Source organism: Dendrobium catenatum, unplaced genomic scaffold (assembly GCF_001605985.2).
Source record: "Dendrobium catenatum unplaced genomic scaffold, ASM160598v2 fragScaff_scaffold_1220, whole genome shotgun sequence".
Taxonomy (NCBI): Eukaryota; Viridiplantae; Streptophyta; class Magnoliopsida; order Asparagales; family Orchidaceae; genus Dendrobium; species Dendrobium catenatum.
In genome coordinates, this window is record NW_021319682.1 from 8,964,139 (window position 1) to 9,036,227 (window position 72,089).

The 72,089-nt window shown below is 33.7% G+C and overlaps 2 protein-coding genes across 4 annotated transcripts in view; one reads left to right on the top strand and one right to left on the bottom strand.

The window, feature by feature from the left end:
• LOC110103921 (protein N-terminal glutamine amidohydrolase) overlaps positions 1–13,207 on the bottom strand; it is a 30,702-nt gene extending 17,495 nt beyond the window's left edge. The window contains exon 1 of one of the 2 annotated variants that reach the window (XM_020832810.2): positions 13,018–13,207. In XM_020832810.2, coding sequence (XP_020688469.1) covers positions 13,018–13,157 — 140 coding nt within the window. In that variant the 5' untranslated portion in view covers positions 13,158–13,207. The remainder of the gene's footprint in view (positions 1–13,017) is intronic. The other variant, XM_020832809.2, reaches the window with a different exon arrangement.
• A 25,135-nt stretch (positions 13,208–38,342) lies between these two features.
• LOC110103922 (50S ribosomal protein L1, chloroplastic) lies at positions 38,343–53,530 on the top strand. Of its 2 annotated transcripts, XM_020832811.2 has the most exons (7): positions 38,347–38,760; positions 38,854–39,033; positions 39,147–39,201; positions 43,292–43,417; positions 50,344–50,429; positions 52,360–52,485; positions 53,123–53,530. In XM_020832811.2, exons 1-7 carry the CDS (start codon positions 38,434–38,436, stop codon positions 53,258–53,260), a joined length of 1,038 nt encoding a protein of 345 aa, XP_020688470.1. In that variant the 5' UTR covers positions 38,347–38,433; the 3' UTR covers positions 53,261–53,530. The 2 variants fall into 2 exon arrangements, with proteins under 2 accessions (XP_020688471.1, XP_020688470.1); XM_020832812.2 differs by lacking the exon at positions 52,360–52,485 and having other exon boundaries at positions 38,343–38,760.
• Positions 53,531–72,089: the final 18,559 nt, after the last annotated feature.

A 72,089-nucleotide genomic window follows, 5' to 3' on the forward strand; every position in this document is an offset into this window, starting at 1 on the left:
AGATAGGAAGATTTCAAAAAACAAAAGAAGTAATGCATTACCAAAACAAAATCCTATACATGGGCCGGCCATAAAGTTAATGCAAGTTGTGAAACAAACTAAGGTAAAGAACGCAAAAGGATGTTGAAGAAGAAAAATAAAAGAAATTCCCCCATCCCCATGCAACAAAAACTATAAATCAAGTGCAAAAAACTAAGGAAAAGAATGCAAAAGGACGTTGAAGAAATAAAACAAAAGAAATTCACCCATCACCATGCAACAAAAAACTATTGCTCAAGCACTTCACCACTAATGGTGATGCCGGACTAGATGCGAAATAGGAAACTTGCACAAAATAATCAAAGAGCAATTTTGGATTTTAGTTATTAGCAATTAAAATCAACGTTTAAAATTGCGCAATAAAAGGCGCGCCTTGAGGCGCGCCTCAGCGCATTTTCGACCAATTAAGCCTCAAAGTCTACGCAATAAGTTTAGTTTATGAGGCTTACGCCTCAAGTTTACTAAGATTAGCGATTAAAATAACAAAATAAAACTAATAAGCGGTCACTTCCATTTAGGCTAAGCTACGCAAGAGACTAAATGAAATCAAAACATTTAGGAATATCCAAAGTAATGCATACAAAATAGCTTTCAACATAACCTTGATCTAAAAAAGAGATATAATAGCAACAAAACAATAATCCTACGCTTACTAATGGATGGCGATAATGGAACACAATCTCTTGCTTTGAACAATCTCTCTAGGAAGTAGATAGAATATGAAAATGCACGAGTCAAGGAAGAAGATCACCTTCAAGGAGAACCCGTCTTGATAAGCTATGTGACATTCACTAGTGGTTCCTCCATAACCTCGGGCGTAGTGAATCTTATGTGGTCGACGGTTTTTCCTATGAATCCGTCAAGGCGTAGATTAGTTGAAGAACGACAATTTGAGAGGATCCACGATGATGTAGTCGTCTTACGCAAGACCGGAATCAAGTTCCAGATTGGTCATACATCATAAGCAAGAGAAAGAGAGAGCCTAATAAATGGAAAGAGGAGAGAGTTGGTGGTGGGAAGAGAGGTCGGCAGCTTGTAGGGGAAAAAGGATTAGGGTTTGGGAAGAATTAGGTTGAGGGAAGGTGGAAATATTCTAATCTCCAAATCTGAAATTATTTTCAGGTTTTGAGTAGAATTGGAGGGAAAACACTTTGAATTTGGATTTCAAAACACAAGCAATTAAGAGCCTTAATGTAGCATTAAAGGGGTGGAGCCCATGTAAGGGGCCGGCGGCATGGAGAGAGGGGGAGAGGTGGTTTTGTGGAGAAATTTAAATCCCCTTCCTAATTGGTCTCTTTAATTTAGGAGAAGAAAAATTCCACCCAAATTAAATTTGAATTAAATCATAAATGAGATTCAATACTTTCCTAAAATAGCTTTCTAATTTTGGAAACTATTTGAAATTCAAAATTTGAATTTCAAATGATGAAAATAATTTTCCAAATTATTTGAACTCTTTGGGTAAGCATTGAGGTGGCATTGACTCCTCGTTCATGGAGACAAACAAGGGTGGCCGGCAATGGGGCTTGGCTTGGGTGGGGTGGGTGGAGGAGCTAATGGAGAAAAGGGATTGGGTTGGTGGTTAGGTTGAGGTGAGCTTTGGTATGAGGGGTTATGGGGTGGAGGTTGGTGGTGGGCATGGCCAGCGGTGGAAGTGGAGTAGAAGGGAAGAAGGAAAGGAGGAGAACCAAGAGCCACCAGTGGTGAATGTTGGGTACGACGGGTGGCCTCTCCTAGGCTCCACCAAACTCTCAAATTCTTTCTCAAGCTCTTACCTAAGCCTCAAGAACACAATTGCAGGAAATTTCTTTGATTATCATTCATTGACCTCAAAAGAACAAGATGAAGACCTTAAATAGCCTCTACAATGACTTAAAACAAAAAGGACTCAAATACCCTCAATGGGCTACATGACTTGATCCCTCAAGCAAGGGTAAAAAGGAAAAAATGCTGAAATAAAAAAGATATATTAATAAGTAGACAATAAAAATATCAAAAGTACATCGGATAAATCATGGCCGTTGATCTACGGTCACGTCGACGGTAGACTTTCCAACTAATGTCCCCATCAAATGGACATAACCATTTATGCCAAGTGTGTAATTGAACCTGAATCTAGAGATCATATGAGAATTTATCAAAATAACCTCGTTTACTGGCATAGCATAAGAAACCATAGTATTGGGATTACGCATTTTCAGCTTTAATAATGTCTAATGTTGTTTCTACATATTATTTTTATTTCGCTACTAGTCAAGGTAACCTAAAAAGGTAGAGGTAGACCTAAAAATACTTGGTTAGAAAATATATGAAATGATCTTTCTTTATTAGATTAAACGATAATTTGATTTTTAACAGAACACAATGGAGAAAAAGGATTCATGTAGCCGACCCCACATAGTGGGACAAATGATTGATGTTGTTGTTGTTGTAATACTAGTCAAGGATACATAAGGGTTATTTCTCAATTGCAAGCATCATAATGAAATGAATTATATTGGTTGCTGAAAAGTGAACTTCCACTCTAATCACTCTCTTTATATATCTTTCTTACCTCCCTTTCCACTTAGTCTCCACTTTCTCCTTGTTTCAACTTCTTTGCCCTTTCTCTTTCTTATTCACAAGTACCTCCATCCCCCACACCTCCTCATTAGGGAATATATACGCAAGCTTCTTCCAAAATAATGAAATAGCTGAAGAAACAGATTTAATGGAAGGAAAGTTGGATTGGCTCATAGCACAAACTGATTAGCATACTTCTGCATAAAACCATGACGGGTGCAATAATGCCAAATCAACCCAATGCATTCATACCCCTCGAAAATTCCAAAGAATGTTCTGCAAAATGACTACCTAGCAAAGCATTATTTGAGAAACTGGTGAAAAGAATTTCATTTCAAATATATGCAGACTGAATACATATAAGAGAGTGAAGTGCAATGGACGAGGCTGAGGGGTGAGCAGGCTTTGTGGATGAGGGAGCAAACACTTCAATTATTTATGAGCTGAATTTTGAAGGTAGAAAAGGTGTGTTATTTAGCATTGAATAAAAAGGTGACATTTTCCTTGAAATCCAAGACACTCAAACTGCATTACCTGGCAAAATTTAGATACTTGGACTTGAATTTTAAGAGCACTAGACTTATTAGTGAGAGACATAACCTTCAAAATAGGAAAATATGTTCATTTTAAAAGGTGCAAGGGAGAAGCTGGCTTGGTTTAGTTATGTTGTACTATGTTGTGTGGAAAAAAAAACTAGTTGGCACTTGTTTGAAGAGACGGCTGTATAGCTTACAGTGTACTATGCACTATCGTGGAGCTATGGAAAGGGGTCCTAGAAAAGATTGATGTTGATGTGAACAAGAATGCGGATCAATGTTCTTTTGAAATAAACTCCTTATAGTCTCCTAAGTTACAGCTAGGTCCTTTGTTAATCTTCTCCAAAATTTAGAGGAATAAGAAAAAATTATTATGTACACCATTTCACTTGAAGTAGAACGATTTTTAATTGTAAAGCCATGGGCATAAATGAACAATCTCTATTTTGAATTTTTTCTACAAAATTCTCGCCCTTGCTTTGCTCAACATTTTTTATTTTTCCCAACAATTATTTACAGTCCATCAAATGCACAATGTGTTCATCTTCTATGAATAGTAAATAATTGCCCAAGAATCCGTATTATTTATATTCTTATCTTCTTTCTTCAATTCATCAATTAATTTAAGAAGCAATAGCCTTCCTCGCCACCTTATGTAAACTTTACTAAAAGCTAAACTATTATCTTCTTTTTGGTTGGGAGTTCAATTTCCTTTACAATAAAAAACTAAACGCTTTTTATTTAAAGTGTTTTCAATTGTAAATATAACAATTCCTTCCTATCATCTAAAAAACAGCAAGCAGCAAACACAATGGAACCCGCAGACATCCACATCACTACCTGCTACTAGTACAGCCGCATCCATCTGCTGTATATCTCACTCGTTCATCGAAAACAGCTCATCTCATGCTAACCTTATGATTTTAAATAAACCTGCAGTACTCCAAAGCCATTACATCTTAGATCTCTATAAACATACCTCCTGTTTATTACTATAGTGTGAAAATATGAAACACAGCTTTGTGTACTCCTCTGTATCTCTTAGTTCTCTGTAACTCCTCTCTACTTATTATATCAGGTCTTTATCTGTTAGACCAGTCCATTGGAATGGACCGGTCCAGCCGGTCCACACGGGACCGGCCTGAGCACGACGAGGCGGACTGCCTCCGCCCTGTTTTCGTGATCGATCGCACCGCAAACGTCCACAGACAGTTTTAGGAAGGATTTTTGAGGGATTTGGGAAGGGAATTTGAATGTAGGGACTGTTTAGAGATTTCCTTTTGATTTGTATGCATTAAATACTTTGTTTTCCTAGAGTTTGGGTATCTTGAATTTGGCTGAAATTTGAGATCTCTTAGATTAAGGTTTTCTTTTGGGCTCTAGCGGCGTCTAGAGATTTGGGAGAGATCAGTCCTCCTCTCGAATTGAGGATCAATTGTATCTTGCTATTTTTTCGTGTTCCTTTCATCAAATAATACAAGTTATTTACTGTTTTTGTGATTTTGTGCGGATTATTGTGAAGAAAGCTCGCTGTTTTCCGAATATTGATAGGAAATACTTGAGATCTACAAGTGTTTCCTATCAAATTGGTATCAGAGCAAGTCTTGGGACCGTTCGTGGGTTGATTTTGGCGAAGTTTGGCGTCCAATTTTTGGTCGAGAAGGGACGAAGTGCTGCTATTATAATCCAAATCCGGAATTTTTGTATTTACAAAAGTTCGAATCGAGATGGCAACCAAGAAAGTTGATGCGCTAGAAGAATGGCTTGAAGGAGAGATGAACCAAATCAAGACAACGGTGGAGGAAAGGATTTCCTCCATGGAATGACAAGTAGCCGATCTCCGGGTCATGATGAAGAAAATGTTGGAAGTCCAAAACCAAATGGCTGCTTCAGTGGCAAAAGAGGAGGAAAAAAAACACGAATTCAGAAATTCGTAGGGAGGAAGACGAGGTGGAAATCATGGAGGGAGAAAGAAGAAAATCCTATCTGGAGCCTTTCCAGAGGGAGGAGAGAGAAGGTAGGTATGGGGAAAGGCATGAGTATGGAGGGACAGAGCAAATGGGTGATAATTGGGAGCGTCGGAACGAACATTATGGTTGTCGAGGTGTTGAGTTTGAAGGAAGAAGAGGGGAATTCGAAGAGTGTTTGGGCTATGGCAGGGCAAGGGAAGACCGGGAGACGTGGGGTGGGCCGAGCACTTGGGAGAGGGGAGTCTATGGATGAATAAGGGGGAATGGTGGAGATCAGAAGGTGAGGAAGTTGAAGATACCTATCTTTGAGGGGAGGATGTGTATGGGTGGATCTATAAGGTGGAGAGGTACTTTGCCGTTAATGGGCTAACAGAGGAGGAGAAACTAACAGCATAAGACCTATGTTTGGAGGGGAAGACACTGTCATGGTACCAGTGGAGAGACCAGAGGAGACCTAACAGGGACTGGAGAGAATTCAATGACTGCTTAATATAACATTTCCAAACTGACCTGGGAGGAAACTTCTATGAGCAGTTCTTTGCTCTGGCACAGGAGGGATCAGTAGCGGACTACCGGGAGCAGTTTGAGCACCTAGCCAGTAGGGTGAAGCGATTATCAGATACGGTGTTGGAGGGGAACTTCATGAAGGGCTTGAAGGCAAAGATCCGAGCAGTAATGAAGGTTTTGATGCCTCATGACAAAAGGGAAGGCCATGAAGTTGGCCCAGCTGGTAGAAAATCAGAAGAATCTAGAGAAGGGAGCTAAGAGCAACAGCTCAAGAGGATCTTACAAGACGATGAACACTCTTCTAGCACCAAAGGGGCCTACATCAGGCAGCATTAATGAGACCACTAGGGAGAAGTCAGTAGAAGGAGGGAGTGGAAAATTTCAAGATGCTGACAGAGAAGGAGATGCAAGAGAATAGGGCAAAGGGGCTGTGTTTCAGGTGCGAGGAGAAGTATACGCCAGGTCATCGGTGCAAGGACCGAACTCTTCAGGTTCTCACCGTCTGCGATGACGAGGAACTTGAGGAGGGAGGTGAGGAGGAGATGGAGGAGAAGCTACACTTGGATCTAGCTAAGGTTTCCCTGAACTCAATGGTAGGATTCACTACGAACCATACCATGAAGGTGAAGGGGGAGATAGAGGGCAGGGAGGTGGTGGTGCTAATTGGTAGTGGGGCTACCCATAATTTCATTTCCACTCAGGTCGTCGATCAATTGGGAGTGAAATTGGTGGACACCGGTTGTTATGGAGTGATGATGGGTACAGGGAAGGTGGAGAAGGGCCAGGGGATCTGTAGATGAGTGATGTTGACCATTCAGGGGATTTAGGTAAAGGAGGACTTTCTTCCACTAGAATTAGGAAGTACTGATGTCATCCTGTAAATGAAGTGGTTGAAACCTTAGGGGAAACCCAGGATAATTAGGGAGCACTCACGATGGAATTAATGGTGGATGAGAGAAAGGTGGTTATAAGAGGAGATGCAGGGCTATTCAAAGCCATGGTATCACTTAAGACCATTGTTAGGGGCCTTCAAGAGGTGGAGGAAGATTATCTGGTGGGACTACACAAGCCGGACGTGATCAGGAAGGAGGGATGGAGGGAAAATTTCTCTTTCAGGGCAATCCCTAATTCAGCAAATTAGTAAAGATTTTCAGCCACCTCAAGGATGGCCACTTCCACCGGAACACGAGCATATCTCCACCTTGAGGGCAAGGTGGATCTTTGGGAGGGGAGTATTGTTAGACCGGTCCACGCGGGACCGGCCCGATCACGACAAGGCGGACTGCCTCTGCCCCATTTCCACTATCGTTCGCACCGCCAACGTCCACATACCGTTTTAGGAAGGATTTTAGAGGGATTTGGAGGGGAATTTGAATGTAAGGATTGTTTAGGGATTTCCTTTTGATTTGTATGCATTAAATACTTTGTTTTCCTATGGTTTGGGTATCTTGAATTTGGTAGAAATTTGATCTCTCTTAAATTTAGGTTTTCTTTTGGGCTCTAGCGGCGTCTAGAGATTCGGGAGAGATCGATCCTCCTCTCGAATTGAGGATCAATTGTATCTTGCTATTTTTCGTGTTCCTTTCATCAAATAATACAAGTTACCTACTATTTTTGTGGTTTTGTGTGGATTATTGTGAAGAAAGCTCGTTGCTTTCCGAATATTGATAGGAAATACTTGAGATCTACAAGTGTTTCCTATCATTATCCTTCTTCGTCAGAGCCATTGCCTAATGAGTTTATTGCTCCTAATACTTCCCAACCCTCATGATGAATCCCTTGATCTCCTCCACAAATACTCCAAACAAATACAACACTACCTTCTTAAAATGGGAGACAAGTTATACCCCCCAATTGAAATTCCTATTATGTAACATCAAAGTTGCCATCAACTTTAAACTCACCATTGAAAATCATTGTTTGGAGATCTCAGATTCTAAAACTGGTCAAGGGAAAGGGATTTGAGGGATATCTCAATGGATCCACCTCCAAGCCAGCTCAACAACTCACCAACAACAATGGCAGTTTCTCCCCTAACCCCCACCATGGCACATGGATGTTTATTGATCAAAATCTAATCACAGCTCACTGCTCTACAATCTCTCCTAAGAGTTTTCCCTATATTCTCACTCTCAACTCCAACGTCAAAATCTGCACCACAATCAAACAAAAACAATAATCCACAAATTTACCCCATACCATACAATAGAAAAAGTTAAACTTCATCACATAACGATGAAGGATCACTCCATGTTACAATACCTCTCGGACATCAATCTAAAGCTAATGCCATTGCCACTGTTGTTTCTCCACTTAATCTGAACAACGTCATCTATATACCCTCAGTGGACTACCTCCCACCAATCAAGCCTTCAAGACCACCATTTGCACCAACCTTTAACACATAAGTCTCAACAACCTCTACTATATCATTTGTAGTGAAGAGCTGAATTTTGTCGCTAGCATCCTTTCCTCTCAATTCAACCCAAATCCTCAAATCACCCTAGCTGCTACAAAAGGATGTAGTCGCCATCACTCCTTCCAACCTGGCAACACTAGAGGATGCTACTTGCCCATTAACCATAAATTTGATCAAATAACTTGTACTCACCCTTGCGGCGGCAAGTCCACAACCCCTACTCCATGTCATATATGCAGCAAGCTAGGTCACACAACCATCAAATGTTGGCACTGTACCAACCTTTACCTCCAATCCAATCCTCAAGGCTTGTTTACAAATCCTCTGCCACCAACCACACGTTGGTATCTTGATTTAAGGGCTATTTCCCACTAACTTTTGATCCCAACCAGCTCCAAATGCCTCATTCATAACCAACAATAGGTGTACTTTGGTAATGGACAAATACTACCCACCTCCAACATTGTCAAGGTCTCCTTCTCACACCAAGCATTAAGCTTCTCCTATCTCAACTATTTCATATCCCAACTCACCCACAACCTGCTCTCTGTTCAAAACCTTACTTCTGATAACCCTACTATATTATATTTAATGCATTCATTTACAAAATCAAGGATCGGATGAACCACCGTACTCTCCTCCAAGGTCCATGTCATCAAGGACTTTATCCAGTTAGTCTCTTCTCTGCCACATTTCAGCTCCCTAACTCACCATGCCTTGCTTGCCTCTTCGTCCAACTCCACTCCATAACATCATGGCTTTATCACCCCTTATCCACCACACAGTCTCATATGAAAAAATTAACTAACTAAATTGAACATTGCACATCATGCATTATTGCCAATATCAATATGTTGCCTTTCTTTGTTTCTCTACATGTAGTTCTTCTCCATAAAAATGCATTCAAATGAATGTGTGGGATCCCTCAATCGTTTATAATCAATGATATAAATACTGTCTTGTTAATTGATGACTTCTCTCATTTCCGCTGAGTATATCCAATGAAACTAACATATGAAACCACTATGAAATTTTTACAATTTAATTACCTTTTGAACAACTACTCCATTAGAAAATAAAACTCTCTGATCAGACAAAGGTGTCCAATACATAAACACCACTTTCCATAAACTTTTCATTGATTGTGGAACCAGTCATCAAAACAATTGACCTTATACCCCAAAACAAAATGATGTTGTCGAACAAAAATATAGCCACAAATCGAAACCATTCTCACAATCATGATCGATGCCCACTCACCTTATTGACTATGGGGCAGCATACTACAAATAGTCATCTATCTAATTAATAACCCCCCCCCCTCAACAAACAAAAAACTCTCTCCATATAAATTACTATACAATCAAACACCACAATACTCCCGTCTTATAAACTTTGGATGCCTATGCTACCCGTAACTCCAACCGCATGCAACCGAACAATTTGCTCCTTGATCTATCTCATGCATCTTCTTCGATTATAGTCCCACATCCAAAGTTTAGAAATTTTTTAACCCAACTGCATCTCACAACCCTACTTGAGAGCTCAAAGCACTAAGGGAATAACATATAGTCAGATGGATACATGAAATTTCAACTACTAGCATCAACTAATATCAAAATGATTGTTTCACTTTTTCATAAAAACAACTTCAAATATATTGAACGAGCTACTAAATCAAGAAATTCTTTCTATAATAAAACTATAATAAATTTAATGTAAATACATTTCTCTTATAGTGCCATGCCTATGATAAATTGATGCTCTTCATTTGCTCATTTAGTTCTTAGCATCTTACCATGAAAATATTAGTTACAATGATGATGAGTTATCATCACTCAACAAATATATCATATTTCTAAATTACAACAATATAACGGAATTCAAAAATAAATATGCATGCTTGATATCAAAACTTAGCATAAATCATTTGGTGATCCATTGTTTTTAAATATGTCCATGCAAGATTTTTAAAATCTTTTTTTACATACATGTAATCATATCATATATCATATTTCTTATTTCTTATGTAACACAACTGTTATAAGAGTCACCACCTGGATTATATCATTTAAGGTACATCTATTTTCATTTTCTTTCAAATCTTTTCTATGTTATCCACACTCATAGATTGCATACCCAACCAACCATAACAGATGAACTCCATAAGTCAATATATACGTGCAAACAGTTCTATATAGTTCATTTCATCCACATTTTTTATTTCATTTAATAAATTTTTATAATACACATTACATGTTATAATTAATTGAAACATGATATGATAAATATCACTAGTTCAATGTGACCAATAATTTCAATGATAAAAATAAATCATGATTGAATTTACAATAAATATTAATTGATCAAGTATCGATGTCATTTAAATGTAATTGGTTTAGAATAAACAATATATTACCATAAATTAGATAAATGAGTACCCACCTCAAGTTCAAATGACATGCTTTTGCACTTTAAACTTTAAATTCTATCTTGATTACTTCGATGCCTATAATGACATACAAGCCATTCATATTAATTAATTCTACAAATCTATTTCTATATACTATAATTTAATTACCTCATCCAGTAATATCATTATTTTATTCAAGCATAGAAGTTATTATTAATTAATATTTAGAACAATTAAATCTAATGTTTATCCATATGTACAACTCATCATTAACACATAAATTATCTATTCAAGTATGTAAATTATCCTTTATAAATCTAGTTTATTACATAGCATAGAATTAAATTACTAATTTTTAACATCATATAACCAAAATCTTATATAATCATTTAATTTATACTACATATTATAGAATTTGCTCTATTATTATTTTTTTCTTAATATTTTCTTCCATTAAAAATATTTATACATTATACTTAACACACACACACACACTACAGCACTACATGCAAAATAGTCATCTCCTACATGTCACATTTCAATAACACATTCCCCTATCACTCTTCTAACCACCTCTCTTCACCCCATCTAGCCATCACATACATTATGCCTCTAACACCAGTACTAGCCTCCACTCCTTAGTCAGCACATACAACCACCACAAAACTATCCTCCAATACACTCCCTTAATCTACTCCTATAACCTCTACTTTAACACCACAAACCACATCCACCTTAGTTCCCCCACTAACAGCTAGCTGCTAAATTTCTTACATGATCCGATTGCTCAAACTCCATAACTTCAACACCTCCTTCAACCTAATCTACTTCAAGTCTAATCCATTATCACCATAATGATCAAACTAGACATACCATGCTCACTCGTAAGCAGAACCGGCAACCTTAAACCTAAACGCATATTCACCCTCAACCAAATAACACACGCCCTCCCGACCCAACCTATTTTTCTCAATCTGTTAAACATGAAGTATGGCAAAAGGCTATGTCACAATATTTCAAAGCTCTCCAAGCTCAAGGCACCTAGCTCCATGTTCCACCTTCACCATCTCAAAACATATTAGGTTATAAATGGACCTACAAGACCAAATTAATTATGATAGCTCAATCACCCATCATAAAGCAAGACTAATCGCTTAAGACTATAAACAAAAATATGGTATTGATTATATAGAGATCTTAAGTCCAATGGCTAAGATGACTACCATAAAAATCTTTCTTATAGTCGCTACCACAAGCAACTAGCCTATCAACTTGACATTTCCAATGCCTTTCTCCATGACACCCTTGAAAAGACCATATACATGCCCCAACATTTTCTACATAATCAATCAAATATGTCAACATATGAATATCTTCCTCAACACCCACTTTCAACAACTAAAAAGATTATTTGGTCAGCTAATCTATCATAATAACTATTTCCTCCAGGCTTATTCTGACTTCAATTGGGCAAGCGATCTCCACAGCCGGGTGTTATGCATTCCTAGGTCATACCCTAATTTCATGGTGTGTAAAAGAAACAACATACAGCCACACGGCCCTCCACCGATGCTAAACATCATGCTCTTGCACTAATTGCCATAGACATTGTTTGGCTACAACATCTTTTCCAAGAATTCAACATTCCAATGACTCAATCCAAACCCTCATAATGCACTAACATCTCTACTCTCGCACTCGCCAACAATCTCATTTTTCATGTTTGGACCGAATACATTGAATTTGACTATTATTTTATTCGTGACTGCATTAAATCACACAGCATCACAGTTCATCACATCACCACATAGAATCAACTAGCATACATTATGACCAAAGCTCTACCCACCAAACAATATCTACATCTACAAGACAAGTTAATGATCCATCAATGGCCTATTAACTTGCAGGGAAGTGATAAGTAGCGAGCAGCAACCACAAAGAAATCTGAACACATTTCCATCACTACCTGCTGTAAGAACAGCCACTTCAATCTGTTGTACATCGCAATCATTCATCAGAAACAATCCATCTCCTCCTAGTTATACGATTGAAACTAAACAAGCAGTACTCCAAAGCCTTTACGCCTTGGAGGTGTATAAATACATATATTGTTAGTCACTACTGTGTGAAGAAATGAAATGCAGTTTTGCGTTTTGCGTATTCCACCGTATCTCATAGTTCTATGTATCACTTCTCTACTTCTTATTATACCTACAGGCTTTTGTACATCTTCATCATGGCCTTATTGAAAGTTCAAAGATAGGAATCTTGAAGCAATTTTTTACCTTCAAGAAATTTAACATCTGTGTAATTATCCAGTACAGGTTTTGCTAGTGGAATTAGGGTTTCCAAAGTTTTGCAAAAAAAAAAAAAAAAAAAGGTAAAAACCTGATGCACAACAACCGTAAATAAAGAAAACCTGAAATTTCCGATGGTTCTCCTATTGGCACATATGCCTCCCAATTAAATAGGATTTGTACTCCTGATAGGAAAACATTGAAAGAAGAACTCGAATGGCATGGAAGAAAACAAACGATAATGGTCATAAAAGGTAGCGACAGCGGATACCAGTAGCAGGGAGTGTGCGTGAAAGATGAGAACTTAGGGTAGGAATTCCAGCCCGAAGTCGACGGAGCAAGCGACAAAAGGGTGGGGACGGCGGTGACTACGGCGCGGTGGTCGTCTCCAACGCTGCTGCTCTCGGCCATCGATTGCGCCAAGGTTCGATTAGAAGTGCTAGATAATTAGCCGTACAACTGATATTTAGGTTTTTTTTAAAAAAACATTTAGATCCATTAAAACAAATTCATACATCCCTCGTATAAACTAAGACTCAAACTCAATACTTCTTTAATTGATAATCACAACTTCTAACCAACATATCAAGATAAACGCGTAGGTATTCATGTCATATGAGTCTAGTTCGAGCAGACTGACTTTAAAAATTTATGCTTTCGATTTGGACTTAACATGGACGTCTCACAATCAAATTGGACTCTAAGAAATTTGACTTTTCGTTGACCTCATTACTATGTGTCCAATTATAGGCTTTGTTTGGAACAACATTGTTGTTTTATAAAGCTGTCATGATTTTTATACTCCACAATTTTTATTTTGCCACTATCTTTTTTGCTTTTAAAAAATTGTGTACTAGACATTATTAAAAAAACATCCCAAATGAAACCTAAGTCATATTCTAATTATAGACATTATTATTTGAATTTGATTCAGATTAACCCGAATAATCCAAATCAATTCAAATTAAATCCAATTATTATTTGGGTTTGGGGTTAATGTTAGGTTAATTGGGTTAAATTTAAATAGGACATACTTTGATTAGTTTGGCCATGTTGATTAAAAAAAATTACATAACCTATATAATAAATGAATTCGATTAGTCAGGTTTGAGTTAGGAATTTTTTAATAGAGTGTGATTTTGATCAAATATTTTAATAGATTTAATAAGTCAAATTTTGATCAAGCATGTTTGATTTATGTTTAATCCTAATTAGACCCATCAGTCCAAATTTACACTCGTAAGGAGAAATTTAAAATTTTTAGTTGACTCTAATAAAAAGTATCACTTTTATAAAATGTTTTTTTAAACTAAATATCATTGAAATTTTGGGAATTGAATGCACATAAATGATAAATCCTAGTTTAGAAATAGGGATACAACAACAACAATAATAAACACTATCATTGTCATGACACAAGTCCTTGATGAGAAAGTGAAGGATTGTGTTAAGTATTCGACATCCAGCTTAAAATTTATCGAATAATCATGATGAATCCAAAAATAAGGTTGTTGCCAAAAAAATTTAAAGATGAGCAAAAGAATGTCCTCTTTGTAGGTGTTTTAATAAGAAAGCATTTTCATTGGAAAACGCTTAAATATTGGGAATGCTTGGTGATAGGGATTTTCAATGAAAATGTCCAACTAATCAGCATTTTCTGGTGGTCTCCCTTTTAAAATTTCTTGTAACTGTATAATAAATGGATAGTTGCATAAATTTAGAGAGGGAAGAGCAACAACAATACTTTTATTATTGAATCTAATGATTCGTTAGGATGGCTTGCTTAGGCAAGTTCCTCATTGGGTTGAGATTTACTTAGGCAAGTTCCTCCCCTCAATCAAATTTATATGCGGAGTGTGTTTCCTTAGTTGTGCTTCTATGGGGTGAACTTCACTAGAGTGAATATCTTCCCTTGTTAAATCATAATGGGATAGATTCCCACTCTGAGTGAGGTATATCTTGGACATATGCACAGCTTGGCCAAGGTCCTCTGAGGAGAGCTGTGATGGTCCCTACAAGTTTTTTGTAGCTGCATATTGGAATGTATGTATAATAAAATTGAAGAAAGATTTTCATTTTATGCTCTTTCTAAATATTTTCTTAAACTAGACATAATCACTAATTTATAAGTATATGGCTACTATATATATATATATATATATTAGATTAATCTCATCCCTAATTTCAACAAAAAAAAATGTAACTTAAATCGTCCCAAAAAAAGTTTATTTGCTTTGTATCATTCTCCTTGCAATCCAGTTTATGATCAAGTTAATTTTGATGTAAAAATTATCTGCAATCGAAAGGGGAAAAAGGCAATGCAAGAGAGTAGAGCTCAACCTCTTATAAAGCATATTAGCGTAAGTGTTAACATTATATTTAATGTAATTAAGAAAATAAATTTTATTTAGGGGCTGTATGGCTTGAAGCAAAATAAGTGTAAAATATTCCAAATGCAGTGATTTTAAAATTATTGGTATTTGGTTTGAGTATAGAAAATATAGTGTAAAATTTTGATGCATTTGAAATTCATCTTTTCATTCAATTTTAGTGTATTAGAAATTTCTTAGATTTGGGTGAGTTCCAAATGCACCATAAATTCATCTTCATTGTCACCACCACTGGAATCCATAATTGCAGTAGGCCACTACCCATCTTTGGTAGCCATCTTCGACCAACATTGTTGTCGCCGGCCACCAGCTACCACCACTGCACGTCTTCGTCACTGCCACCCACCGTTAGTCACCCTTGGCCCCCGCCTTAATCGCCATGAGTCACTGCCCACCTCCAGCCACCACCAATCACTGTCACTATCGACAATCACCACTGGTCATTATCATCGTGGTTGACCTACCACCTCCAACCCTCCACCATCAATCACTAATCACCACTCTCTTTAAACTTTACGCTGCATTAATTTTATTTCTAGCCAAATAAAAAAAATAGCATGCATTCTTAAATTAGCAATCCAAGTATGAAATAAAGGACAAAAAACTTAACTACCACCCATTGAGAGAATGATGAAGTTTTTATTTGGTCATCAATTGAGATGTGATGCATGGATATTATTATTGTAGGTCACATATTTAATGTCAAAAAAAGAAAACAAGGCTCAGCAAGTAAAAAATTAGGCAAGATATTTCAACCTTGCAATAACTGATAAGAATTTAAATTCAAAAAACCTTAGAAGTTGGATTTATCAAGAAATTTCAATACCTATAATACATTTTGAATGTCTTCAAGTTCAAAAATATAATGGCAAATAAAGAATATGTGTTGATTTTGCAAATCAAAATGCATCTTACCCAAAAGTAGTTATTCATTCCCATAATTGATTGATTAGTTGATGTTTAGTTGGTTTCCTAATTATGATATTTCTTGGTACCTTCTCAAGCTCTCATCAAATAAAAAAATATTCGGTTGATTGTGAAAAGGTAGCTTTTATTATAAGAGATGGATTATACAGTTGCAATATTAGGTCATTCGACTTGAAAAATGCAGACGCTACTTATTAGAGAAAGATTGATTGAATCTTAAAGTAGAAAAGGAAAGAAATATTGAGATATATATGGATTACTTATCGATAAAGAGTAAGACTCTCAAATAACACAACTTATATTTTGATGATATTTTCACGACTTTAAGGGAACTCAATAATTGCTCCAACACTTTGAAGTGCACTTTTAGTGTTGGGTCAAATTTTTTTAGATTTTATACTCACTATTAAAGGAATAATGATGAATACTAGTAAAGTGAAGGCTATTCTAGATATGCCGCTCCACAAAACTTCTAAGAAACTCAAATTGGTTAGGGAGAATAATAAGATTAAGTCATTTTGCTTCAAAATATAAGGATAGATGCTTACCAGTTTATTCAAAACTATGTAGAGTACAAAATAGTTTGTATGGAATGATGATTATGGAAAAGATTTTTATTTGCAAAAAAGATTCATTTCTTTTAGAGTAAACAACTATTATAGGACTTTTTTATTCTTTGGTATGGAAGAAGAGGCTATAAGCTCCTTATTGATAAAGTAAGATAATAGATTGCTCTATTTTTATACTAGTATAATCCTCAAATGACCTAATTTGATGTATCTGATTATGAAAAAGTTGACCTAAGTATTAATGATTACACCAAGATGGCTTTGATCATATTTTCAGGAACATTCCATACAAGTCATCATGGATCCCTCAATGAAAATTGTGTTGTGAAAGCTTGATCATTCAATGGAATTTTGAAATGGTTGGTCTTGTTAAGTGAATTTCCAATTTCATATATTCATGAAATTACAATAAAAGGCACAAGCGTTAGTTAATTTAATAGTTGAATTTACTTTTCCCAAGGCTAAGAAGAAAGTTAAAATAAAATAAAATAAAAAAACGTGATTTGGAAACTTCATGTTAGTGGAGGCACTAGAACCTAATGAGTCAAAGTTGGAATGGTTTTAGGAAGTATAATAGAAATTACTTTAACACATTCCCTACAATATTCCCCACTACATGAGATAATTTTAAAGCAAACAAATTTTTGTTGACTCTACTAGTGAATAATTTCTCTCTCCATCTTTTGATATTCCATCACATTCATATAGAATTCCTTTTGTTTGGGTTAACTTCCCTCTTCTTTGAGAATTCTCTCATTTCTTACTTCATCTATTATTGTTTCTCTTAGTTCCAACTTGACCCCTTATCATGTTTACCATGGCTAGGATTTATTTCATCACCTTCTCTTATTAATGATGTCTCGTTAACTCATTAAATTTGCATGAATCATGCATGTCTATATGGATACTCTATAATAGACTTCCTTCTAGCTGCATGGTGGGTTATGCTTCAGTCTTCTTCGATCTTTTCTCCTTAGTTCCTTAAGATTTACCATGTATTTGGAGAGTCTTTCTCAAGTGCATGTCATCTTGGAGAGATTTATTCTATACAAGCTCCACACCACTGTCTGTTAAGTTAGGTTCACTGCTAATTAGATGGTCCCAATTCTTTGTTCCATCATCTTCAAACTCACTCTAGCATCATGGGGTTAAATAAGATCGATAATTCTTCAAATCCAGATGTTGTGCCATCATCATGACCTGCCTCACCTCACACCCATACTTCTCCTCCCCTTTCTTAATAGAGGGGATTGTGTCGATCAATCTGCCTTCTCCTCCTTGTTATGTCTTAACATATGTATGGACTTTCATATACGAAGAGAGTTATGAGCTAGCTAAGTTATTCTTGGGCATTTTTTCTTATTTAACTCTACTCCTCATTTGGTTAAGTGGGATAAGAGAAATAAAAATAAGAGGTTATGTTAAGAAGTACTTGCATTGATTAGCTCTTTAAACATTTTTATATTATTCATTCCAAATCATGCTCCTCTAATTCCATCTCGATATACTTCCATGATCACCTCATTGATGATATATCCATAATCAAGAATTCACACTTCTCTCATCTACCCAAGAATAGGGATGAGAAGGAAATTGTGTGTGACACCCTAGAATCTAAATTTAAAGAATTATATATGTATCTCTTATTTAATCTACTAGAGCTTCTATAATATCATCAATACAAATCAGTACAGTGGAAGCAAATCTAAAAAAATTATATGCATCAAAATCTTTCACTATATCCATTCATCAAAACCTAATTTATAATAGTCTAGAAATCATTTATAACATCGATCTATCTCAACAAGCTCCTTACCATAAGGAATAAATTCAAATGCAAAAATCAAAAGAAAAACCTGAAGATTCAGATAGCCTCACTTCATGGGGTTCTGGCCCCTTCCCTGACCTGAAATCAATCAAATATGTATAATGAGAATATAACCCAACAAGTAACCAAAACTCATCACTACATTCAACACAAGATCTCAAGAATCAATATGCATGATCAACTCAATCAATATAAAATCAAATGTCATTAGTATGAAGTTAGTGATCAATATCAATACTTCAATAAAAATAAATATGATCGGTGAAATAAAAGTATCTTAAGAAGCAATAAAATTAATAAAATCTACAAAGAAATATTAGGTGTCATGCATTAAAGCATATGTTGATTATCTATCAATTATATTCATTCTAATGATTATATAATTTACTTTCTATCATGTATGCTTTGTCTATCAGTGTGTTAAATTAATTTACTACATCAATATGTCTATTAATTCTAAAATCTTAAGCCCTAAATCACCCCAACTGCTTCCCCCTCCCTATTTCATGTGGCTTATCGTGGAAGAAGAGAAGGAAAGGGAGAGGAAGAGGAGAGAGGGAAGAGAGAGAGCTGAGTTTTGGTCAATTTTTTTATTGCTTAAGTTTGTAAAAGTCTTTTGATCATTATAAGTAACTTGAATCCCACTCTAATTTTCAATTATTTTGAGTTTAATGAATTTAATCTCTTCTAAATAATTTAAAATAGATTTTATTTTAATTTATCACACTTTTACAATGTAAATTTTTGTATATGATAGATGTGGACTTTATGGACATTTTGACTATAATTGAATGTCACTAGGTAAAATGAGACTTATGATTTTATGAAGTTATAGAGTAATATACAGATTTTCTTATATTTTATAAATTTAACCATTTCATGTTGCATTTTATACATTAAAGAGAGTCTGATACAACTGATATAAGATAAATGTGGCATTTGCACGTAAGCAAGGAAGGTTGTCTGTTAACATTATAATTAATACGGGTTAGTTAAAATATAATACCTTACTTAAGAGGGTAAGCTGACAGACTTTTCTTTAAAGTTGATTTATAGTGTTGTCCCGGTTATATCTTATAACTGATGATTAATTACATCAATGGGAATAGGTGATCACTCTTAATGGTTTATTGAAAGTCACCTGTAATGATATAATAATAAAGATATTATAATGATAATGATGAATACATATAAAAGAATGAAAATACCACATTAAAGTTGAATGTCATGCCTTCCTGAATCATATATCAATGTATAAATACAAGGATATCATTGATAGATAGATTAATAATGTGTGTGCTTATATAGCATATGAATAATTACATGTTCTAGCTTCATGTAATAAATAATTGATAAGATAGTTAAGAATGATGACATTGACTATGAGATCTCTAGGACCAAAGTACAATTCAGACTAGTTTAACCCAGCTGGAAGATAGATAACCTATTTGAGCCCATTTACATGTGTTTGGGAGTGTTTTGGTGCTTAAAAAAGGTTGTATGTGTTCTAAAATAGGTCCAAAGGGCCGAAATGAATTTTGGAAAAATATTAAAAAAGGTTACTATTTTAAACATGCCAATGTTAGATGTCTAAGCACCTCAATACTACTACTGTATCATGCACAAAATAGTGACATTGTAGTATTTTAAGTTCTAGAATTTGGATTTTTGAACTAGCACCACAAAGTTAGATCATTAACTGCACTTTAAATTAAAATGCATCCATTGTTTGATTCATTTAGATTGCATACAATCAGTATTAAGGAGAAAGGAGAGGGGTTTGAGAGAGACAAACTCCATTTTGAGTGACTTCAGGCCATTTTTAGCTGTCGGTCTAGTTGAAAAAATTATTCATCTTGAGGTAGGTTATGTTTTGCCTATCTAAGTTTTCAATTATTTAAAATTTTTTATTTATAAAAATGATATTTTTGTTACCAATGCATGAGAATAACTTTGTATTGGTGGAACTTTTACTGTGTAACTATTTAAATGTTATAGAGATAAATTTTGAATATTTTAATTTTTTTTTAAAAAAATTTCCACTAGGTGTTTTAAAATTTGAGCTATAGTGGGCAAGTGAGGTTGGATTCTATTATCTGGCACTAGTGGATGATCAAGGTTGGATTCTATTATGCCAGAACCAGTGGGCAAATGAGGTGGGATTCTATTATACCCACACTTCTGGGCGATCGTAGTGGGATTTTGTTAAGTCGTATATAATGGGAAACCAATGTGGGATTCGATTTTGCCGACACTAGTGGGCGACCGAGGTGGGATTCTGTTATGTCGAAGCCAACGGGTAACCGAGGTGGAATTCTATTATTCATAAGTAGTGGGCTACTGAGATGGGATTCTTTTATGCCAGAGTTAGTGGGCTACTGAGGTGAGATTTTGATAACCAAATATATATAAAATTTTTGGCTTGAGATCCATTCTAATAATCACTATAAAATATTTACTCATAATTTAATTTGTTCTAGTATTTGTTTAGCTGCAATCAGTTTTAGTACTTATTTCAATTTTAGCTTTTTTATAGTACTTTAGTTTACTATTATAGCATAGTATATTTTAGTCTTTTGGTTTAAATTAATGATTTTTGTTTCAGGCTACGATAGCCTACTAAGCTGTATAGCTCATTCTTGCTTTTGTTTCTATTTTTTATGCTAGAAAAAGGTAAGGAGCGAGCTGAGTAGTTTTGAATAGCAGGCTCAAATTTTTACTGTAGGTATGCCTTTTGGTTTGGTTAGTTGATTTTTGTAGGCTTGGCTTTTATTTTTTATTTTCATTATTGCCAAACACTATTGCAAATAGGCCTCATATTATATATGTAATTTTGGATTATATAATAGAAAATCATTTTAAGATTTTATAGTCTTTTGCTTCATATTATATTCAGGACTGACTCTATGTAATATATAAATTGAAAGTTTTATTTTAGTACTTCTCCAACTAGATCGTGATATTTATGTTTTTTCCACAATAAGATACAAGGTGACATGTATGTTATCGGGTTATATCAGATCAGGTTATAACATTAACACCTACAGGTGCATGATCTACAATATTGATTTATTGATCATTGATTTATTAATTATCAATGTATTTATGTTCTCATACAAGTTGTATTTAGGTATTTTAGTCCTTAAGCCTCAACATGTTCTCTGTGTGATGTGGATTTTATGTAGTTTTCTTTGCATGTTGGTTGCCATAATTTGATATAATTTGTATTGCTTATGTTGTGATGCTCTTTTCTACCATGCTACATATGATATGATGTATGATGGGCATTAGATTTTCTTAGGTTATGAATGATCTGAATGTTAAAAAAAATGCATGTGTTCATGATTATTTAAAGCTATAAAAAGGGGGTTAATTAAAATGTAATTAACAAAATTTTCTACAGGTGCTAAAATTGCTAAGCCCCCTAAAAATTAAAATCATGGCCAAATGAATGTGCTAGCTTAAATGTGAGCAACTGGTTATATATAAATGACCAGGATTCTACTTGATTTTATATTAATTGCTTATGATAATGTGCATGGAGTATAGAGTCATTTTATATTTTCATTTATAAATTTAAATACCAAAGAGTTATGAAAGTAATTTAAAATGGGACTTTTAGTATCCAATTTGGAATTCAAAAAGAAAGGAAACACCCCTTCGGGAAGGAGTTCCTAAATTTTGGAGATCCAAATTAGGGGGGAGGAGTTAATTTCATTTAGCTATCCGAACCTGGCATATCCAAGGAGCCGGAAGGAAGGAGTTGAAGAAGTAAAGATAAAAAAAAAACTCATTTTAAAATTGGTGTTATTATATAGTATTATAATATGGGTAATTGTCGGTAGAGACCGATCACTTTTAATTTATGCAAACTCTATTTTATAATTAAGTGGCACTTGCCACATGACTTTATGTACTTGTGATATATTTTTTATTATTTAATATTCATGATTTCATTTAAATTATATGATTTAAATATTGCCTATTTTTCTAGATTTCTTATATGTATGTTGATTTTTTTGCCTGGAACGTGTTTAGGCTCTTAACAACCTAATTTTTTTTTACTCATAATTAAATAAAATTTATAGGCTAACATAGAAAAATAAAATTTTCAAAGAAGTAAGCCTGGACATGCCAGAGGTTTTTCATGCATTCATATTTATCTTCTCTCCTTGTTAGGCATCTCCTTGTATGCGGGTTGTGACAGACCACCTGACCTATTGGGGTGTAACTTTATTTAGGAGATGTTGTATTTCGCTAGGAAAAATATATATATTTCAAAGCATAATTTTTAAAGTTCGTCATACATATTTTTGCATATAAGGTCAATTAACATGCATTATAGTAGAAACTAACGAAAGAAATAAATTTTAATTACATTGAGTATAATCCCACAATACATAAGTAAAGGAGTCAAATGGTTAGTATAATAAGATACTTTATATCCTCGAAAAGATATATCATTTATTATTATTACTTTGATTATAAAATTTATAGTCATACATCTAGATTATTGCAACTAAATAATGGTTGAATAATATTTTGATCCTTCAAGATCATACGTAGTTCCCCCTCAAATTTGACTACAATAATCAGGGTAAAATTCATAGTTCTAAATATGAACCCATTAGAGAATGTTATTTTCACCTCCCGAGAAGATATATAATTTATAATGATGTGTTTGACTTTAGAATTAGAAATAAAAAAAATCTATGTTTAAATTTTACCAAACCACAATCCAATTGATTTGCACTTTCCAACTAAGTTTGCAAATAAAGACATGAAATAACATAAAAGTGTATCTCCATGAGCTAAAATATGCAACTTAATAAAGATGTAAGTAGAAAATTAGTTGATTAGAAACTATATCAAAGCATGATTGGATCATTATTATTATTAAGGGCTAGAAATATTCACGGTAGTAAAGTAGAAAAGCCTTTCATCTTAGCATTGCATGGATACCCAACATACAAATAAAGATATTAAAAATACCAAAAATTTTATGTGGAAAACCCCAAAAAGGGGAAAAATAACTGGGTCATGTCCAATTGAAATAATTCCACTAGTATTTGGATAGATTACAAAGATCATCCTTATACTTGAGGATGATCATATTGCAAAAGTCCAGGAAGTGGGTTGAACTTCATGTGAAAGATGGTGAATGGACAGAAGACCTAAGGTGGTGAAGCGAAAGTCCAACGATTGTCATGCAGAAGTCCATTGAGGGTCGATGGATGAGTAAAAGTCTGACAACAATTAATTATCAGGCAAAAGTCCAAAGATAGTCAGTAGCCTAATGAAAGTCTAGTGAAGGTTGGTGCTTAGGCGAAAGTTTGACGATGATCGATGGCTGGGTTGTGGTCGAGGAGGAGAAATCTGATAGTAAGAGATCTCCCAAATTTCTCTTCCCCTCTTCTCGTCTTACACTTGCTTCCTCCCTCTTTAATGAAGAATGAGGGATCTATTTATAATTTTGTAGGAGGTTCATGGAAATAAATAGGGAGAATATTAAGGGCAAGTTGGGAGTATTTTTTATGGACATAAGATATTGATTCCCCAAGCATTTAAGTTCCTTAATGATGTCAAAATTTGGCAATCTTGGGCTCGTTGGATTTGTCTCGTCGAGCAGCTGGATTGGATTATAAGCATGTCTCATTTAAAAATCATTTGATAATCTAATTTATGCTTTGAATCTTCTAAATGTGCTTCAAGCTCTCGATTTGGACCATTTGGTCTTAGACTGGATTAAAATTGGTGTCATTAGGTTCATTTTTTTTGGAGATGTTCAATCTACTATAAGTTTTCTAAAAATAGAGTTTAGATGGCTCTAAATTTAATTTTGATAGTTTCCAACTTAAATTTTTATCGAGATTAGTGTCAGACCAAGATAAATTTTTAAATAAAATATTAATTGCCTCCTATTTTTTTATGTCAAAGTGAGGAGTTTAAAATTATTTTTTGAAGCATTTTAAATTATTTAAATGCAAAATTATAATTTCATGATAATTTTGAGGTGTAACCGCTCCCTAAACCTCAATATGAACTTTCCCTCGGGGTTGTGAACTAAGTAAAATACCCTAAATCATAAATTTACATGTCCTGAAGTTAGCACATTAATCAGAGCAAAAAATACAAAAAATTTGAGCTCCAAAGCACTTGAATTGATCAAAAGTGATTGTAGAAGTTTCATTTTGCAACAAAAGAGTCAAAATTGAGTCTTGAATATCAAAAAATAGTTTCGAGGACTTCAAAGACTACTGAATCAAACTGTCAGAGCAAAAAATCAGGCTAGGATGTGTATTTGTAGCCAAATCGATTAGCTAGCATGCCAGCCGCCAGTCGCCTCTGGAGGGTTTGTGTTGTTGCATAATTGAAGGGGTGCAATTGGCAACCGATTAATATATATATATTCAAAAATTTTATATAAATTAATTTCCCCAGTTTTTTTAAACAACCCCCTCCCCCTCTCTTTTCAACTTATAAATATATAACCCCTTGGGGGTAGGAGAGAACTGCACCATTTCTTCTTCTCTCCTCCTCCAGTCTTTATATAGTAGAGGAACTCCACCGTCTTGAATAGGTGACATCCCCTATCAAGTCCTAATGCCCCACGTTGTGTTGAAGATAAATTTTCTAGTCTTCAATTTTCTTCTCTCACATATTCTTTTCAATTTAGAGACATTCAACTATCTTTGATAGGTGGCATCCCCTATCAAATTTTAGTTCCCCGCATTTATGCAAAATTTCAATTGGGTGATCCTTCCTCCCTCAAAATTCTCATGACCAAAGGAGAATAATGATCCACTACTGAAAATAACGATCTAAAAAAAGTCAAAAGATAACAAAGGCTGATAATGTGGTATCCACAATTATTAGAGATTCTCTGATCATATTATGGAAGAACTTTTATATTCCTACTGATCTTTTGATGAAGGTGCTAGAAAAATATGATTGAGCTTGTTTTCCTCCTTTAGGATATCTGAATATTTATGAGATCAGTCTGTGAGCGGGGTTACAATTTCCATCTCATTTGAAGTTAGTTGATATTTTAGTGATATATGGAGTGAGTTTATCCCAATTTTCATATAGATCCATATCGATCGCAGTGGGATTGATTATATTTTTTAGAGATTGGGGAGTAATGTTGACAAGAGAATGCTTCTCTCAAATGGGTTAACTTACTTGTGACACACAGTCACATCACATTTAGATATAAATGATTAGATATTCATACCTTAGATCCATCAAAGAGATAGTCTAGTGGATTCTTCTTTATGAAAAATGATTAGAATCTTTTGGAAAAATGGAGAAAGTTGAAGGATCTACTTGTTCCCCTTTATACTGGAGTAGAAGATATATAGAGGATACTCAACATTCTTAATGTTAATAATCTTCTCTATGAGGTATGTTATCTAGGAAAATATGTAGAGGAAGAATATCTATTAAAAGTTGGATTATCTATTCAAGCAAGGAGGTCTCATGCGATCATGTTAAATATGTCAATAAAAGTTTAAGAAATATCTTCCCAAACTTCAAAAGTTTCTACTAAACGATCATTAAATAATGATGATCCACAAGCCTCATCAAAGAAGAAGAAGGTACATGAAACTTTAGCAAGTATTGACAAAGGTCACAATAATTCTTCTCCTTCCAAGTTATATATCCCATAAGATGTGTTGAATCACCAGTGTATCAGACATCGACGAGCTAATGACTTGGTGAGTAGTTATTTCTTTTTCTTTTTGCTCTTATTTTTATACACCTACAAGGATATGTCTCTTATCCACTTGCTACTCCTAATCCGTTTGTGTTTGGAAGAGAGAGAAGCTCCACAAAAAGAGGAAGGATTTTGAAGAAGATTTCGATTGCAAACATTGAAGATGGAAGGAGGTGGCCGGTTATCCATGGATGACCGGATCACCAACTATACTCCTTTTGATCTACCGCGCGTCCAACTACGTTGGATTCAAAAGGTAGATTTTCATTCAATCGTAGCTTCCCTCGCAATTCTTGTTTTTTGAACTCTTCTCTGGTGATTAGAGAGGGAGGTTTGGTCTCTAAGCAAAAGTATTTGCCGGAGACAGGTAAAGGAAAATAAGTCATTGATGGTTTGAAGAGTAAGTCAATTTCACCCATGTCGATTTTTATCCCTAAAGCAAATGATATGGAGGCTTCTTCATCATGCTGCAAAGATTATAAATTGTTGAAGAATGATAAGGGCATTCATAATACCATCCTTGGCGATAGTAATATCAAAGATTCGGTATCTTCATCTGGATTGGATAATTCTAATGTGTGGATTAGAAAACCACATATTAAAATAAATTTGAAGGAAGTTCATTATGAAAATGAAGATGCAAATGTGGTCAAACTTGATTTGGAAAATGAAAAAAATCCAATGTTCAAGTGTTGAGGAATTCATTGGTTGTGAAGATTCTTTTTAAAAACTTGCCTTTTTCAAATTGTGCTATTGAATTAAGGAGGCAATGGGGTAAATTTGGAGGATTTCATATAACCTCACTTGGATTAGATTGGTTTATGTGCTCTTTCCAGTCACATGAAGCAATGGAAGAAGTTCTTAATAGAGGTCCTTGGTATGTGGGGGGTTTCGTCATTGGTTTAGACAGATGGTCACCCAACTTCTCTCCTAATTCTATGGATGGGATTTCTTCTCCTATTTGGGTTCATCTTCCTCAATTACCTTTACATTGCTGGGACGAAACAAATATTACTATAATTGTTTCTAGAATCGGGACTCCTCTACTATTGATGGCAACATGTTTAGATGGGGGAGAAGGGAATTTGCTAGAGCTTGCATTCGGGTTAAATTGAATTCTAAACTCCCTTGTGGCACCTGGGTTAAAGGTCTTCATGGTAGATTTTTTCAAAAATTTGAGTATGCAAATCTATCGTCTCTTTGTTTTTATTGCGGGAGAATTGGACATAAAGATTTTGTATGTCCAAATGCCTCTCTTAAGCAGAATCTGCTTGTTAAAGAAATCCCTAAAAGTTCAGTTCAAGTTGATGATAATTCATATGGACTTTGGATGCATGTGAAGTTCAAAAATAAAAAGAGGAAAATTTTGGAGAAGAAGCAATCTGAATCTAAGGTTATTCCTGGTAAGAGGAATTTAGATAGAAGACCTGTTGGTGATAATACATTAGATTCCAATAATAATAGTGTATTATCTCTTGATAATTATGATAATTTGAAGGCTGATTCAGTTGAAGTTATTACTGATCATGCTAGCCAACCTCCCAAATCTATTTAGAATTTCATAGATGCTGGAATTTTGGATGATGAAGAGGAAGCTGTTAGTGCTGAGTCAGAGTTGGGTGCTGATCCATTGGAAATTCAAAATTCAAAAATTGAATTCAATCTTACACAAATACTGGATGTAGAAGAGAAAGTTGGTTTTTCTGAAACTATTTTTGTTGCTGAACCAATTCCTTTTGATTTTCCTGTGAAACCTCTTGAAGTTTCTGAACCGTTGGTAGCTCAAAATTTAATCGAATTCAAACTTAACCATATGCTGGATGAAGAAGAGGAGGTCGTTAATCTTGTATTAGATCTTGTTTCTAAACTGACTCTTCTTTCAGGTTATATCGTGACTAAGTCAGAGGTTGTTGTTGAATAGAATTTTGTTTCGCCTACAACTAATTCAGTAAAGAATAATGGATTGGAAGTTACTATTGAAGGAATGGGAGGAGTATGTGGCGAATTTATTACTCCTACTTTTGAGATTAATTTAAATTTTAAAAAGATTGTGTTAATGAAGGAAAAAATAGCATCTAAGAAGGAGGGCTCTTCTGGGTCTAAACACAAAGTGTTTAAAGAACTACAATCATTGGGATAGAAGAAGGAAGGATGATATCAGATTGAAGAACTGTATGAGAGGTTCTTCACACTTTACTCATTAATATGCTTGCTTGTTTTTACTCTACAATCAACATAGTAGAAAGATACTTGATGATGTTCAAAGAGTATGTCAAATTACTAGTTGTGGATTTCAGATTTTGGAAGAGGCATCTGAAATACCTATTGGTAGTAATCTTAGGTGTTTTGTGGATGTCGGTGAATATTTGTATTTTCTTTCTAGTTATCTTTTTTAGCTTCTTTTTATTTAGTTTAGCTTTATATTTGTTTATTAAACTTATTCTAATTGCTTATGGGATCAGTACTAGGTCCCATTTTTTAGCCGGTTGGGAGCTCTGGGATACTAATCAACCTTTCAGGTTATTTAATTTTTGGTATCCCCTGCATCTCAAGGGTTTTAAAATGGGAAATAGTGGGTCTCATTTCAATTATTATAAGTTTATTTTAACAAATATGTTTTCAATAAGGGTCCTTTTTCTTTTCGATTAAGGAATCATTAGTTTTTATTTTGTTCTAGTTTGTTTTAGGATGTTATTTCTTTCAATTTAATGCAATAATTGCATTTCTTCAAAAAAAAATAAAGGATATGTCTCTTATGTATATCATCTTATTCTTTCAATTGCTATGGCATATAGTTCATGAAGTTGAGCTAACTATGGCCTTGAATAATTAGAACAATGAATTTGTAAAGCTCAAATATCTTCAAAGAGAGTATGAGCAAAAATATGATAGCAAGATGAAGAAGATGAAGGTAGTGGAAGAACAATTAGCATAGTGTAGAGTTGAATTGGCAGCCATGGCAACTTCTGCTCTTTTATAGAATCAACAGATGAATTGAATCCACATTGAACTGGTAGATGCACAAATGAAGATCAATCAGCATGTGAAGGACTAATAAACCCTTTTGGAGAAGATAGTGTCCCTTGAAGATGAAAATAAGAGATTATAGAGTATTTTATTTGAGAAAGAAATTGCTCTATCAAAGGCCAAGTATGGATCATAATTTTTATCTTTGAAACCTATAAAGATTTTAAGAAGTCAGTAGCCTTTAGGAGTATAATTCAAGGTCATGTTCAGGAGGCTCGCGATCACATATATGACACAGAAGTGAAGGCCATGGAGCGACAATGCATTGAAGAAGGCTTTATGCAATGCTTTCTGAAATGTGTTTTCTTGGTACAACATAAACATGAGTCGAAGTTGAAGGGTTATCACCTAACGAAGAATATGATGATTCCCCTTCAAATCTAGGCGAGGATGATATTGATAGTGAGCTGAAGTGAGGATGAAGATGTTGAGATTCTGTAGTATTTTTTTACCACTATGTGTATCATTTTATCTTTCTTAGCGATTGTTATATATTTTAGAAGTTGTGTTTTTATATAGTGTATATGATCTTTTGTGATATAACAAAGAGTTATTATTGCCCTCTTCTATATATGAAAATTGTTTGATGGTTTTAATTTTCTTTCAAGATTGGTACTAAAAAATATTCAGTGAACTCACTCTACTTGAGTGAATGTGATAAACATCCTCCCATGATGTTGTTATATCTGAAGTTGTTAGTAAAAACATTATTTAATAACATTAACCTATATTAAAGAGGTCAGATCAAATCCCCTTGGGATTGATCTTCTATTGATTGCGATACAATAAAAATTATATGTTTCTTGAATCAAGAAATAAGATTAAATTTTATTGTTTGGTTATGATTATCGTTATGATCTTTTTCAAGAAGGAGACAATACCAGTAAAGAGAAAATAATATATTATTATATTATGTAAAATAATACAATATTTCTCTGGTACAACTTAGGGATGTAAGAGTTACACAACACACGATATAAAAGATGTACATGGATATGGGGACTACATTACACTTAAGTTAGAAGGAATACATGACATAAGATAAGTAGAACTATCATATTCTTTTGATATTACTTGCGAATATTTTTAATGTTCCAAGTTTGAGGGAGCATCTTTTCATCGACATCCTTTAACTTGAATGTTTCAGGCTTGATCATGACTACCACCAAATGAGGACATTCCCAAAGGGGAGAGATGTTGTTGCATTAGGGGCCCGTTCTTGTTGCCTCAATACGACATAGACCTAAATCTCTAATCGAGATACATCGAGGTTTTACCCTTTAATTGTAGTGACGGGAAAGTCTTTGGTGGTATGCAGCTACTCTGAGTGAGGCTACATATCTTGCTTCTAGAAGAAGATCTAAATTATATTTAGGCTTATCCTCATTATTATTGAAGTCAAAATTTTGAACTTATGGCTTGGAACTTCAATATTGATTGGTATGACTACTTTTGTACCAAAGCAAAGGTTATACTGGGTTTCCCTTGTTGGAGTTCTGGCAATAGTAAGATAAGCCCAAAGAATATTTAGAAGTAGCTCAACCCATTGCCCCTAGCTTTTCCTAGACATATTTTCATCCTTTTAGTATTATTCGATTGGTAACCTCTGTCTATCCATTTGCTTGAGGATGAGCTACATCTGTGTGCACCAATTTGATATGAAAATCCTTACAAAAAGATGTAAATATTTTTTAAGTGAATTAAGTTCTATTATCGATGATAATCTTTGTAGGAATACTAAAACAATATATTATATTCTTCCATAAAAATTATTTGGCATTGACTTCTGTGATCTTTGTCAGAGTTTCTACCTCCACCCATTTGGTGAAGTAGTCTACAATTAGGATGATAAATTTATATTTTCAAATAACTATAGGAGAATGTCCTAATATATCGATTCCTTATTGAGTGAAAGGCCATGGGCTCTAGAGTGATAAAACTTCTACAATAGGTAAATGAAAGAGATTGGAATGCAATTGATAGTTTTCTTACTTTTTGTGTGAATTTGAGTTTGTATTATTTCATTACGGGCCAACAATACTTCTGTCTCAAGATCTTGTAAGCTTTCTTCCTTCTAGGTGTTCTTCGCATATGCCTGAATGAACTTCTCGAAGAGCATAATTGTCTTTTGAAGGTGGGAGGCACTTGAGGTATAATCTAGTAAAGGCTCATTTGTATAATTCTTCACCAGTAATAGTGAAGTTTGTTTCCCACCTTCAAAGTTGTATTACAACTATTAAATCTTCAGGAAGCACATCATCTTGTAAGAAGGACAATATGGGATTAACCCTAGAAGCCTTTCTTGGCTCGTCAATTAACTGTATGACTGATGAACTTTGGATGCTCAAGAATTAAATATATTTGATATACTTTCTCTTAAATAGGTCGTCGGTTGTTGATATAGCAAGTTTAGAGGGCATATGCTCGTGCATTCTGCTCCCGGAGGACATAGATGATTTGATGCTTTTTATGTGGGCCAAAAGTAACTTTACATGTTACAATATTGGTCCATATATGGGTTATAAGCATCAAACTCTCTCTCTACCTGGGAGACAACTAATTATGAATCGGTGTGAATCACCAAGTTTTGTACTTAGCAGTCTACGCCTAGCCTCAACCTAGTAATGAGGGCTTTGTATTCAACAGTATTGTTCGTTACAGGGAACTTCAATCAAAGCTCATAACTCTAGAGTAACTTATTGCTGGGAGATTAATACAATTCCAACAATAGTGCCATAATGTCTAATATCTCCATTGATATATCGTGTCCATCACAGCAAAAGAGAAGAAGTAGATGGTGGCTCATTAGAGGTTGGGATGTGCACTCAATAACAAAGTATACAAGTACTTGAAATTTGATGTTAGGTTGAGATAAGTAGTGGATGTCTAATTATCCTAGTTGCATGGATCACTTGTATGGGTACAATTTTATGACTAAATAGACTAAAGTTAATGTTATTTTATATATCAGTGGATATCATCCCTCTATTTTAGATATTATCTTACTAACATAATAGATGAGATGATATATAATATTCTTTTCTTAAATCAAGATCGAGCTTATAGCATATAAAAAGATGGTCAAATACAGGTATAACTTTTATCCATATATTAGTTTTGAAAGTAGTGGTGGAAACACCAAATATCTTCAGAATTGTTCTAAATCCTCTTGGCATTTTTCAGTCCATTAGAATGATGAGCTACAAGCACCTATCAGTTTCTTGAAAAAAGGTAGATATTTGTCCCCTAAGCGGCCAAAAAAATGAGTCAGTTCTGCAATCCTCCCATTCAACCTCTGAACTTCTTTGATATTTCTTGGAGGCACCATATCCCTTAGTGCCTTGATTTTATTAGGGTTGGCTTCAATCCATTGGTGGGTCACCATGAATCCAAATAATTTTCTTGAAGCAACTTCAAAAGAATAAGTGGCAGGGTTGAGTCGCATATTATAGCATTGTAAAAGGTGGATGTCTTATTCTAAGTTAGAGATAAGTTTTGATTTTTTAAGACTTTTTAATAACATATTGTCAATATATACTTTCATATTGTGCCTACTATTTCTTAAAAAAATCTTATTCATGAGATTTGATAAGTGACTTCAGCATTCTTGAGTCTAAATAGTATGGCCAGATAACAATACAACCCTTTATCTAATCAAAATACGATCACCTCCTCGTATGCAGTATCCATCTTTATCTTGTCATCATCTAATTCTTCATAAGATATATCATTACATACCTCTTAAGAATCACAATCTGATTCTCTTACTGCTATAAGGCAAATGTTCACCTCTTCATCTGATGAACTTGATTCATCTGAATCTAGGTTGGTCCATGAAGCCTTCTTCTTCTTTTTGAAATGCTTCTTTTCTTTCTTATCACTCTTTCTCTCTACATCCATCTCTTTTTTCTTTGAATCAATAAAATATGGACAATCTCCTTTTATATGTCCAGGCTTCTTGCAATGGTAACAAATAATCCCTTCTCCTGTAGGAAATTTTTTAGTTTGAAATTTATAATTTTTAGATTTCTTATACCATTGATTTTTCTTTCTTAGTAAGCTTCCAAGTCTTCTTGAATGCATGGCCACCTCATCGTTATTTTCATTAGAGCTTGATGAACTAGGTTCATCATTATCATCAACCTAATTTTTATGTTTATCTTTCTCTTTCTTAGAAGAGCTATCCAATTCATACCTTTTAGCTATAATTTATTCATGTGCTATCAAAGAACCCACAAACTGATCAAGTGGACAAGTAGATAAATCTTTAGCCTCACTAATTACAATTACTTTAGCATCCCATTCTTTGGGAAGGCATCTAAGAATCGTATAGACTAAGTCTTGATGATTATATATTCTTCCAAGAGAATGTAATATATTAATTATTTTCATAAAGCTTGTATACATATCAGAAATAAATTTAGAATGAGACATACGAAATAATTCATATTCATGAATAAAGTCTATTTATGTGAACATCTCTAACCTCAGTAGTATCTTCAAAAGTTATAATTAATTTATCCCAAATTTCTTTTGTTGAATTTAACATGGAAATTTTCATATAATCATCTTGAAGAAGTGCACAACGCAAAGTATTGCATGCCCTAGCATTTAACTCATCTAATTCCCTCTATAATGTAGTCCATTCATCAAATGGTTTTTCAATTCTAATTCCATTAATTTCTTTAGTGCGTGTATGATATCGGTGTGTAAGCATGTGCCACATATGAGAGTCTTGTCCTCTTAAGAATGTACTAATTCTATTTTTCAATAATTAAAATGAACATTATCTAATAATGGTGGAAGATTGGTGGATTGTCCTTCGGGAAGTGAACCCTTAGGAAAACCTTGTGCCATAATTTATAAGTGGATCTACTCTAGGATGTTAAGCCAAAATAAAAAGAGCCAAAGCTCTAATACTAATTATTGGATGACTATGACACCCCAAGCGGAGGGGGGGGGAGGTGAATTGGATTTTTTTAAAAAAAAAATTTATTAAAAGAAGACAGTCATAATTTTAAAGCTATTTTTAAAAGGATAAGAAAATGAAAAAATAATTTGATGTGAAATAAGTCTTCCAAGCTAAATGTTTTAGATCAAGAAAATGAAAAAAGAATTTGATGTAAATAACACAAGCTCAAATTATCTTGTAATAAAATGTCCAAAATATTTGAGATGATCTTACAAATTAATTTTAATCACCTCACTACTTGCAAATGGAATATTAAATTTGCTCACATTAAGATAGAATTATATTTTGATAAAAATATAAACAATATTTTAAATAAAAATATTTTCTTGTTGATTTTAACTTTAACTCTTCAAATCAAAAAATGAATTAGATTTTAAATATAAATCTATGCCACGTAAAAGAAAATAAAAATACTTATTTTGCTAACTTTATAGATTTAAAATATGTAACATAGAAAACTTAATATAACATTATCATCTAGTATTTCACCAAATAATAAATATTTTTAAGAAATAAATATATGGTGAAAACTAAAATAATAGAAAATAAAGATTTAGTGAATCAAACGTAAAAACTCCAAGAGATGTTACAAGATTTAGTGTGTTGAAGCTTTATAACCAAGAATTCGATCTTACAAATGAAAAGAGTTCTTGGAACTAAAATCAAAGTTTCTCCTCTCAAAATTTATCATATAAAGAAGAAAAGAAGGAAGGAAGAATTGTTGGAGTTTTTTTTTTTTTTTTTTTTTTTTTTTTTTTTTTTGTGCAGCCCTCACATGAAGAAGAAGAGAGGTATTTAAAGGAAAATGATAAATAAAGTCAAATTTGAATACAACTACTAATCTAATATTAATTTATCAACTAATAATATTATATTTGATCAAGAATTCATTTATATTAAATAGATATAAGTTTCCAACAACTATAAAATGGCTAGTTACATGTAAAAGTCAAAAAGTCTTCATATACATCCAAAATCAGGCAAAAAATAACTATCTAATAAATTATATTAAAATCATATAATATTTATAAATTTATTATAAATTCAAATGAGATCCAAATGAGTCATATAACCTATCAATATCTATCTACAAACTCTAAGAAATCTAATAAAATAAAATTATAACACGTTTCCATCAAAATAATATCTTATTCAACAAAATAAAAACTTATCACATTTTTAAGTATTTAAGGATATATTGAATATTGATACAATAATATGTAGTTTAGATAAAATTAATTATACATCAATAAATTGATGTGAAACAAGTCAATTTAAAATGAATAAATAATAAAAAATTTACCACATAAGCTTATTTTCTTTAATTTCCCTAATTATATATATATTTTCATATTTGATAATAATTATGTAATCAATGAAGCTTATAAAAATTATTTTATAATGGAATCTTTTAGATTTCTATATCAAGATTAATATATAAACTATTTTAATAGATATTTAGATTGTGAGCAAATAAAACCATGCAAGTAAATATTAATAGACCACTAACATACTCATATGATAATATAAAAGTCCTTCAAGTTGTCCATCTTGGTCCATCTTAAGCTCAAAATTTGATTAAACATTTAAACTTGAGTTGTGCAATGTAAATCACATAAGTAATTACTATGCACATCCATAAAAATCATTACATCTAAAATATTTATCACACAAATTAAAACATCCAAGCATATATTTGTTATCATCAAAATATCTAAAATTGGTCATGAGATATATAATATCAACACATTTTACTTCAATGATTACAATCAAATATTGAAACACAACATATTAAATAATAAAAAATGAACAACACATATAATCTTATGAGTCATTGTCAAGGATGAATAAGAAAGAGTAAGGGTCATGAAAAACCTATGATTGATTAAGAGGAAATTCATGATGAATAAAAAACACACATGCGGAGAAGAAGAAAAATATGAAATAAGTAAGACTTATCTAGAAAAATAAACTTAATAGAAAATTGCCTCAAATGAAGTAAATTGCAAAAAAAAGACATGTTGGAGTGAAAGGGAGCTTAATTTAGATTGTGCGTAAGATATATGTGAAATAAGTAAGACCCGTCTAGAAAAATAAATTGAGAGGATTTTAATCACTCAAATGTCAACCAAATAGAAATTTGTGCACATGAATAGAAGGAATAATGTGAAGAGCGAATAAAATAATGAATTCTTAATTCATCCATTTTGCTTTAGCAAAATAATTTTGAAAGGATATGAACCATGTGATAAAAAGAGGGCTTTGGCTACCAATCAAGAGCTCTTAAATTTGAGTCTTACATTGTGATGTGTGCATGAGTTTATCATAATTGACATAAATGTCCAAAAAACTAGACATTATAAGATTTTATTCAATGTAGGTGTAAGGTGTTGAATAAAGTATTCAAAAATTATGATGGATTCGTGGGCTCTAATTTATGGATTGACTTTATTTTATGAAGGAGTGTGATAATCAATAGAATTAGCAATAGTTGCATATTTATTAAAAAAATTTTAGAAGAGGCAATTTTCCAAAAAAAAATGGTGCATTTAGGTTATGCCAAATGATTCCGTACATTCTGAATGTGCCTAATATTGTGATGTGTTCAACTTAAGAGAGAGAAATATCACATAGTAAAGAGTATAGGGAGAGAGAGTTGGAGAGAGCAAAAAGATAGAGAGAAAGAAGAGAGAGATAGGGGAGGGTACATCTAGAGAGAGGGATAGAGTCTACAACGAGAGATAGAGGGAGAGAGGTGGGGAGAGAGAGGGTGAAAAAAAAAGAGTAAACTTTTTCATACTTATATATTATTTTATATTTTATATGTTATTTTTAATAGTTTAAATATCAATTTAAATATTATTTTAATAATTGTTTTAAATATAAAAAAGTATAAATTTTTTATATTATATTTAAACAATAAGATTTACATAATATTATTAAAAAAATAGTTAAAATATAAGTTAAATAATTAAAAAATAGATAAATAGTAGTTAAATATGTAAAATAAACTAATATTTGCTATTATTTTAAATATATTTTAACTAATATTTAAATATTAAACATCAATTCTTAAATATTCTTTTAATAATTAAAATAATATTTAACTATTATTTAACTTAAAATTTTCTTTCTAATTTTTTTAGATGTTTAATAATATTACATAAATTTTATTGTTTAAATAATAATTAAAATAATTTTTAAATTGATATTTAATATATTAAAATAATATATAAAATATTAAACAGTTTTATATGTTTTTGTATGAAAAAATGTAATCTAAGAAACATATAAAATATTTTAAAAATAATATATACAATATTTAAATAGTTTTTGTTTAATTATTATTTAACTAACAAAATTTATGTAATATTATTAAATATATAAAAATAAAATATTAGAAAGAAAATTTTAGGTAATATATTTAATATTTTAAATAATATTTAAGAATGATATTTAAGATTTAAATATTAGATAAAATATATTTAAAAGAATAAATATTAGTTTATTTTAAAATTTAACTTCTAATTTAACTATTTTTTAATTATTTAACTTATATTTTAACTTTTTTTAATAATATTACATAAATTTATTGTTTAAATATAATATAAAATTTTTATACTTTTTATATTTAAAATAATAATTAAAATATTATTTAAATTATTATTTAAAATATTAAAAATAATATATAAGTATGAAAAAGTTTAATCTTTTTCCCCTCTTTCTCGCTTACTCTCCCTCGCCTCTCTCTTATTTATCTCTCTTTCTATTTCTTTATCTTTCTACTCTATCAAATTTCTCTATCTTAAGCTGGAGCTTTTATTCTATCCAGTGAACATACGCAGAGGAAGGTTCGGTTCTCAGTACAGGCGCTTTTTTGCCTAAAACCGAACCTTCCTCTGCGTACGTTCACTGGATAGAATAAAAGTTTCTTAAGCTGAACGATTCAAAATAATATTTTGGACCATTCTAAATGGGTAAATTTTTTTGTCGAATTAGCCTCTCTTTAAAATTTTAAATAAATATGCTGTTTTTGCTAATTCTAATGATTAGCATGCGCCTTCATAAAATAAAGCTTTATGGATTTAAATGAAAAAAGCATAATATTTTCACTAAGTTTCAATTATTTTAGTGGGTGTTTAGTAGTCATCCGAATCAATATGTACCCGTGCATAGAGCAGATTGCTCTTTCTTATCCCCATCGATCTCCATCTACAATACAAGAGGTGGGAAGCAACGCAACACGAACCAGCAACGATGGCCGCTGTCGTCGCTGCCGCCGTTACTACTCTGCCCAACGTTTCGTCCACTCCCAGCAGTCTCACGAATCCGAAACACTCGTCTTTTTTCATCCTTCCGTCATCTTCTTCTTCCCTGTCTTACCCTTCACTCTTTCTCAATCGCTGGAATAACTTTCTTACTGTAACTTCCCGAGGGTCCGCGTCGCAATCAACCCGCATCGAGGCTGCCTCCGCTGTTGCTGATGCAGATATTGATATCGATACCGAGGAAGAATCTGCCGCTTCGCAGCCCTCCACAAAGCCCAAGGCAGGCAAGGCGGCGCTGCCCCTCAAGAGGGATAGAGTATGCATTGATGTCAATTTGATCATACAAAAGATATCGCTATGGCAATGCTTAGTTCGAGCGTTAACTCTTTTTTGCTGAGGTCTTCTGTAGGGGCGTTCGAAGAGGTTCTTGGAGATTCAGAAGCTGAGGGAGAGCAAGAAGGAGTATGATGTGTCGACTGCTGTGTCGCTGCTGAAGCAGATGTCAAACACTAGGTTTGTGGAGTCCGTGGAGGCGCACTTCCGGCTCAATATTGACCCCAAGTATAATGATCAGCAGCTCAGGGCTACGGTGGGCATTTTAAGCTTCTTGTTGTTATTATTTTTTCTATGAGCAAACGCTTGGTATGATTTTAGTAACAGTTTGAGTGATTCATCATTTTCGATTGTGTCCTGGGTTTGCAGGTTAATTTGCCGAAGGGGACCGGGCAAACTGTTAGAGTTGCTGTTCTTACTCAAGGCGGGTAACTAAATGCCGTGGTTGTGAATGCTAGTTATCCTTGTTTATTGCGTGCTGAAATAATTGCGACAATAGAGGAATTGTTTATTTTGTTTATGTTGAATGAAAGTCTCGTGCACACAGATTATTTAATGCAACTCTTAAGAGACACAATATTTTCTATATGGGAAACTCAAGAAAAGCAAAATTTACGAGTCTAACCTTGTTGGAAGTTGTTCCACTAGTGTAACAACATGATTACAAGAGCATCATTTCATGTAAATGAAGAAGGCATTAATGCAATGTAGTATAAAATAATTGTAGAAGATTTTTCCTATGACGGTAGAAAGAGGAGTCGTGAGATGTCTATGTTATTAATGGGTAATAGTAGGTAGCTAATTTAATCATTTTTATGATAGCAAAAGAGGTCGAGCGGCTAGTAAGATGATTAATGACTCTTGATTGTCAATTGTTGGTAGGTGCCTACCGACAACCAACAAGGAGCATCATAGTTTAGGTGTCCTCTAGCGGCCAACTTGATGATTCTCCTTATAGGAGGTGATACCAGACATAAGTGGTTGCTAGAAGTCAAACGTTAGTCATTGATAGGAGGCAGATTACTATCGATGAGAAATATTGGAGGTCGAGCGATGCTGGATGGTTAACTTGGTTGTTCTCTTTATAAGAGTGAGAACTAGCAATTAAGATGATAGTCATTAGGTGTTATTAACTTTAGGATGTCGGGATGAGTTGGGCAACGACCTATAAGATATGTCGGGGGTTGGGCTGTTAATTTGATTATTCTCCTTACAATAGGGGTGACTAGGCAACTCAGAAGATTTACATTGAATGTCAATGACTGGCAACATCAAATGTTTGTGGTTATCTAGCAAAAGTCAACAAGGAGCGTAGAAGGTCAAATGACATCGAGCGATCAACTTGATTGTTCTCCTTATAGGATATGAGATTTGGCAGTCAAGAAAATGGGCATTGGATGTCTATGATTGGTAGATATCTGGTGTTAGTCTTTGTAGATGTTGGGGTATGGTTGATCGTGAACGTTAGAAGTCGATGGATGATTGGCAATCATATTAGTCATCTTCTTTATAACAAGGGAATATCGAAAACACGGGGGTTAAATATAAAAAATTAGTGGCCGTCAAATGATTGTGTATGTGGAATGTTGAGGTAGAGAAATTAGTTCAATTGTTCTCCTTGTAGGAGGAGAGATTGAGCATCAGACTTTGGTGGATAGTGGACTTTGAATGTTGATGTGCATTTGGAAACAATCATTGAGGAATGCTAGAGGTTAGGCTATGCTAGACAGTTTGGTTGTTCTTCTTATAGGAGAGCAGATCGAATAACCAGGAAGATGTGTGTCATGCTTCATGGCCATTGGAAGTTAGATGTTAGTCATTTATAGGCATTGAACCATTGTAAATGAGTATTGTAGTTCGGGTGATCATTTTGATCATTCTCCTCATAAGAGGGGAGATTGGGCAAACCAGAAGACAATTCTTACATTTATAATAGATGAAAGTGGGAAATTGGGAAGGTGGATGCTAGTTTTTTGTGGGCGTTGAGTGATGGTCAATGAGGAACATTAGAGGCCAGACGAGGTTGAGCATTCACCTTAGTCATTCTCGTTGTGGGAAGGGAAACTAAACAACCAGGAGAATGGGTATTAGACGTCGATGTTTGATAGATGTATGGCATTGGGTGGCAGGTGTTGGGTGGTTAGCTTAATCACTCTTCTTATAGGAGGGGAGATTGAGAAACCAAGAAGATGGGTGTTGGAGGTCGGAGGTTAACAAATGCTAGATGTCATTGGGATTTGGGCGATGATTGACATAGAATTTCATGGGTCAGGCGATTAACTCGATCATTTTTCTTATAGGAGATGAGATTTTAGCAATCAGTAGATGGGCAATGAATGTCAATGACCGATTTATCAAACATGAATCTTTAATAGGCGTCAGACGATGGTCAATGAGGCATGACGGTGGTTGAGGATATTAGGCAAAAGGTTTGGTTAGTCTCATCATCGAAGGGGAGATTGGCCACCAAATGATAGGCGTTAAACATCAATAGCTGACATATATCAGACGCTAACTATTGTTAGGCATTTGATGCTGGCAGGTGACGGTCAATAGTCAGATAGGTTGCCTTTCTTATTAAGAGGGGAAATTAAGTGATTGAGAAGACAGGGTGGTGATTGGCAAATATCAAATGTTTGTGGGTTCCTAACAACCATAAAAAAGGAACATTGAAGGTCAAGTATGTCTGGTGATCAACTCAAACATTCTCTTTATAAGAGGGGAGGTCATACAACTAATGTAATGGGTGCAGCTGTCACTAATTGGAGAACTTTGGATGTCAGTCTTTGATAGGCGCCAGGTGATGTAGTTAGCGACTGTTGGTGTTCTTCAAAGCTCTGCATTCAGCGGTGGTGACAACAAGCATAGGTGCTTGTTGGCAAGAAACATCGGGTTGTGGTAAGCATAGCTATGTAATTTTTTAAAGTCTAGAAATTCTCTCTGAGAAAAGTTACCCCTTGAATATTTAGCTATATGAGCTATTATATATCTTTGAAGGGGATATTTTGGTCATTTCTATCAAACATTTAAATTTCACAAGTACTTGAGCATGATATAATGTTTAATAATAACAATAGAATAAAGAAGATGAATTTGCTATTTTTTTCATTTTGATTCATTTTATACATTAAATATTCAGTCAAAATAAATGCCATGACATATAATAATTACAATAAAATGAAAGAAAATTGTAGTTGCTATAAAATAATTGTAATTACTCATTTTGGTTACTTTTGTACTTCTAAATTTTTTCCAACTGCTTGAGCTTTTTCCAATTGAGCTTTTCAATAACCTTCATTAATGCAACACTTAACTTCCTTGAAGGACTTTTGCAGACTTCCCCTGTCCAAAATAATATTAAATATCACTAAATATAATATTGAACACTCCACTTTATAAATTTAAATTTCTACTTCTTAAAGATGATCAAACATTATATTTAAATAGTTATCGTAGTTTACATGAAAGTTTCTTTTTTTTCTTTGCCAAATCGAGATTTTCAGAAACAAACTTTATTTCTACTGAACAATCATATACTATCCTTTCAATCGGAATTGAAATTTACACATGTATTTCTTTTCTAAATATAAATAAGACAAAAATGAAGATTAAAGCAACATACTTCCACTTCCTCCTTAATATCAGAAGAATTTGGTAAAATTCTTTCCCCTCTCAATTGATTTGGAATCCTTTATTGAACCAATTTGCCTCCTTTGCCTCTAATATCTTCTTAGGTTAAATTCGGAATAATTTTATGGAAAAAAAAATCGACGAACAAATCTTTCTTCTTTCTCTCGGTCACTGTCTCCTCTCTCGATTTTCTCTCATTTACCGATATTGGACAGAGTAGATGGAGTTATCCTTTGTGAGTAGTCACCTATGTTTGTTCACGATCATATTAGTTAACTCGTTTGCTCATTCGACGGCTTGCCAGCTCGCTTGCGTGCTTGCTCGACCGTTCGCTCGCGTTCCAGCTTGCCTGCTCGATCTTGGTCGCGTGCTCTTTAATTAGGGCTGGTTCTTACAATATTAATGCCATCATTGAGGGGCTTGGATTTTTAGGATTTGTCTTGTCAAGACACTTGTTCAATTGTAAAAATAAGAAATTTGATGGACATTTGACACCTCAAATTGTCTCAAGAAGGTTTTAGTTTTGCTTATAGTGCTTGATTGAACTCATTTGAACTTGGATTAAGTTGTTCTTTGTACAATTAGATTTGTCTTGTTGAACCATATTGTCTTGAATATAATTTATAAAAATGGGAGTTTAAATGATTTCATAATCAATTGTTGAAGTTTATTACCAATATTCGAATGCTTTGAGATATGAAATTTCATGAAATTCATGCTTGCTAGATAGATTTTTTGTTGACATAGCATTGTTCAAATTTAAAAAAAAAGATTGTTTGACTACATTGTCGCCTTATGTTCTAGCTCTACTTGCATTATATTTTAACTTAATTTTTGTTTTTGGTTGTGCTGAGATAGTGTTTTTATTGCTTTGATTTCTATAGGGGAAAAGGTTGATGAAGCAAAAAACGCTGGAGCTGATATAATTGGGGGAGAAGACTTAATTGAACAAATTAAAGGTGGATTCATGGATTTTGATAAACTAATTGCCTCTCCAGATATGATGCCCAAACAACATTTGTATTTTACTCTAAGGATTTGAGCAACGTGAATGCATGGCTTAAAGAATTTGGTTGGATCGAGCTTGGTTGCCAATGGTAGTGGCGTCAGAACCCATTGCCTTGATTTGGCACTTGGACCTAATGTCCTAGAGTTGAAGCCCAATTGAACCCACCAGGTCTCCTATCGAATCTAAAGAAATTCAAAAGGAATTAAAATTATAACAGGAAAAATATATAAGACGCTTCTATTTAAATAACTAAAACAATCATTACAATGAGGTTGTACTAAGCCTTATAGATAGGGTTGGAAATAAAACATAAAATAAAAGATTTCTAAACTCTGTCTGGATAGCTCAAATTGATTTTGAATGGTATAATCTTGTTATCTCTAGAAACAAGGTCTCAATGGCTTCAAGTTTGAAGGGGAGAATTGAGAAAGAACTATACTTGTGGTTCTCTACAAAAAGGCTTAGAAATTATAATAACAGTAAAGATAGTAGACAATGATTTTAGTGGTTTAGTCTGGTGATTCATGTTCATTGTGAGGCGAGTCAAAGTAACATGTTTATTATCTAAGAAGAACAGAATGTAATTGGTTTATCTATTTTATCTACAGAATGTAATTTAATAGGCTTGAGATAGGAGATTAGTAAAGCATCTATGTGCTAGTGATTTCTAAATGCTCCGTAGATTATCATCTCTTTATAAAAGCCCTAACTACTATATTTATATTAATGCTTGTCCTCGGTAGATGAACTGAAGTTCCATTGAATAAAGTAGATATAACATCAAGAACTATCATTCGTTGTTATGTAGAGTTTATATGGTGACTGTAATGCTCGCTTGGTTCATTTACTGGTGTGTAATGTCATGCTTCAAAGTATCATAACTTTTTAGCATCTTCAATGTGATGAATGCTAACATTTATGATTCACCTTAGAGGATTCATAAGAAATAATCAGGTGTTACTCGAGAGTAACCTGAGGATGAGTTCTCGAGAATGTTCTCAAAAGTTTTACCATTAACGTTGAAATGTCTCAACATTAATGATTTTAGAGTGTTAATGTCAACTTGTGTGGTGGAGATGATTTCTGATTTATGGTTAAATTTCAAGGATTGCATCCCCACCCACACATAATTTTGAAATTCTATAAATAACTTTTAGGGATTTGAAATGTTCACTCATTGTTGTCTTATCATTGAATAACCCATTATCTTTTTGTCTTCATTGAGTAAACCTTATGTATGCTGGATTCTTCTAGGTACACGACTTACGATGTGCTCAAATGGTGATGAATTAAAATTAATTGACATGGAATTAATATGAGGTGAATCTTTTGAAATGGAATTTTGGTTATCGACTTATGGAGTTAAGATCATGAATGACTCTCTTGAAGATTTCTTCTTAAAAGAATACTTCTTCATGTGTTCAGATCCTATATTTCAAACTTTTAATACTACCATAATAGTGGGTGGTGATGATAATGATGAAATTGAAGTTGATGAGTTAAATGGCTAGTAGAGTGCTCCCATTGTACTTCCACTTCCATCTATGTCTTAGACATTACATAGCGCAGGTAGATGTCCAAGCCCTTGCTTTAATGGTGAAAAGAGTTGAGGGTGTTGTAGTGAGACATACATTAAACTTGTAAAGTCTTTTAGAATTTAACAAGTTTGTTGAGCCACTAATCATTAGCAGAATAAAGGACTCTGTTTCTTCCTTTTCTTCCCAACCGCCTTCCCCAAATATGATTCCCATGTAGAATGATGACCTTGAGAGAAAATTGGGCCCCACAATAATGAATTTCTTGTGGTTACTAAAGTGATAGAGATTCAAGAATCAAGTATTGAGGTTATTGACAAGGAATGTCTGATGTCAACATTAAGCTATATGAGTGCATCGCAAACTATTTGAGTTCAAGCAATAATAAGGATATTAATTACTCAAGTTGAGATTGGGTGTTTAAAATAAGAATTTCTCAGTATCATGTGATAAGAGGGTAGATTTAAAGTTAATTTTTATAAATTATAATTAGGCCAATTATATTGTTTGGATCATAATATTGGACAATATAAAAGTTATTGATAGCTAAGTTGTGTTGGGAAATCTTTAAGATTATATGACAAAACTAAGAAGGATAAGTAAAGAGCTATCATGTTGTAGAGATGTTTGAAGTCGTATTTACTGAAGATAAGATTATTGAAAATAGACATGTGTAATAAAGGGAAAAAATGCACCCATTAGATTGGTGTTGATTGATTATAAATGAAGGGGGCAAACTTAAGTTAATATGGATAAAACTTATTTTAAATGATTTGCAAAATATAAGTTTAACACATCTAGTTATACACAACATAAATGATTGAAAAATAAGGATTTATAAAACCTACCTCAAATATTTGGGATAAGGTTGATGATGATGATAGGCTTAGCAGAGTACCATGGAATATTTTTGTATAAAATGATGAGCTTTATTTATCAATCATTCATGATGTGTTCCTATGCTTGTTATGATAGACTTGATTAATACTGCAGCGATTAATTATTTGTTTCTTGCCTGTTTTGGCATATGATTTTATGCCCTGTTTTGTGCGGTCATTGAAATGTATGCTGACATTCAAGGTCAATTTTGTCATAAGAATTATGAATTTCAAATGCCAGTCTTTTCTTATGACTAGCATTTACTATTATAATGTTCTTTCTGCCTCTGCTGTATGATAACTTCAGCTAGCAAATGATCAACTCCATGGATTGCAAGACGCGATCACATTAGAGTATTACATTGCATGCTTCTGTGGCTTAGCATTTGACGACTCCACATTACATTATTTGGCATGCATGTTTCTGTGTTTCCTGAGGAACGCTTTTCTTTGTATTTCTTATAATAAGCAATCTTACTAGGTAACATGAACATTTTGTCAAATTTGCAAACTTAACAATTAATTGTCTTACGTTCATGCATTTTGAAAACCAATTGGGGTCAAAATTGTCAGCTTGGTTCTTTGAACTAGTAATTATGACCTGATTGCTTCCATTATGTTGAAAATATTATTTTTGTAATATTTATAGTTCTAACCATATATCTTCTTAGAAAAAAGTAGTTCTTAGATAGACTAGAGGTCTATTTGGAATAGCTTTTTCATTACTTTATTTTTCAGATTGCAACTACAATTCTATTTGCCTAGTCGTTGTTGTTTTCTCTTTTTTTTTTCAAAAATTTGGGTGGTAAGAACCTACTTTTTACAACAAGAATTGCTAACTTTAAGAAATCAATTATTCAATTTTTTTAAAAAGGACTTATATATCCATAGTAGGTTTCAAAAAAGTTAATTTCCTCATAACAGCTTCACAACCAACTTTACAAAATACTGTAGTTGTCCCAAACAGACCATAGGTTGTATGTATGGGCGGTTATGTTTATGATTTACTCATAATACTTGCTGTTTTTGTGGAGATTTTGTTGAACAACAATATTATGTTCAGGTTTTTATTAGGTTTTACTTCCAATGACTTGTAATTAACCTCTCGGTTTCATGGGTTGATCGAGCAAAATAGGCAGATATTTTGAAAATTTTTATTAGGATTTCTATCACATTCTTAGCTATAAAAATGTCATTATATACATGTAAATCTATTGGACATTTAATCCAACATGATGGTTGTCATTTTCATCATCTAAATGAGTGAAATTTGAATCTACTGCATAAACTTATTGATAACTTAATTGATAATTGGAGCGGTTAATCTTAGGAAAACATGAAAATATCAAAGGAAAAACGAAATTTTTTTTAAGAAATTATTAAATGAGAAACATTTTAGAAGAGAAAAATTAAGAAAATCATATAGCTTGCATAATGTTTCTATTACAACAACAGCAAGCCTTTATCCTATGACATGAGGTCGGCTACATCATACATGAATCATTTTTTTTCATTGTGTTCTGTTAATAATCAAATTCCTATTTAAATCTAATAAAAAAAAGATCATTTCTAATATTTTTTAATCAAGTTTTTTTAGGTTTACTTTACCTTTCGTAACATAGGAGAAATCTAATACATCTACTCTCCCAAGCGGGTATTTAGTAGGCCGACGTTTTATGTGACCAAATCATCTAAGGCGACTCTCTCTAATCTTATTTGCCACTGGAGGTACTCCAACATTTTCACGTATATACTCGTTTCACATTTTATCTATTTTGAGTAAAAAAATCATATTGTATGAAATAAAATTGAATTGACATTGAATTTAGCTATTGAGATTTGACAAGTTATTGAAGATATTAGAAAATTTATTTAAATACAGAATGCTAATTGAATACAAATTAGTAAAATGATTATAAAAGAATCATTTTGGTAGTCTTCAATAATAAGTTAACTATAGGAAGATTAAGCTTATGAATCATTTAACGAAGTTTTTGTGATAGGAAGTGAGGCATGGGTAGATAGGTTTGATTAAATTACATCAGTATGTGCAAATCAATTTGATTTTATGCTAAGAAGATAGGATACAAACAAAATTTTTGTACTAAGATACTTTGGAGAGTAATGAAATGATTTTCATACAATGTTTATTGATGCTAAAAAGGTATATGATCAAGGTTGCTGAGGAATTTTGCTGTCAACAAGGAGAACATTTTGTTAGGGTAGATTGAATTTATGATATGCATGTGTGATGTAGCAGTTGGTAGCATTATAATTAGTCATAAATTAAAAAAATCAATCATAGTAAGATTATTTCAATAATTTATTTTAAGATGATATCTCTTTATATTGATTATAGAGATGTTTAAAAAATATATTTTAAGTGATGCAACTTGGTGTATGCTATTTGAAATTAAGTAAAAGCTCAAAATAAACCTCTGATTATTAGTAAATGTCTAATTTAGTTACAGACTTTTATGATAACCCAATTTAGTCCTCGGAGTATTAGAAAATGTCTTACTTTAGTCCCAAGACTAAAAATAACAATTAAAATTTACCCCAACAATTAAATATGAGGGTTTTTTGGTATGGTATGTGTGAGATTATATTATTTTTTATATTTTTTTGTTATTTATCATATTAAACTAAATACAAAATTATAATGAAAGTTAATCAACTAAATAACAAGAGTAAATAATTAATAAACATGGTTAAATTTAATTGTTACTTTTGACCTTGAATCAAATTGAGACATGTTCTAATAGTCAGGGGACTAAATTGGGGCATTATGAAAGTTTGGGATTAAATTGGTCATTTACTAATTGTTGGGGGACTTTGGGGCTTTTACTCATTTGAAAATATTTTGGTTTTTGGAAGTGATACCTCTCATGAAATGCATAAAAGTTGAACAAGATAGATAGTTTTCTCAAGATAATATCTTTATATAGTTGATCAAAAATCTTTTTATGTGATATGCAATTTTAGTTGATTGACAATTGATAATTATAAATCAATATTTATGGAATATCATTGAAGTCCATGCGTTATAAGTATCTTGGATTTATTTCTATTATGCAAACGAACATATATGTAGATGATGACATGCTGTTTAGAATTAATATTGGATGGTTAAAATAAAAAATATATGCATAAATGATACTATGCAATAAGAGAATATTCTTCTATATGAAAAATATCTTTTCTTATTTCACATGACGTATATAATTAATATTGGATAGTTAAAATAGAAAAATATATAAATAGTACCATGCAATAAGATAATATTCTCCTATATAGAAAGCATTTTCTCTTATTTTACATTGCATAAAATAATTCGAACAAACTTTCTTTCTATTGTTTGATCTTATTCTTTGTTTATGCTAAATTTGCAATAGGACATCACACAATTGTATATCAATGTCATTCAACTTTAGAGGTGTCAAAACTGGTCAATGGGTCGGGTTTGGGTCCAACCCGAATTGACCCGAATCTAAACGAGCTGACCCTAATTTGACCCATTTTTGCAAATGGGTCCAGAATTCTAACCTAAATTTGACCCGAGTGGGTTACCGGGTTGACCCGACTTGTACCATGCAGGCTTCTTCCTCTTCCTCGAACGGTCCAGATTCTCTAGGCTCGGGGGAAGTTTATGCGGTGGTGGCAGCTTGCAAGGGGATTTGCGGAGTGGATGTCGGCACCTCAGGCAAAGAGAGGGCCGCCGCATTGGCCTTGCAGGTGGCGTTCTTGACGGCTACCTTGCGGCCCTTGCAGGGTTCCTGCGGGAAGCAGAATCAGAACTGGGCGGTCCGGACTTGGGTGCGAGACACCGAATGTGAGGCACCAAATGCGACGTGAGACACTGGATGCAGGATTGGTGCGGAATAATTTGACCCGAACCCTGAATTTTTTGGGTCGGGTTTCGGATCAGGTCAAGTTTTGACACCCCTATTCAACTTGATCCACCCTAAAATTTAGGAAGCTATGAAACTTCATAGCATTTATCATTGTTTTAGTTATGCATCAAACACAAAGTTGGTGCCATCAGGGATGATACAAATAAAGAGATAAATGATTAATGATTTTATCATGTACCAGCATTAAAATGAAATGGAATTTATTTAGTATGCGTCTTATATTGTTTTGAATATCCATATATATATTTTTAATTTTAGAAAGAAGGATGAAGTTATTCTTTTTGGATAAGGGAAGTACATGCTATCTAGTTTTTCTCATGTTTTTGATCAGTGGTCATATTTTCATAAAAAAGTGATCAAGTTTGTTCCCCTTGTTTTTTCGCGCAGAGGATTAACATCATTGGTCTTTCATCTTCGCGCTCATTGCTCATTTTTATAGTCATTAGTTGGATTTTTAATGATCTTAATAACACCCTGCAGCATGCTAGCAGAAATTGTCAACTGAAGTATCATTCTTTCCTGATTTTCCTCTTTTCCTTTTGCAATTGAGGATGCTAGATTCCTTTTTTGTTCATAATGGGATGTGGCTTAAATTTTCTTAGGTAGCCAGTTTGGGAAAGCTTTTAGGACCTCGAGGGTTGATGCCAAATCCGAAAGCTGGTACGGTTACTGCAGATATACCTCTGGTATGGTTTGAAACTGCTGTCTTTGTTTATTTTTATTTCATCTCATAATTTTATTGTATTTTATTTTTTTCGGCGGACTTATTGCTACTTGTGCATCTACCTTTGTTAGTAACGTGTTTATTATTATTGTTACTTTGCTTGTCGAATTCAAATATATTCCGAATATTCTCTTCCATTATATTTAACAAGGGGATGAAAGGTCTGCTCTCTAATGTATACTATTTCAGGTTAAATTTTAAATGCTGATGCTCTATATAAATCAGCTTTGTAATATTTTATTTTTCAGCTTGAAAAGTTTTCTTACTCATTTTAAAATTCAATACCAGTGACTGGTTAAGTTTTTTGCGCAAATCTCGTTCTGAATTTTTGTGACTATGTCCCGAAGGACCCAAACTGACCCACCAATCTATTAGATACAGTTTCTTTTATGCAGAAACCATAGTAAGCCATAGATATTACCAAGGTTTAAAATTGCGTAAATAAGCCTCGAGGCGGTTTTCGTCCGTGAGGCGAGGCATAAGCCTCCAGGCGGTCTGAGGCGTAAGCCTCACAGAAGCAGAATTGCATAAATGAGAATTTAAGGGTTTTAACAGGTAAATAATAGCAAGATTCAATCATACAATAAAAACATCTAAATGATAAGTGGATTTAGTGGAAATTAAGAAAAAAGATGCAATAAAAGCATGTTCTAAAGCACAAAACCATAAAATTATAGTATATCAGAACTCCCAAAATACAATTAAGAAGGAACATATAAATCAGTATCGAGTATCTGGCTTATCAAACTTGGCTCGTTTAACCCTCAATGAGCTCGAACTCGAGCTCGAGCTCGATTAATAAGCTCGAGCTCAACTCGTTTAAAAAATACCAAGCATGTACGGTACTGAGCGGTACTGGCTCGGTATCGAGCATGTACCGAGTACTGGAAGTTTAAACAGTGTCAAATAGCTTATACTGATTGGTGCGGTGAATTTTAAACCACCGTGGGACCAGGTTGATGAGGCGTACGCCTAACCTATAGTTGCGCAATTGCGCCTTAGAGGCGCGCCTCAGATCCGGTGAGGCTTACGCCTCTGCCAAGAGGAAAATTGCGTAAGCCTCGAGGCGTATTTGGGGCAATTGCGTAGAGGCGCGCCTCTTGTTGCGCAATTTTAAACAGAGGATATTACCCGACCAAAAATTGTGCATAATCTCTGCAAGTAATCTATGCAAGGAGAAGCTATCATGACATGGAATGTTCCGAAGCAGCATGAATGAACTCCCTGCCTGCCTCATATCTGCCAAAGTCTAAGATAAAATTGTAAGAGCTTTCTTAGTTAACCCTGGGGTTCACAATTAGAACCAACCATGTCCATCCGCCCACCCCCTACCTTTCTCCTCATCTCCACACCTCCTTGCCCACCCCCTCAAAAAAAAAAAAAGGAAGTCTCTGTATTATCTTCCTAATTGTAGAATATCTTAATTTCTGCAAGTCTTGTTGGTAAAATAGAGCCAACCTTAAGAACGACTGTGTTCAGATGTCTCAGACGACATTTTGCTCTCTTTAGTATGCTACATATGGCAAAAAGCTGTTCAATGTCTAATTAATGCCCTCTCTGGAAACTTAAACTTTTGCTTCAATTAACTTTATCGGGCTTGAGGTATTAGATTTGATTTATGTTAAGAAAGGTAGAGGTAGAACTAAAAAGACTTGATTAAAAAATATTAGAAATGATCTTTCTTTATTAGATTTAAATGAGAGTTTGACTTTTAACAGGGCACAATGGCAAAAAAAGATTCATGTAGCCGACCCCACGTAATGGGACAAAGGCTTGAAGTTGTTGTTGTAACTTTACCGGGCATGGGGCTTTCTTCTAATTATGCAATAAATTACAACTATTATTTAGGATTCTCTGTATACAACCTCTGATATGGTTCTCATCCTTTCCAGGCTATCCAAGAGTTCAAGAAAGGAAAAGTTGAATACCGTGTAGATAAAACTGGAATTGTTCACTTGCCTTTTGGAAAGGCAAACTTTCCAGAAGAGGACCTTATTGTTAACTTTATGGCTGCAGTTGTATGTTTCCTTCTATCATTTCTGTAATTTCAATTATGAAGAACCTTATATTCATCGCTTTGTGTTAATACTCCACCATGGAACTTGGAAGAGAACCGGTGCTTTCGATCATGTCAGAAGATTGTAGATAACAAACACAAGGGTGCCCTAGAAATGGAGCTATTATTCTGTGCGGGCACCAGACGGTTCTCCCGTCTAGTTATGCGCTTGGTACCGAGCGCGGTACATATATGGAGTGACGTTGCGTTTTTTTATTGGTCTTCGGATGCTTCGCACTCCGCACAGAATAAAAATTCCTAGAAACTACCCCTAGCATTGCATAAGGATTTCCACATGAAGTCCGGTTAGACAGAGAAATGTAATTATGAGAAAATGAGTTGTAACATTAAAATACATGTTATTTTTGACTAACCATAAAATATAATATTAAAATGTAATTCTCACCCACTCATTCTCTCATAATTATATTTCTCTATCATTACCAAACTCTATGTGGCTGGGGATGTTTCCCCCGCACCATGGGCAGGCCTTTCTTTTATGTATCGTCCTTCCACGATCATTGGCATTGCTTCTCTATTGGGTCGGTGGAGTCCTTACACTTTCCTAAGCTAATTTACGCTGCTGCTTTCATCTGTAGAGATCTGTAGAAGTAAACAAGCCTCCTGGTGCAAAGGGAGTCTACTGGAAAAGTGCACACATTTGTTCGTCCATGGGACCTTCTATTAAACTGAACATTAGAGAGATGCTCGACTACAAGGCCCCTACGCCTGCGTAGAGGCAATTGTTGTGTTGCTTCGATTAAAGATTCAATTGTCCCACATAGTTTCAGCATGCACAGCAATACTGTCTTAGCCCACAGGAAAGGTAGGTATATTGTTATGGTCTGACCTGTGAGTTAAAATTTTTGCTGATGTAATTAGGGCTGTTGGAAAGAGGCTCGTTACTATAGGATCTTGCTGTATTCTTCTTTGTAGTAAACAGGTATATTACATCTTCCCAAACCATGAGAAGGCAAGATTTGGAGTGGCATACTTGTTTTTGTTTACCTGAGACATTGTTGGAGAACCTTAAGGAACTTAATATTTGGATGCTACAAAGAGAAAGTAAACCACCTACTGAAGGATAAATTATTTGGTGTGGGGCATTCGAACGTCAATAAAATTGTGATATGTGGATAGACTATTTGGCAATTGTCGACATGGATTTCTCTCGTGGGATGCCGACATGGCTTCAACACTTAAACCCCGATAAAGGTAAAAAGTGAAAATGGCAGAAAAATTCCACATTTCAAGTGGCTTTTTGGTTTTCAACATTCGACATTTGTTCTCCAATGCGAAGCTCCTCTGAAGCTCCTGCATTCTCTTCTTGCAATTTCCGGCATTCACTCAGTTCCTTCTCAGATGGCTTCACCTGCAAAAATAAAGGTAAGTTGATTGCGTGTTTTCTTCTCGAATATTCTATTAGGAATGCATAGCATGAGCATAAAATAGGCATAACACGAGCATAAAACACGCAGAACTTGAGCAGAAAACATGCAAGCAACTTACCTTTCTTTTTGCAGGTGATGCCATCTGAGAAGGAACTGAGTGAATGCCAGAAATTGCAAGAAGAGAATGCAGGAGTTTCAGAAGAGTTTTGCTTTAGAGAACGAATGTCAGATGTTGAAAATCGAAAAGCCACTTGAAATGTGGAATTTTCCCACCATTTTCACTTTTTACCTTTATCGGAGTGTAAGTGTTGAAACCACATCAGCATTCCACGAGGGCAATCTATGTCGGCAATTACAATTGCCACATAGGATGTCCATGGGTCACAATTTTATTGGCGTCAGAACGCAGAGCAACGTCCGGATTCTGCACCAAATCATTTCTCCTTCAGTAGAGAGCAAACTGGTGCAGTGATACCTCTGGCGTTGAATGGATATTAGATGCTGTCAAAAAAGAATTTACCATGAAAAATATATTAAAATAAAGTCATCATTAAGTTCATAGTGATGGATCAATTGCTTTATTAATGAGATGTTCAGGATCACAAATTATGAAAATGTTCACCTTTGATAGAATATATTTTCATATGCTTTGTAAGGACTATGAACTAAGGTTCTGCTTAAGGGGAATTTGTCTTTTAAATAAATAAAATGATAAAAATGATTTTGTGATGTTTTAAATATGTTCAAAACAATCTTTTTCTCCCTTCTTTCAAAACAATCTTTTGCTCTTGAATTTTTATTCATAGTTAAATAAAATAAAAAAAGTTTAAAAATATTTATGCTTTTGATTTTTAAGCTTATATATTGTTTACACATTATTTAACTATTTTTTTATTTATATAATTAATATATATATTGAATTCATATGGTTTATATATTGCTTAACTACTATTCATATCGTTTTTTAATTATTTATTTAAATGATATTGTTTATATATTATTTAAATACTATTTATATCAGCTTAAATTATTTCCATTGCTTTCGATTCAAGCTTTGTTTGAGACGGTTTTTTCATTGCTTCTTAACGTAACTTTTGAGTACAAAAATTTTAACTTATTGCAATAAAAAGTTGTTTTAAGAAGCACAAAAAAAACCGTTCCAAACGAAATTCCACTCAGCCTCAGCTTATTTAGTCAAAATCATTTGGGAGAGGAACGTAATACTCTTTATATAGTTTGAAGGAAAAAGACTCGCCATTGAGTTTAATTGTGGGAGCGTGCAGCCTTCAAAATATTTTGTAATCCCTATTTGAATAAACTGTCAAAAGATTTAATAATCCCCTTAAAGGCTAAATTAAAGTCTTTGTTGAATTAAATTTTCATTTTTAAAACTTCACAAACTTGGCTTGATAAGTATAGATTGGTGAGTAGAAGCAAGGAGAGCGTACAATGGAGAAATTAGTTTCTTCGTAAAGATCGCCTCAATTTTTTTTGGAGTTTAGGCTCCCTTATATCTTGAATGATAAGAGCATTCTCAGCTTACTGATAGGAAACACTAGGAAAGAACAGGAACTAGCTGTTGAAATCATCATTTCAGTGGATTAATAAAGCAGATTTTTAGGTTTTAATGGATGAAACACAAGAAAAATATTCTAGATTGCTAGGAATTGAAAAGAAATATCGAGATACAAACGATCTTATATTCAAGAGGAGGATCAATCTCTCCAAAATTTTCTAGACGTCGCTAGAGCCCAAGACACCAAAGAGCACTCAGAACATTAGCCAACAAAAAAAAAAAAATGTCATAGCCCTAATACAACTCCTACTTAAAGCAAATACAAAATTAACCCCAAAGGACTAAATAAACATCAAGCAAATAGCTTTAGATGGTGGACTCCGCCCCTAAGAGGGGCAGCTTAATAGCCTGCGAACTAGCAGGCTGGCGCTACTGAAATGCAACTGCCGGGCCACAGGTTAGACTGCCTGGACCGGTCCCTCCTTGATCGAAGGGACCAATCCAATTGTACAATACCCCCTCCCAAAGTATCATCTTGTCCTCAAGGTGGAAAAATGGGAATTGATTTTTCACCCTTTCGTAGAGCTTCTATGTAGCATCATAATCAGGAAGATCCTTCCTCTTGATCAACTCTTCTTTGACCCCTCCCTCTCCTAAGTATACCCCTTATAGCTCTAAGGGTTCCAATGTCACGAATCTGGATTCATAAATTATAATTTTGATGATAACAAACATTTATGATACTTATGTTTTTCTACTACTGCCTTGCCTACTAATGTTTCAGGTCTACAAGATCAAATTGCAAATTAAGCAATCTCAAGATTAGATAGATTAGGACTGAGTTAGTTTGTAAGTGCAAGTCAAGAGTTTTTACCTTTTCTTGAGTCAATTATAACAAAGTGGATTCTGATGCTAAGTAACCTTGCACACAAACACTCAGGAAAAAATTCTATATGTTTTTAGAGTTATCTATTTTTAATCATATTATTTGGGACGATCCAAAATCATCATGGACAATCAGTTAAAAATAAAAACCCTAATTAGGGCAGCCTGGTTAAGGCAGCCGCAATTAAGCAAATTATTCTAGATGTTATTAGCATCATCTTGGACGATAGGTTCAAATCAGAAAGAATCAGCTGCCAAATCCTTTTAGGCATGTGTTTTTTTGGACATCGTCCTGGACGATGCATTATAATTATGCTTAACTTAGTTTGGTAATTAAGGAAAGTAATTAATGTTTGATTGCTCGATCATATCGTCCTGGACGATTGCAGGATCTTCCGGGACGATTGTAGGATCGTTTGGGATGATCAGTTAAACAAACCTTAGTTTCTCCCTGGACGACCAGAATGATGTTCTGGACGATGTGTATGGTTTTGTACTAATCGTCCTGGATGATACCAAATCGTCTTGGACGATACCAAATCGTCCTAGATGATCTGTTATTTTTCCATCATCCAGAGATGTAATCAAGACGATGTTTTGGACGATATTTGACATTTTGAATAATCGTCCAAGATGATCATGAAATCATCAGGGACAATCAGTTATTTTTTTCATCGTCCAGACATGTATCCAGGGCAATGTTCTGGACAATATTTGGCGGCTTAAACTAATCGTACAGAACGATGTCCAATCGTCTTGTATGATCAGAACAAATAAAAATTCTAATCATATAGATTCTTCCAGATCGTCCTGGCTGATTGAGTCGAATTTGAACTGATCGTACGGTAGATCATCTTGGACTATCTTTGACGATTGATTACAAATTAGGGAAAATTTGAAGTCCTTCTATTTAAGATCTCTTATTTACTCAAAAGGTGATCTTTTGCTGATGTCCTGACTTAAGAGAGCCAAGAGGAGAGGGAGAGCAAGGGAGAGAGAGAGAGAGAAAGAGAGAGAGAGGATCATATGAGGGAGAGTTTGTGAGGGGTTTCACAAAGGTTGATCTAAGCAAGGATCTGAGTCATCTTCTTTGGTCATTGTCCCTAGTTTCTTAGAGGTTTGAGAGAGGTCTATTTTAGCAATTGATCGAGGTTCTCTACCTACTTCAGGAGGAAGCTAAAGGTTGGGTTCTCTACCTGCTTCAGAAGGAAGCAAAAGGAGTTGGGTTCTCTGCCTCACCAGGATCGGTGGAAAGGAGTTTTTTGTACTGGCTTCTCTACCTTGCTGTAGGAGCAAAAGGAGAGACATTGAGTTTAGTGCAATGCCTAGAGGAGAAGCTCCAGGGAGTGGATGTAGGTCAAGTTGACCAAACCACTATAAAATTTAGTGTGTTCTTTCTTATTGCATTTTTTATATTTAATTTTTGCACTTTATTTTTGTGGTGATATTTGGTTGTGATTGTGATTTTGTTTGAGAAATTTTTAAAACACCAATTCACCCCCCCCCCTCTTGGTTAGCCTCAGGCTAGTTCACAAGGGCTTAATATTCTTGATGAAATTTCAAGTGGTATTAGAGTGAGATTCATAAAATATAGTTTTTGAAATTTTTTGAATTTCAATCAATGGCTAACTTCGGTAATCATAATACTATGGAAGGGTATCATATTATCCGACCACCTTTGTTTGATAACATACATTTTGATTTTTGGAAAACTCACATGTCTATGTTTTTACAATCAATTGACTATTGCATGTGGATGCTTGTTAAGGATGGATATTCACCACCAACTCATGAAATCAATGATAAAAAACTGAACATCCTTTTATTGAATGGACTTTTGATGATAGGGATTTAGCACAACTTAATGCAAAATGTTTAAACTATTTTTTGTGTGCTTTTAAATCAGAAGATTACATGCGCATTTCAACTTGTGCTACTGGTAAAGAAATATGGGATAAATTGTGTATTACTTATGAAAGGACAAATGAGATTAAGCAATCTAGATTAAATATCTTACTACATAATTATGAACTTTTTATATAAAATCTACTAAATTGATATCTGACATGTATATTAGGTTTACTCAAATTGTCACCTCACTATATGCTTTAGGAAGAGAGCTAACTAACTATGAAAAAGTTAATACAATTTTGAGATGCTTGCCTTCTTCCTTTGATGCTAAGATTACTACAATAACTGAATCTAAGAATTTGAATACTTATTCTATTAATGACTTACTTGGATCACTCATTGCTTACAAGCAAGGAGTGAACCAAGACAACTTGATGCATGTGAGAAAAAAAAGGAGAAAACTGTGGCGCTGAAGGCCAACGATACGAACACTGATTCTTTCGGGTTTGAAAGCGATGATGTTGCCTTAATTATGAGGAAATTCAAAAGCATTCTTAGGAATAAGTAAAAGCACCATCAGAAGTGGAATAATGGTAAGGCTAGCAAAAAATTTAAAAGTTTTAATGATATAATTTATTTTGAATGCAGGAAGCCGGAACATGTTAAAGCTGATTGTCTTACTCTTAAGACTCACCCAAACAAGGAGAAGGGTGAGGAAAAACCCAATTTCAAAAAGGATAAGAAGCGGTTCCAAAAGGCTTTTCGGGCGGATTCTACATTTGACTCCTATGAGACTGAAACTGAAGAAGAGACTATAAACTTATGCTTGATGACGGACGATCATCTTGGTTAGTCTGACCAAGAAGTATATGAACTAACCTATAATCAATTACTTAAAGTTCCTGAACAAATTCATGTATCATATAGAAACTTAAGAAATTGCATACTATCATTAAAATTGAATTTTAAATTTGTAAAAAGAGTATGAAATTTTACTTAAAGATCACTCTATAATTAATAGCAATTACATATCATTACTTGATGAGTTTGATGCATTAAACATAAAACATATTAAACTATCATTAAATTATCTGATGCACATGATTTCTTGAAGTCATCTCATATTGATTTAGAAAAAGAGTTTAAGAAATTAGAAAAAACTCAAAGCATTTAAAAATGATAAATCATTATTGCATGCATCACACAACTTTAAGAAGAAGCATCACCACCTGAGTAGACTAGTAAACCCTTTTCCTAGTGTTAGATGTTTTTCATGTGGCATGTTAGGACACATTTCACACACTTGTACTATTCACTGTACTACACATTGGGCGTGGAGACCCAAATTGCATGGTTCACAACATAACACACATGCATTGCATTCTTCTTTTCATAAGAAGGGACCCAAACTTGTTTGGATTTCTAAATCTAACATTTGATAATTTTGTAGGTGTGCTCTCATAAAAGAACTCGTGAGAGCATGTGGTATCTAGACAGCGAATGCTCACGACACATGAATAGAGATGCTAACTAATTCATTTCATTAGAGGTCAGGGCTGAAGGCAAGGTCACTCTTAGAGACAACACCACCAGGAAAGTGGTGGACCCATGTATAATTAAAAACTCTAAGAACTTTTTGATTGAAAATATTTTACTTGTAGATGGATTGAAACACAACTTGCTATGCATTAGTCAGCTATGTTATAAGTGCTTCATCATAATTTTTTTTACAAATACATGTATTATTAGCTTGAATAATAATACTATTTTGTAGGAAAAGCGAATTAATAATATTTACATGCTTGATTTAAATAACATTTAATATGCTGCTTCATTTTAGTTAAAAACTATTGCTGATGAGTCTTGGTTGTGGCATAAGAGGTTATGTCTTGCTAGTATGAAAATTCTTAGGAGTGTGACCCAAAAAGACCTCATTAGAGTTATCCCCAAGCTTAAGTTCACTAAAGACCACCTGTAAGATGCCTACGAACTAGGGAAGCAAGTACAATCCTCTTTCCATTCTATTAAGAATATTAGCACCTCTAGACTTTTAGAAGTCCTTCACATGAATTTGTTTGGACCCATTAGCACTGCCAACTTAGGGGGAAAAGTCTATGGATTTATGATTGTCTATGATTACTCGAAATTTACTTGGATTAAATACTTGTCTTATAAGAGTGAGTCTTTTTATGAGTTTAGATATCATTCTCCACTTGGATTCAGAAAAAGCTAGGTTGTAAAATCTTGACCATCTATAGTGACCATGAGGGAGAGTTTGAAAATGAGATATGTGGAGTTTTTTATGAGGATAAAGGGATTAGCCATAACTTCTCAGCTCCTAGGATCCCTCAACAGAACGGGATAACTGAAAGGAAGAATAAGATCTTAGTTGAGGCTGCCAGAGCCATACTTTCTATTCACTTTTAAAATACTTTTAGGCTGAAGCGATACACACAACTTGTTATGTATTGAATAGAATAAATGTTAGAGCCAAATTAGATAAGACATCCTATGAGATCATTAAGGGTAAGACACCCAACCTTTCCCACATCTATGTATTTGGTTGTAAGGTTTTTATTCTTAACAATAAAAAGTCTCACTTAAAAAAAATTGACCAAAAATCTGATGGAGTGTTCTTAGGATATTCAAGTGTGGGAAAATCCTTTAGGGTGTTTAGTAAGAGGACATTGGTAGTAGAGGAGACTACTCATGTAGTGTTTGATGAATCTAATCCTAAAAAGTCTAGAGTTGAGAATGAAGATGGAGTTTGAGAGATTATCCAAGGAGTTAATAATTTGGAGAAGAGGGTAGAGCCCTAAATCATTGAAAGAGTAGGTGAGATTACCCAAGGAGTAGAAAATATAAATATGGAGGAAAGGGTAGAACCTACACACACTTTGTCCAGAGATTAGAGATATTCCTTTTGTCATCCTAAATAACTGATCTTAGAAGACTCTTCTAAAGGTATTAGAACTAGGCGTGGACTTAGGAAGGAAGTGAAACACTCAGCTTTTATCTCAATGATTGAACCTACTAACATCAATCATGCCCTATCTGATGAGTTTTGGATCTTAGCCATATAAGAGGAATTAAACTAATTTGTTAGAAATGATGTTTGGGAGCTTGTAGAAAGACCAAAGGGACAAAGTGTAGTTGGAACCAAATGGGTCTTTAAGAATAAAATGAATGATTATGGTGTGGTGGTTAAGAATAAGGCAAGATTGGTGGCCAAAGGCTACAACTAAATAGAAGGGATTGATTTTGATGAGACCTTTGCCCCTGTAGCTAAATTGGAAGCCATTAGAGTGCTAATAGCCTTTTTCAAATGGATGTTAAGAGTGTCTTTTTAAATGGGGTAATAAAAGAGGATGCGTTTGTAGAGCAACCCCCAAATTTGGAGAGTTCATAATTTCCAAATTATGTTTATAAATTAAAAAAAGCCTTATATAAATTAAAATAAGCACCCAGAGCTTGGTATGAGAGGCTTAGCACATTTATACTAGGGAGGGAGTTTATTAAGGGGAGCGTAGACACCACCATTTTTCTATAAAAAAAGCAGGAAATGAGGTACTCATTTTTTCAGATCTAATTGATGATATACTTTTTGGAACTTTCAATAAAAAGCTATGTGATGCTTTTTCTAAAATAATGAGTAAAGAGTTTGAGATGAGTATGATGGGAGAGTTATTATACTTTTTAGGGTTTAATATAAGACAATTGGATAATATAACCTTTCTAAATCAATCAAAGTACATTAAGGACATCTTGAAGAAATATGAAATGGATAAAGCCAAGCGAATAAATACTCCCATGACCTCTAGTGTTCAGTTGGACAAGGACCCAAATAAAAAATCTGTTGATCAAAAGAAGTACAGAGGAATGATTGGATCACTACTTTACCTGACTGTTAGCCAACCTGATATAGTGTTTAGTGTTTATCTCTATGCTATATTTCAAGCTAATCCTAAAGAATCCTACCTGACTGCAGTTAAGAGAATTCTTAATCATCTCTTAGGGACCCAAAACTTAAGAATATAGTATCCTAGGCACAACACATTTTTTTGAGATTATTAGATATTCTAATTCTGATTTTATAGGATATAGGGTGGATAGAAATAGCACTTATTGGACTTGCCAATTCAAAAGATAATCTTTAGTCTTCTAGTCTAGTAGAAAATAAAACATTGTTGTACTTTCTACTGTTGAAGCTGAGTATATTGCCTTAGGGAGTTATGTGACCCAAGTCCTTTGGTTGAAGCAATAAATTATATATTTATGGTTACCTATAGGCATAATTTCAATCATTTGTGATATCATTAGTGTCATCTGTATCTCTAAGAATCTTATCCAACATTGACGGACCAGACACATTGACATAAGACACCACTTTATTAGAGACCATGTGACCAAACGAGACATTTAGTTACGTCATGTGGCAATTGAGAATTAAGTGGCTGACATCTTTACTAAACCATTGTCCTTCGACACATTCAGTATTTTAAAGATCAGATTGTGTATGATTGATATAAATGCATGAACTTGATTCTTACTGATTTCTGAATTTTATTTTTTGATATGTTATTTGCTATTTTCCTTTCTTTCTGTTGACTTTAGTTTTATTCATTTATTTTTATCATTCTTATCGTGTTTTCATTTTTGTTGCTTTAATTTTCTTCTTTTTTATTTTTCTTTCTTTGATCGCTATTGAAATGATATTTTGTGCCTTATTTTTATTTTTGAAAATTTGTAGTCTATGTCTGACATTCCTAAATTAGTTAAAGGGAGAAACACCGTTGATTATTTTCCTTCCTCTAACTTCTTTTAGTGATGTAATTTTCTTTTCTAAATAAAAGATTATTTTAAATTAACAACTAGACTTTATGACTGAGATCTTTTCTTTCTTGCTATAGTAATCTATCTTATATAATTAATATTCAAAGTCATTAAATCACTTTTAAGCCTTCATAATCTTGTTGTTGTATTTATCATATGAATTTGATTCCACTTTGTAGTTTACTCTTCCTTATATTAGAAAGTGAGATTTTATTCTCTAATATATGGAAGATATTCTCATAACTGAGAGTATTTAAAACTTTCAAAAGGGATTTAGCATGCAAAAAATGACAAGGACATAAAATGATCCCAAAAAGAAAAAAATTGAAAAGATGCATAATGACCGCTAAAAAATTGAAAGATATACAAGTGTATCAAAAATTAAAAGATGTGCAAAGCCAATCGATTATCAAGAGGTATAAAATGAGCCTATAAAAAGCAAGCTTCATTCTCTTTCAAATATTTAAATCTTAGAAGAATTCATGTGTCACTTAATATTTATAAGGACTTGTGTTCAAAATTTATAATTGTGACTAATTATTTTGGTATATTAATCTATAAGATATTTTTCTAGAACCAAGTTTTGAACGGATATCTTTTCCTATCCAATTGATTTTTATGAGTTAGATCTTTATTTTTAAAAGATGGTTTGCCCTGTGAAAAGTTCGAGCTAGAGCTAATAGGATCGATTGTTCTACCATTTTTCGAATTTCAACAATGTTTACTCATTGATTCTTATAAATTTTTTATTCAATCATATAAAGAATTTATCATATTCATGCTTTAATAAAAAAAATCTTTATTTTCATTCTTTTTGTTATTTTAATCATCTTTTTTGTTGTTTAACTTTTATTTTTTAGCCTTCTTTGATTATCTCTATCCATCCCCAAATCTTCAATTTTTGAATACATTATCTTGGACTATATTCATATCGTCCTAGACGATATCTTCACAACACCCTTCATCTTTCATCTAACGGCTGATATGACTTTTCTGCTTAAGATCGTCCTGGATGATCCATTATCATCCCGAATGATCTGATCGTATTCTACTTTAATTATTTATGATTATCTTGGACGATCCTCCTCATCCTGAATGATCTTCTAAAATTTTGCTCAATTATTGGTGATCATCCTAGACAATCGACCTGTTTGTCCTATACGATCCATGTGGCAAAGATATTACACATTTTAAATTCGGCCAATATGATTCATTATTATCGATCATCAGGGACGATCCACCTAATCATCTTGGACGATATGCCTTTTCAACGATCACCCGGAATGACTCCTCGGGATAATCACCTGTGTCTAATTGTCTTAGATGATATAATCACCATTTTGAACAATCATCCCGGACATAATAATTTCGCCTGATCTTCCTGAACGATTCTGTGATTGTCCTAGATGATCGGTCCGTTTCTTTATAAACAACAACTTTCAATAATTTTTCTCACCTCAAATCTTCCATTTCTTCATTCCGCTCACTCAAGCTTTCACAATCTTATTCATGGTGGGTGGCAAGCGATCATGAATGCCGGCTAGCTCTTTGAGGGCCAACGTTGACCACCGTTGTTTCTTTTAGACGTCAGACTAAGCCACCTACCTGCGCTACAAGACATCAATGATCACTTTATCCCAGACTATCAATTAATGTACGCTTTCTTACCCTATTCTTAACCTTTTAATCAAACCTCACTCACTTTCATCCTTACCCTTGCCGTCCCTTTCAATTATGAAATGCTTTTTGAATTTTTTGCTAGCCTCCAAATCAAATCTTTGTATACTGCACTTTAATCTTACATCAACAAATGTCCTGTTGAGATTACTTATAGAGACTGTCACGAGCTGCTTCAATTGACCATCACTGAAGACAAGCTTCACCTCTTATCTCAAGACCTTGATTTTGACTAGGCTCCGACCAATCACCTTTTACGAAACACATTTATCTCCTATCATGATGGGGCATCCAGCACCTTAGTCAAGGATTCTAGGACAATCCAACATGTGCTTTGAACCTTTGTTATTCCCAAAGCTGGTGATCATGTCCACATAACTCCACTCCTTTCGATCACCATTTTCTTCATCATAGCCCATCAAGAATTCAATACTACTGATCTTATTTTCTGCTACATTGAGCACCTCACTAGCATTAGAAATACATGATACAGAAGGAAGCAAAACCTTACCTTAGGACATATCATAGCCTATATTCTAGAATCCAAGTATAACCTTTAATATCCTGGCCCACCAAACTTTTAGCCTGCCTTCTACACCAATAGCTCTTTCCAAATTCTTCATAGTACTCTTCTCCACCCAGAGTACGAGGAAGCTGAGGAGGAGGAGGCTCCTACACCTGCTCTGCTCCGCCAGCACTCACAACTAGATCAACTAGTGGAGCGGTTCGACCAGTGGGAGGCTCAATTTGACTCATATGTTGCTGCACAGGAGTGGAAATATGTGAAGGATGTTGCTTGATATGATTCGTACGTGGCTCACCAGTAGCACTAGTATGACCATGATATGGCCTAGTTTGGAGAGCAATTCACTACTCTTTCTAGCTTCTTTCAAATGCCACCACCACCTTCTTCTGATGATCAGTGGCCATTCTATTTGTAGTTTATTTTCTTGTGTTATTTTTTTTGTGATGTAGTTTGTATCTTTTTTGTTATTCCTTTTTTTTTCTTTTATAGTGCCCTCCTTCTTTTCGTGATGTCAAAAGGGGGAGTGATGGTAGTGTTTTCTGTTATTTTATTACACTATTTTCTATTTTGTGTTTGTACCATCAATTTATTTTTAGTAAAATTTGAACTTCTTGATTCATTATTTTTCCTTGTGATGTTTCAATTAAACTATTTAAATTGTTTTTGTTTGACATCATAAAAAAGAGAGAGATTATTGCAAATCTCGATTCAGAAATTATAATTTTGATGATAATAAATATTTATGATACTTATATTTTTCTATGACTATCTTGCCTACTAACATTTCAGGTCCACAAGATTAAATTGCAAACTAAATCAGCTCAATATTGGATAAATTAGGATTGAGTCATTCTGTAAGTGCACGTCAAATGTTTTTACCTTTTCTTGAGTCAATTATAACAAAGTGGGTCCTGATGCTAAGTAACCTTGCACACACACAGGAAAATTTTTTGACTATTTTTTATTTTTGATAATATCATCCGGGACGCTTAAATAAAGATTTCTGCAACATTGATATGTGTTTTGTTAGTGTGCGTTTTGGTTTTGTGATTTTTCCGTATGTGTTTTTCAGTTTTTGTTCGTGTTTGCTTTTGTAATTTCATATCTGTTTGTTTTATGTATTTTCACATCAGAATTCATGTTTTTGAGCAATGGTATGAAAAAAAAAATTCTAAGTGTAACATTCATTTGTACAAAAATATCTTCGTACGGGATGAATTCTATAGCGTATTAATTGTTGAAGTTAAACAGTTTGCATGCAATTTTTTTAGTTTTTATTACCGTTCGTCTGTACAATCCACAGATCATCTGGACATTGTGTATGCATTCATATGTATGCATATAGATAGTTATATGGATAAGATCAGTTTTTATTTCTGATCATACGTACAAACATTCAGTTCGTACATACGAACACATGGCAATTCTGTGTGAGGGACGTTATTAACCATTATAAAAATGATCTTAAAAAACTGATCATCCAGGACGAACACCTGTTCGTCTGTACGATCGTTTGGTCAAAAGTCTGTACAAAAGGATGCCTCATAACTTGCATGTTTACGAAAAGCCGTTTCATTTTTGGACTTATTCATTCGTACATATAAAATTTTATTTCGTACGTACGAACCCTATATCGTACAGGATGTAATTATTTTTGAACGTATGAAAGTTTGTTTTTTCTTTAAGTTGAAAGGGTGTAGAACTCGAACTTCATTCACTTCAAAAGCCTTTTCAATCTTCTATGCTCTTTGATCTTTTATATGGCGAGTTCAAGCAAGAGGGTTAGGCATGCTAAAGAACTAACTAGGGGATCTTCCTCTAGAAATCTAGGAGAAAACTTTCTGTCCATAGAAAATGAAGAGTCTTTTCTTAGGTTCGTATTCACAACAATCACCCCCTCTAGAGCCCTTCTCCAGGAACAACTTACTTTTAAAGTGATAGACCTTTTTGCTTTTACCTAGTATGCTCTTATTCTGACTCTAATCCACCTCTACAATAAGGAAACATTTCACTACTTCCTTGCGAACATGTTTTTTAATTCTAACCAGAGTGTGATTAGATCTTATGTTTTTAAGAAGAGGGTTGAAATAATAAAGGAGGATTTGGAGATATTTTTAAATTTAAGGACTCAAGGGATTAGAGCTCATACTTTGACCTCTTCCTCCAACTATGATTGGACTACGACAAATCAAGTTATTAGAGGGATTAGAGGAGTAGGTCATATGCCTAAGGTGGCCACTCTTAACCGAAATGCCCGAATCATCCAGCATGTTCTTCGTACTTCCATTATTCCTAAAGCTAGTGATCGAGTGAATATTACACCTCTTCTTTCTACTGTGACATATCTGATTATGACTAGCCAACCTATAAATGAAGCCCAACTAATCATTGATCATATATGGACTTTCTGAGATTGGCCATGTCTCCCACAAGAGAAAGAAGAATATAGCCTTAGGACATCTTGTAACCTACATTTTGGAAAAGAAGTATGAACTAGTTCATCTTGTTCAAAATCTAGATGAGCATGTCTACTACAATGATGGATCATTCCGAGCAATCTTTAATAAAGATGCTCAATTTGAGAGTATTAACTTTGAGGAAGAAAGGAGAAGACATCCATCTGCACTTGCTAGTTGTCAAAACTTTCAGGATATGGTCCAATGATTTGATCGTCTTGAGAGCCACTTTGATCAACATTTTGATCAGATTAAACTCATCTTCAATAGTAGGACTATCAATATCAATAAGATATGGGTTGGGTTAGAGGTCAAATTAAATCAGTCAACACGAATATAGCTATGATGAATAGCTATTTTAATATATTCAACCAACCACATCCTCTAGATCAGGGTTCATCTGAGTGATGATTATACTTCTTTTATGATTCTCTCTACCAGATGTGATGTGATGTGATTGTTAGTTTTTATGTTTTTATATTTTATGTGATGTGATGTAATGTTCAGTGATTTTTAGTTTTTATGTTTTATGTGTTATGAATATCTGTATATTGATATCATTCATGCTTAATGTAATATCATTCACTATAATATCAATAAAAATTATCATGTCTTATTTTTAGTGTTTTTGATCTCTTTCGAAAATGTGTGTTAGCCTATATGATTATCCTTAAAATATTGTAATAAGTGTTATATTTTGAAATGCAATACAAAATTGAATTCATTAGAAAATCAAAATTTTCAAAAAAATTTAAGTTTTGAAATGTGTGTTAGCCTATATCAATCTCATGTCTCTTGTTAGACTAACATAATTTTAATATTATTATTGCAATTTTGATATTTTCTTATTTTTACTTCTCTTTTCAATATAAATATTTTTGTACTTAGAGAAATTTTAGATTTTTTATTTTTGATTCTCGAAAGATCAAGTAAACACTTGAAAATATACAAATGTACATAAAAATCAAAAGAATGCACAATAGTTCACAAATTAAAAAAGAATCATAAAATTAGCCCACAAATAAAAAGATGCATAAAGTGTGACACAAATATTGAAAAGATGGGCAAAGCTCCACAAGTATACGTTTTTTTCTCAATCTTTTAATTTTTAAATTCAAATTAATCTTATGTTCAATTTTATTTTGTATTGAAATTTGAAATATACAAATTTTACATTCATTTACTTTGCATTGATTTTGCTTATCTCATTGTCTAAACTGATTCATAATTTTTATATTTTTTTCTTGTCTATAGTTATATCTATACTTAAATCATATAAATCTTTCTATTTCTCTAATGATATATATCTTTTTTATTGCAAATATAACTCAATCTCTTTATGGATCAATTATCAAAGGCTTTTCATACGACTCCTTACATTTCTGTATTTGTTCCATTCTTCTTCTCTTTTTGCTGTTGTCAAAAAGAGGGAGAAATATTGTTTGACATTTGTGTGTTGTTTGTGTTTTTGTATTTTTTGTGTGTTGTTTATATCTTTGTGTTTTTTGTTCGTATTTTTTTTAGTTTAAGTGGTTTAGTGTTACTATTTTTGTGAGTGAAAAACTTTAAAATTAAAAAATGTGATTAATTCAATAATAGTGCCCCTTATTCTCACATGCTTATTCATTTAAGGGAGTTTAGGAGAAAATCAAATTTATACAAACAATAATTGTTTTGCTATCATAAGAAAGGGGGAGTTTGTTGAGAGAGTTGCTACTTAGCTTTGAATGTTTTACATTCTTGTAACTTATATATTTTAATGATTGCAAATATTATTATTTTAATTATTATTTTCTCCTAACACATTTTGGAAGAGTTGTTTTTGCTCTTGTGTGTATTAACATTTTAGGGAAATCATGCTCAAAATTATTGAAGACTTCAAATCAATATATGCTTAGAATCTTTTATAACTTAGAGTCTATATTTTTCTTTTATTTGAGTCTGAGAGAGTGTGATTGTAATTGAGTAACTTAGCACACACACACACACACAAACACACACCGGGGGAGAGCTTTAAAATTTATAGTTTTATAATATTGATCGTACAGTACGAACCATATTTGTACGGGTTGATCTGGTCAGTTATACTCCCAAAGAGCAATGGAACGAACATAGTGGATAAAAATTTTTCTAAGTCCTGATCGTCTAGACGATTCTAACCCATTCATCCCAGGACGATGCCCTCTAGACTTGTGCTTTGAACTGTTCGTCTGGACGATTTAGCATATTCATCCTAGGATGATGTCCTCTGGATTTGTGCTTTGAACTGTTCGTCCATATGATTTAACACATTCATCCCAGGATGATGTCCTCTAGATTTATGCTTTAAACTGTTCATCCAGATAATTTAACACATTCATCCCAAGACGATGTCCTCTGGATTTGTTCTTTAAATTGTTTGTCCAGACAATTTAACACATTCATCCCAATACAATGTCCTCTGGATTTGTACTTTGAACTATTCATCCAAACAAACTAACCCATTCGTCCCAGAACGATATCCTTTGTTCTTTGAAATTGTGGTTCGTCATACATTTTTGTTCCAACGAACCTTGAGAATAACTGTTCGTACCAGACGAACCATGTTTATATGGGATGATGATCGGGTACGAAGGTAGTTCATACTAATGTACATTGAGTGCGTATGCAATAGTTTTTACACTATTCATACGTACGAAATGAGATCGTACGGTACGATCATAAACACACAGATTTGAAAAATTATAGTTTTTGGACGGTTTTTTTATGTCTTTCTTATAAAAGGTCCACTTAAGACTGTCATGAAATTTTTTTGTCATTTGGTCTTCATGCATACTGAAGGGAAATTGAAGGATAGAGTGAGAGAGAGTGTTTGAAGGAGAGTTCTTAATATTGGAGCGTGAAGAGTTCACTTGGTTACTCAAAGGTAAGAATCTTTGTTTGTTATTTGTGATTACTTCACTATTTTCTCTTGCCCTTCTAGATTTCTTGTGAGAAGATCTTTCAAGGAGGTCCAGTTCTCTGCCGACACTCGAGGAGTGTGAATAGCTAAAGGTTCTCTGCCTACACTTGGAGGGTGTAAAAGGACGAAGGGTTCTTTGCCTACACCTCGATAGTGTGAAAGGATGATGGTTCTCTACCGACACTCGAGGAGTGTGAACAGCCGAAGGTTCTCTTCCTATACTTAGAGGGTGTAAAAGGACGAAGGGTTCTCTGCCTACACTTATAGAGTGTGAAAGGATGAAGGTTCTCTGCATACACTTGGAGAGTGTAAATAGTCGATGATTTTCTGCCAACACTTGGAGGGTGTAAAAGAACGACGATTCTCTACCGCACCGGGTAATGGTGAAAGAGAGTTTTTTAGAAGGCTTCTTCGCCTTGCTGTTGGGGCAAAAGGAGAGACACTTGTGGTAATAGTGCAATACCTTAAGTGGGAGACTTCATGGAGTGGATGTAGGTCGTGTTTGACTGAACCACTATAAATCTTGTGTCTTTTATTTTTTCGCTGCTTTTTATTTTCTTTATATTTTTGTTCTTATATGTGGTTGAAAAATTATTTCTAAAAATTCAGTAAATTTAAACCGGTTTAAGAGAAAAATTTTAAATTACCAATTCCCCCCCCCCCCCTCTTGGTTAGCCGTTGGGACATAAGCTTAGGTCTAACAACCTAATTAATAATTGACAAGTTTCAACATTATCTTATCCTAACTTATGAATTTACGTCTTCGTAGGATCACAATCCTTATAACGAGGTCCTAAATATAGGATTGCATGCACTAACTTGATATCCAAATAGGAAGGTCAAAACATGGTTGATTTACTTAGTAAATGGCTTTATATTTCATGAAAAGTCTTGGAGTGAGGGAAGAAAAACTAAAAAGTATGGCTTTTTTTTTTGAGAAAATATTTACGATGGAATTGAATGTGATTATTATGATATTTTGGAGGAGGTTATTTAGCTGGACTACCTAGGGGAAGATGAAAATCATATGCATTTATTCAACTGTTAGTGGTACAATCCCATTCTTAATAGAGGTATGAAGGTACATCCAATTTATGCTTTAATAGAGGTGAAGCATAATAGAAGATATGTGAGGTTTGATCCTTTTGTTTTAGCAACCCAGACAATTAAAGTTTATTTTACTAAGTATCCATATGGTCAAAGAGATAAACAAGATTGGTTAGTTGTGATTAAAACGAAGGCTCTTGGAATACTATATCAGTAATATGTGATTGCTAATGCACATTAGCAAGAGGAAATGTCAAATTTTAGTGATCATACTCTTGATTTACATGAAGAATCAATTCTTACTGTAGAAACACACTTGGAACAAGTTGGTAGTTCGAGTAAGGAATGTAGTGAGTGATGAATCGGCTGAAGATATGTTAGAAAGTAGTGAAAATTCATCAAGTACAGAATATTCCAACGTAAGTTCGTTGCTCAACTTATAT

Bases quoted from the DNA above. Each gene is read 5' to 3' on its own strand.
- LOC110103922 (XM_020832811.2), top strand. From the start codon at position 38,434: ATGGCCGCTGTCGTCGCTGCCGCCGTTACTACTCTGCCCAACGTTTCG. The intron at 39,202-43,291 runs GCGGGTAACTAA...TGATTTCTATAG, and splicing joins AGTTGCTGTTCTTACTCAAG to GGGAAAAGGTTGATGAAGCA. The intron at 52,486-53,122 runs GTATGTTTCCTT...TTTCATCTGTAG, and splicing joins TTAACTTTATGGCTGCAGTT to AGATCTGTAGAAGTAAACAA.